Consider the following 72089-nt stretch of genomic DNA (forward strand, 5'->3'; position numbering starts at 1 on the left):
AAATAAATAAGCTTTACTAACTTTTATTTTTGTATTTATAAAAAACTAACAACTAAGAAATAACATAATCAACCATTGAATCAACATTTAAAAAGGTAAAAAGAAATAAAATTCTATTTTTGAGGCAAATAAACTTTTCCGATATAAAAAAACTAAAAGTACAATACTATAATTGGGTAGATTTTTGAAAGAATGGTGGCTTAATATGGTAAAACTGAAAGTAAAATGTTGTAACATAAATAAATAAAATTTGAATACTATATTAACTAATAAACAAATAAATAGAACTACGTTTCTATTTTTTGCATTTACTCCGATCATTATTAAGTCGGTAGTACCTAAAATGAGAGCCATATAGCTTCCATAAACATTACTCAAGATCAAATTCATAATTTCTGCATTTACGGCACCAATTAACTTTTAAGAAGTTACATTCATGTCAACTAACTTTTAAGAAGTTACATTCGTGTCAACTTTCAAATCGACTAGATATATAAAAATCACTAATCACTGTCAAAGACAAACATAAAAACTGAAATGAGGTTACCATAACATCAAAAAAGTGACCATTATATTTTCAAATCTGATTACTAAGATAATCATTTTCAATATGATTCCTAAAACCATGTGAATGGTTTTTGGATTACATTCTTATTTTTATTTATATGTCGGTATAAATTCAACACAGTTAATATTTTGTCGTAAATTTAGAACTTTCGTTCGCTAATCGATCTAAAGAAAACTTACTTGTTTTTTTTGTTACATTTTCATGCTTATTTTTATATACGCTTCGTCGCTTCCAACGTATGAGTCGGATCATATATAATACGTTTTTTTATTATTTGAATTTTCATTCGTTAACTTAAAAAAAAAAAAATCTTACTTGCTTATTTTTATGTCTGTGTCGGTATAAATTCGAGTTTCAACATAAATTTTATGTACGTTTTCGTGCTTATTTTTGTGTAAGTTTCGTACGTATGAGTTTGGTTTTTTTTTTGGAACGACAATCTAACCTACTCCTACTAAACTGCTCCTAACACCACCTATGTCCCGAACGGGACTTGAACACTCGACTTCAATGAGGGAGGGCAACATCTAGTACCATTGAGCTAGAAGCTCTTTGATGTATGAGTTTGGTTACATATAGTATGTTTTCATTCATCAGAATAAAATGAAGCTAGTTAGTGGTACCAACCTTCGGTCTATGTGTTCACCGACACTTGCCACCCTTCAACTTTGTGAAATGACACTTTCCAATCCTTTACTTTGTACTTTCAGTCCCTCGACTGAGAACTTTCTAAAATGTCACTTTCACCCTTTTATTTTCTAAAGTTTTATATTTTACCCCCGTAGTATGTATAATATGATTTAACTACAGTTATCACTCCTCAACTTTGTCAAGTGTCACTTTTACCCCTTCGGCTTTGAACTTTATAAAATGTCACTTTCACCCTCTTCGACCTTCTAAACTTTCGTTTTACCCTATCCATCAACAATTTTGTCAGTGGTACCAACCTTGTATATTTATTTACCAACAGATGCAACAATATCTAACTATTATCAATACAATCGTCAAACGTCAATTTAAAATACGTATTGGCATCGACGCAGTATGAGGCGGGCAAAATACTAGTTTATGTTATTCTGAAACTTTAAACAATTACTTATTGATATAAATTTGTATGAAGTATGTATTTGATGTTGCCATATTTATACACAATTTTAGGCAATATTTGAATACATTTTTATACATATTTTGGTTATTTGCAAAGATATATGATACATATAAGATTAAATTGTATTTTACAGCCAAAATGAGCAATCTTGAAGAATAAGGACCAAAAGTGACAAGAAGCGGAACTTTAGAGGTTTGAAGAATTAAAAGAAGAATATCCCAGCGAAAGCCCAACTCACGACGTGGACTTCTCTTACACCACGTGGAGTGGGTGTTTCTAGAAGATAAGTGCACGGGAAGTCAGAGTCCTTGCCTGATAAGGATTCACCTTAATTCACGACGTGAAGTCCTAATTCACGACGTGAAGTGCAATAATTCTGAAAATTATATAAAGCCTTGGCACTTACGATTTAGGGACTACTTCTGGAGATTTGGGGGGTTTAGAAGACGAATTCTTGAGAAAAAGAAGTCAGAGAATTCAAGTGTTAAGCATCCAAGGAAGAACGAGTGATTGAAGATCCTAACCATTACTTTGATTTGGTACAAGTTGAACATGTCTTTAATTATTGAATCTGTGTTTATTTTATCAGCCATGAGTAGCTGAATCTAGCTACTTCTGTTTAGCTAGATGAAGCTTCAACTTCATGGATTAGTTTATTAATTATGGATTTTTACTAGTTGGTTATGTTCTTGTGTTTGATTGTTAATACCTAGCATGCTAATATTTGATACTTAAATTGATTGAATTCATGTTCTGTGTAGCTTAGTGACCACTTAATTACATGAACTTGACACATAGTGATTTAGTGAACATTGAATTGCTAGAGCTAGGATCAACCCAATCTTGGATAAGTAATTGAAGTAATTGAATTTAGCTGTGTTGAAGAACATGAATTATGACCATAATTATGTTTAATTGATAAATCTTACATAGCCAAACCCATATTTGATAACTGATTATGTGTTTGCTTGTGTATGACCATACACAGTTTTACATGAATTAGTGAAAAAGATTAGTTAATTTGGACTTGAATTGCTAATTGAATAATATTTGTTAACCAACTGAAATAATCCATAATAGGTAGCTAACCATAGAGGAGAAGTGGATTCAAACTAAACAGAAGTGTTTTTAGTAATTGATTGAATTTGTTAGCGTAGTGCTTAAGTTTGTCTGAAATTGCAAAATCAGATAAAAACCCAATTAACTATTGCTTGCTTTAGATTAGTCTTTAGTAATTAGGTTAATTAATTAAATCTGTTCCCTGAGTTTGATACTCGACTATTTGTGCTATACTATTTGTGAAATGGTACACTGCCTTTAGTCGAATAGCTGGTAAGATAGTAGGTAAAATTAGGTGTAGTAATATTTTGACACATCAGTATTCATTTATTATATATATTTAATTAAATAGATTAACAAAAAAAATTAAATATAACTATAAAAGTTGACAAAACCTTACAAAAAACATATCAAGGTAGTAAAAATACAACAAAAGTACAAAAATAGCCCTCGTGGTTTCTTATTTTATGTGGTTAAGATCCAGACCTTTATAAAAAGTTATGGATTTTGTGACAACCATCAAAAAAATTGGTCAGCAATCGTCAATCGCAAATGTGACGAACATCGACGTAATAACCTAATGTATAATATTTGATCATTTTTAAATGAAAATACAATGTTATACATAAGAAAAATGGGTCGAAACATCCAAAAACTAAGAATTTAGGTGTGCAAAATTTCGTGTTATTTCGTATAAATAATAACAAAATCTGAAAGTATGTGTCAACACGATTCCAAAAATATAAAGAACATTGAATTTTGATTATGTATAAAGAACAGTCTCTCAGCTGATAGCTCATCGGATCATGCAGCTCCTGATCAGGTCATAGAAAGAAGGAAGTCCGAAACAATGAGTTTTGACCAAAACTCTACACATAAATATGCGTCGTAAAAAGTTAAAGGAGAATTGGTTGAGTTTTGACCAAAACAATGAAAAAGAGAATGGTAGTACTCCTCGATATGAAGTCAACAATATAAAGAACGCTAAGAACAGAGTTTTTATGAGAGAGTAATGATTTTTGCAAAAAAAAATTCAGTACACCCTTATAAAAATATTAATTAAAAACATAATAGGAATTAGCTAATGATGTCTAAGAAAAGTTGTAGTACTCATCGAGGCGAAATCAGCGATATAAAGAAAGTCGAAAACGGAGCTCATATTCAAAAGTTACGAATTTTTAAAGATTACGAAAATACCTGATGAGGAGGTTTGGCCAAGAGACACATGTCAGCACTCGATGCAGTCTTGCTCCCTATGCAAGTACCACGACTTGGCAAGCCTTTGGCAACAACATGGTGCATAATTCCTCGCTTATATATACACTAGACGAATATATGCACGTTGCGCATAATAAACTTTTATAGTTAAAATTATGCAAGTATACTATGAAAATAGTTAGCTTATTGATATTGACCGTGAAATAATAACTTTTTTTACACTAATTTTTTAATATAAAATTGGAATGATTTTGAAACGTATGATAATATCTATTTAAATCATATAATTTAATGGACGCTACCCGCGACTGTTGTAAAGAAAAGTACATATGATTCTCAATTTAGTGTTATTTTTAAGATTATGTATAGTTAATTTAAAAATTGTTTATTTTACCTTTTATATAAGATAGTGTAATGAAATTTATAAATTTATGCTATTTTTAACTATTATTGTTGTTAATTAATTTTAAAATTATTTATTTAGAAAATTTTCAGTTATTACAAAAAATAGTTTTGGATATTTGTTAAAATGACCAAGTTCACTAAATTTTACATAAACAACAAATTACATTCAAATTCCGCATAGAAATCCAAATCCTATTACCTATAATTTTCTTCTAGGCATACAATGAGATTCAAAAAAAAATATTAAGACAATATGACATACGTCACCTAACATTTACAAATCCTAACTAACATCAGCTAAAATACAAAAAAAAAATCAATGAAATGTTGGATGAATTAGGGTTTATGGTGGAGATCTAGATACCACTTGAATTGTGTGAACACTTTTCGAACTGATATTTCTACCATATGCCTAAGTTGCAAGAAATTCAGCCTAGGATAATCTAAGAGCACAATTACGATTCTAGGCACAAAAATCGTAAGCTAAATTGCTAGAAGGATTCTGCATTCGTTTGAAGAAAACTAGAGCAAATATTATTTGTCCCTATTCTCAAAGAGAAGAGTTGTTTATATAAGAAACGAGATTAGGGTTTCATTAGGGTTGGCTGTCATGGGTTGCTTTAGAAGCAAGTCAGGAAATCCGAAATTTAATGAGGATTTAGGGTTTCCAAAACTAACGAGTTTCGTTAGTCTTACCATAATCACTCTCAAGAATTTGAATTGTCGACTATGTTCCCATATGTAAAATTTGGAGAGGCGATGCCCCTAGACCCCGCCAAAGGGGCGTCGCCCCTTTGGAAACCCCGGACCCAGGGGCGCTGCCCCCGGATCCCCGACTAGTCGTCGAACCGGCTTCTAATTCGATCTTATACACACGTGCACTCCGCACAAATCCATACATATATTAGAGTACAAATAATGAAGTCTTTTAGCTCACATGTTAGTTCCAATTACATAAAATGACATAGTGACACTAAAATCACCAACATGAAATAGATAACACATGAACTAACAAATGCCAAACTAAATGCAATGAAACAAATAAATTGTAAATGATTCTCTAAATTGTAATATTTTACAACCCACAAAGGTATTGGAAAGTTAAGGCATCTGAGTATAAAAATTAGTTCTATTTGCCTACGTACCAGATGCTTCAATTAATTTTAACTCATTTCTCCCACTTTAACAACAATGATACAATCAAAAATATTTCATGAATTTGCTAAAACATACTTATAAATAAACCAATAAATGTCAATAGGTTGGTTCTTGAGCAATAGCTTGCAACATCTTCAATTTCTTCATTCTTTTTGGATCTTATAATCCTCAATTTCTTTATTTCCTGTTTTTTTGACACTTTATTTTCGTTTCTTCGCATTGGCCACATAACTTTCTTGAATTGACATTTTGGTCCCATTGTTGTATATATTAAAAAAGTCTAGAGTTAGGAATAGTAATCTTGTATGCTTTTTGTCAACTTTGCCCCTTATTCTTTAGCCATTTTGACATTTTTTTGTCATTGCAATCAAAATTTTTATATTTTTTAGGAACCTTTTAATATTCAAAGTTTGGCCACAAAACATTAAAGAATTGACAACATTGGTCCCTTTTCTAAAAACTTGCTGATTCCAACCTTTTAATTCTTTAGCCATTTTGACACTTTTGGTCCTTGCAGTCAAAACTTTTATATTTTTTCATAAAAAACACTAAAAACGGTTCAGGACTTTCTGCCGTCTGTCATTTTCTTCTTTTGGTATATCTTTTCTATATTGGTCCTCATATTTAATTTTTTTGTTTTTTCCTACCTTCAATCTATCCGTCTCCATCTGTAAAAATTAGGGGTCGAATTTTTTTTAACAAAAACAACACTCAAATCAGACGCACACGGCCCATGCGGAGCATGGGCAACATATCTAGTTATATATTAAAAGTAATATAAAAACAAAATAATAAATATAAAAAAGTCATAATCAGTGAAATAACAAATAAGGTGGAAGTCTATTAACTCAAGCAAAAGAAAGACGTGTACCTAAATAGAAAGACGTGCAATCTAAGATCAATTATACATACACTATATAAGATCAATTATGAAATCTAAGATCAATCATTTTTTAATTATACATACACAATCATTGAAATTTCAACTTTATTTTGTCTATTAAGTTAGAAATAGCTAAATACGGATTTTATACAGAAAAATCTTATTATTTTTTGTAAATTTTATGATAAAGTCTTAAATATCTCATCTCACTATTCTAATAAAAGAATAGATTTATTTTCTTTTTGCCATGTATTACCTTATTATGTGTCATAATTAATGTCATGTCATTTTCCAATCTATTGATTATTCATTTTAAATTTTAAATTTTAAATTTTTCACTCTAGTTACATTAAACTGAAACATTAGAATAAAAATTAAAATAAAGTTAATACATATTATAAGATGATATAATTTCTCATATTTATTTAAATCAACGATTATAGTTTTATATAACTAAAAAAAATATCTTTTAATTAATAATTTATTTAAAATAATTGATTAATAATTTTGAGTTTTTAATATGAAAATTTAATTAATTTTGTAACTGTGATTCCCACGAGTTATAAACTAGTTTTTTTAACAGAAAAGTCTCATTATTTTGGAAAAATCACATAATCTGTCATTTTCTGTTAAAATAAAATATAAAAAAAATCGTTAATTTGGGCAAAATGTTAAATAATCGAGATTTTTCTGTTCAAATTTATTTTTAGGACTTTATCAAAAAATTTCTCAAAATATTGAAACTTTTCTGCATAAAATCAGCTAAATAATTATATATTTGTAATCTTGACACGTTCATTTGGTATATTTCATGTACAAAACAAACTTCGAATGAATAAAAAAATTTATTAGCCAAAAATATAAATATTTAAAAAAATTATTTTCAATTTGAAATATTTTTTTTTGTTATTAATATTTCAATAATATTATAAAAGGTGCAAAGAATCGATTTGGATGGGTTGGTCATTTTTTATCTTTGCCTAAACGGTCTTTTCCAAGACTGATATGGTTTTAGATCGATTTTGGATGGTCATTATTCGGTAGAGTAGTTTGGTATCGCTTTATTGCGTTCATTTTTTTCGGTTTTAATTTATGTTTTTCGGTCTAGTTTTACTTTTTCGGGTCGGATTCACTAAGTTATGTACTATACTTGCTAAAAGATCCACGTCAAGCAAGTAATGTTTCTATTATAAACAATTCTAAATTAAAAATGTAAACAAAATACTAAAATTGTTGTATTTATTTCGTATATGAACTATTTCAGAAAATTAAGCATACTTAGTTAGACATAGAAACCACTCGAATTTTATCTAACAAGAACCAATTATAGGAAAGAAAAGACAAAATTTAAAACATATTTCGTATATTATGAGTAAGCTCTTAAAAAAGTTTTGCTTTTTAGAAAGAATAGAAGCTCACAAGTGAAAAAAAAAGTCTATCAAGTAAAAGGAGCATCCCACATCCTCTTGGGGAAGAAGGAGGTACAGAGGATGATGACTATTCTATTATTATCTACATAAACCAAACATAACTTGATGCTTTTACCCAATGTTTTAAAAACTGGTTTGAACCGGCCGGTCGAACCGGTTGGACCGGAAACCGTAGGAGGGAGCGGTTCAACCATCACCGGTTTTATGTTGATTTCTGAACCGGATTGAACCGGCCAGTTTTTAGAAAGACCCGGTTGAACCGATCTAAATAAACCAGTTGAACTGGTTAAACCAAATAAAAATACATGGAAAATAATCATTTGCATAATAAACTTTGTTGATTTTTTTCAAATCTATTTAGTTTTTTCTAAATAAAAACATATGGTAAATGTTATAAAGTTTTTTTATGTGTTTGTATTCATCTAAAACTATATTTTGTTTTGATATTATACTTTATTTTTTTTTAACGTGTATGGGTTGATGTAAAACACTAAAACTTATGATTGTGTGCTATTTTAATGTATTTGGATTGATCTACAACTTGTTTTTATATATATATTTTAATGTTTCAACTTGTAAACGTCAAATTCATGATTTATATATATAGGTATGTATTGAAAAATCGGAAAAAATATGAAAATTATAGAAACCGGTTAACCCGACGGTCGAACCGGTTAAACCGGTTGAACCGGGAACCGGTCACCATACCGGTTCAACTAAAAAACCGATTTTTAAAACATTGCTTTTACCCTCCTAATTTTAGGTGAAGATTTATTGGTTTAACGACTTGATGGATCCATAGATCATGCTATATACATCACTACATCAGTAAGGGTCAACACTTTTGGCCCAACATTATCATCTTGTTGGGTCTTTGTTCGTCCATGGTCCCTTTTTGCTTTTGATTTCAATCAATAGCCCTCAATGAATCTTTAATATTCGAGCAACCAAAATGTCTAGCATTATCGGTGAGAGGATTATTAGGTGCTGGACTACGATTTATGCAAACATTTTTTTAATTCTAGATCGTTTGATTCAGGAATAGTTATTTTTTGTGTGTGTCTAATTTTGATATGAGGTCAAGTAGTACAATGTGGTTATATTGGTAGAATTTTTTAACTGGTTTTGAATTAGTATATGTTTGGCAAAACTAGTCTTTAATTAAAGTTGTATAAAAATGTTTGGAAATAATAGTTCTAATAGTATCTAAAAAGTGTAAAAATAACATAAAAATAAAAAACCCAGAATTCCATTTAAACAGGAAATGATGTTGAAGTCATTGTTTAACACTAGCAATCTCTTTTATTCAAAAAAAAAAAAAAAAAAAAAAAAAAAAAAAACCACCGCTAACGAAAAAAACATGGATAATGAGTTGAATGAGAAACACTCATTTTTATGGGAATATCATATCAATACTAATATACTTTTTCTTTCCTTAATCCAAAACAAACAATATTTTCTTGATTATAACAACCATATATTAATATTAATTACATTAAAACAAAGAGTAATTATATAAAAATCATATAATAAGAAGACCACGTTTTCAAGTAGAAACATAAAATGACCACTAAATACATGAAAATGTATTTACAAAATTACTTTTATGACACCAAGCGATTTTATTAATTTTTATTATCATGATAAATTTTCAAAGTTATTTTAATTAATAAAAATATAACGTTGTTTCACAGACTAAAAAAAACCACAAAAATTGAGTTTTAATAAGCATTTTTTAAATATAAGCAAAAATAAATTCAACGCAATTGGTTAATGTCTATGGTTTTCATGTTTAGAGAACGTGAGTTCGAACTTTTAGATTTCTTTACTTTAAGACGACAAAAGAAAATTTGCATAATTTTTTTTTTTTGAAAACATAGAAGCTAACAAGTAGACAATCTTGATCCGAATCTGAAAAACCAACCCATTAATTAACAGGTCGGGTTGATTTTTTAGAGTAAATTACACGAATGGTCCCTATGGTTTGGGGTAATTTGCGCGCTTGGTCCCTAATTCATTTTTTTTAACTCGGAAAATCCCTACTGTTTGTTTTCGTTACGTGTTTGGTCCCTATTATTTGTTTTTGTTACACGTTTGGTCCCTATCTTACCTAATGACTATTATTTAAATAGAGAAAAATGTTGGGTAGGTAAGGTAAGGTGAAGGGGGTAAGATTGGGTGTGTGTTTATTTAAATAAATCAAAAAAATCAAGGGCAAAATAGTATTTTTAGGTAAGTCAGGGACCAATCACGTAACAAAAACAAACAGTAGGGACCTTCCGAATTAAAAAAATAAGTTAGGGACTAAACGCGTAAATTACCCTAAACCATAGGGACTATTCTTGTAATTTACTCATATTTTTATCCTGTTTAATCAAATTGGTTAGATTAACCTGTTTAACTAAATATGTTGAATTATATTTTAAATTCTCAACATGAATCTAACCGATCATCCCCTTTAAGAGTTTTAAGTATTTTTAATTTATATTTAATTAGTATTGCTATGTAATTAAAATTTTAATAATTTAAACTTTGGGAAGAAAATAAAAATATACCTAATATAAGTAGTAACCTTCTTAATGACATACAACTTTACTTTCTTAGTCGACCATTATGTTACTCTCATTGTTTCACATAACCTTAATCGCTAAACTCTACTACCGATCTTCTTCTCCTTCTCTTTCATCAAACGGCCGACCTTCACAAAAACTTGAATAAATATCGGAGTTTTTAAGTTTTATGTGAAAAAAGTTAAAAGAATTATTGGATTTTGTTGGGTTTTCTTTTATAGATTTAAATGGGTCAATTTGTTTACTAAATAGTTTGGGTTGGAAAAAAAATAAAGATGTCAATTTGTTTATTAAATAGTTTGGGTTGGAAAAAGAATAAAGATGTCACTCTCATTTCAACCAATTTAATAATCAAGTTGGGCTAGGTTGAGATTTCTCAACCTATTACTTAAACATGTTTGAGTTTGGTTGAAATTTTCATCGTGTTTAATTAAGCATGTCAACCTTTGTAACGCTCCGATTCTCGAATACCAATTTACGGTTATAAATTCTCATGAATTCAAGATGTACTCGACGAGTTGGTTGCCTGACTCGTCGAGTAGCAGCGGGTTTGGGCCACGTGTTTAAGTGACCAACTCGCCGAGTCGGAAGAGTGACTCGACGAGTTGGAGCTGGAGGGTGAACCCCTAATTTCCGGGGTTTGGCACCCTATTTAAGGGATCATTAGCCTCCCTTAGTCCCTTTGCAGCCTCTTGAGAGTCCAGAAACCCTAATTCGTGTGTGTGTGTGCCCCATTGTGTGTTTTAAGCTTTGGAAGAGGATTCTTGGTGAGAAGAGCTTGGGGGAAACAAGTGGATTGAAGCAAGGAACTCGTGGGAATCAAGATCTACTTCAGTTGGCATCTTTTGGGAAGGTATCACTACAAATAAAATTACATTTAGTGGCACAAGTTTTTAGTGGCATATTGTTTTTTATGCCACTAAATTATGTTTTTAGTGGCATATAATATTTTTGTGCCACTATATCCTTCAAAAATTCTAATTTTTCATTTTGGCGGTTCTAGTTTCCCCCCAATAACTCCTCCGAAAATTAAAAGTATGACACTTTTAACCTTTCACATCCCTAGATACATTTTCCCAAATTGTTACACTTTAGCCCTTAACCACTCCTTATATACATGTGGCCCTAATAATCAGTCGATGCGACCCCTCATCGGCAATGACACCATCAGGCCTTCGACCACCATTGAAGAGTGGCGATACAGCCCCACAGTAAACCGACAAATGATTCACGACGGTGAAGCAGCCACAACATTGAACCGACATAGGCTTCCCGGTGACGGCGACGTAACCCTACATCGTACAGGCACACGCTTCACGACATATGTGAATGTATAAATTGCTTATCTAAGTTGGGGGAAAACAAATCACACAAAGGTATACAATTTCTGTTCATTGATTAATCCATTCCCTTTTTGAAATTAAAAGTTTCATAGCAATCGGACAACACTTTTTTTTTCTTTTTTTTCAGAAAAGCTAGAGATAGAAACAGAGAGAAAGGAAGGAAGGAGGGGAGAAGAGATAAAGGATAAGAGAGATAGAAAGATGATTAAGATCTCATATAGGAGATCGTTGTTGTTCTTACTGTTATGTCCTTTATTTTTGTACAAAACTCACAGGTATGTTTCTCATATCTGTTTATCACTCTTTTCATTTTTACACTTTCATAAATCACTTCGATTTATGTCAAACTAACGTTATGTGATGTAATATTTTAGCAAGGTCTTATTCTTATAAACTCCAAACCCTTTTACACCTTGGAACTTGATTTCCATCAAATGTTTGCTTTTAGTCTCTATAGGGAATTTTGTTGCAATTCCTCTGATTTAATTTAATCCAATTAAGTCATAATCAGATTAAACAATTAATGCCCTGTAATTTTTGAATTCCTTGGGGTTCTTGCTATGTTGGAAATGATTGTAAATCTTGTTTATATTTTATAATTATAAACAATGAGAGGTATTTTGTCGTAAGTACATTGTTGGTTCAACCTTTCATCTATTTTGTGCTCAAATTAAGTCGTTGTATGTGTTGTATTTGTAACTGATACGGACCCATCCCATAGTAGGCCCGCATCATGCCATAAGCCCATGTGTAGAACTCACTCCCAAAAGCCAGCTTGTAGGAGGAAGGGACACCTAGACTTATAAGCCACCAACTTATAGTACTTTCGGCCGATGTGGGATCATAACAATACCCCACGCTTTGAAGAGCCAACGTCCTCGTTGGTCACGGTTGGCACCCCCTTTTGGTCCAAGCCACCACTCCGAGTCATTGTTGGTCACGGCTATGTTGGTCACGGTTGGCACCCCTCTTTTCGGGTCCAAGCCACCACTCCGTAGGCCACCACTCCAAGTGTTGGCACCTCGAAAGATGGGGACGGCTCTGATACCAATTGATACGGACCCATCCCATACTAGGCCCGCATCATGCCATAAGCCCAAGTGTAGAACTCACTCCCAAAAGCTAGCTTGTAGGAGGAGGGGACACCTAGACTTATAAGCCACCAACTTATAGTACTTTCGGCCGATGTGGGATCATAACAGTAACCTATTCTTGTTTTTAGTTTTTTAAGTTGTCATTCTCAATTCCAAGAGTTTGGCATGAAGGTGGAGTGTTAAGAATTGGCGATGGTAAATTTTTGAAGTATAACACATAATTAAATATGCTTTATATCTGGAATCTATATGAAACACGTTTTTATGCCGACTGTCATAAAACAGCGCCATAAACATATGGGTGTAGTCAACACAACACAGGTAGCTAATAATTTATAATACCAATCAAATCAAATGAACTTTATACAAGAGGCATAATCTGAAAACTTGTTCAAACTTTCCATATTCTCTTGCACTCTGATTTTCCAGGTAAACTGATAGCAGCAGATACTAGTACTGTATCTTCTGTTGGAAGTTTCTTTGGCTGATGGAAAGATTTTAATAAGTATAATTCTCCATTTCTTATTTTTTATTTTAACTTGTTTGATTTCGGTAAGCATAAAAAAGACTTATTTTTTCATGAAAATGTTAAAACTAAGACAAATATCAACTGTATTAAATTGTTTAACCATTAAAGCAATTGACTTTGTTAAAGTGTTGGTGTCTTTATTATTTGTAGGCTTAAATGGTTATATATCTTGGTTAACATTTTTGTTTTCCTTTCCGATTCAAGGTTTCTAAGGAAGGGAACAAGAAAGGGAGCAAGAAAAGGAAGTCTATTGAGATGAAGCATTACTGAAGCTTTTAGATGAAAAAACAGGAAAATGTGAAAACACTTTAAAATCCTTGTAAAGTAAGCATTGACACCCATTGGGAAGCTCTTGAAGTTGCATGCTAATATTTAGTTCGAGAGCAATCAAGTTTCGTGTTTCTTTACCAACAAGATGCAGTTCAATAATATTATGTTTGAGTTCTAGCATAGTTTAGACTTATTAATTTTTTTTAAGCCATTTGTGTTTTTATTATTGAGAATATTGTTGTTGGACAAGTTTGAATTAAAGTGATAATGTAGTTTTTCCATTTATCATCTTAACTAGGTGTGAGACTCGTGTATTACACGAGTTGATTTAAAAAAAGATTAAACATTAAATTAAAGTGTACACAGAAAATATTTTTTAATGTACAACTTTAAAATAAGAAAGGAAGAAATGTATTTATTGCAATTTAATATCATATATATATGATATTTAATACTTTACATATATAAGTATATGAATTTAATTTTAAAAATTGAAACAACCAAAAATTGACATGTGGATAATATTTATTTCAAAAATACCACAAAATGACAAGTGTCAAAACTCATGACAGATTGACATGTGGCAAAAAAAACCTTCATTTATTAAGGAGGATTGTCTTATTGTTATTTTATATTTCATTTAAAATTTTAAACAATCAAATATAATTTATTAATATAATTTTGTGTTAAAAAGTGTCAAATAGTGGCATACAAATAGTGCCACTAAAACTTATAAGTGATTTAGTGGCATAGTGGAAAAGTGCCACTAAAACTCAAGAAGCCTGCAGCAACACAATCAAAAAGTGCCACTAAAGGCCTTTAGTGGCAGCGCTTTTAGTGGCACTTTTTTATTGTGCCGCTGATTTTCTAGGGGTCCTTTAGTGGCACTATTTTGGTTTTAGTGGCATTTTTTCTATGCCACTAAATGTCATTTTATTTGTAGTGTATTAAGCTGTTATCTTAACCCCCCATTTCATTCTAGATCTCTTTGGATGAAGTTTAGGGCTTCTTGGCTTGGTTATGAAGCTATTCTTGGGTATGAGCTCAGATCTGAAGTTGTAACTTCAGATCTGAACTCTCTTTGAATTGTAAGTCCATAAAGCTATCAGCTTTGGTAAGTATGAACCCCTCCTTAAGTGTAAAACCCCATTTCAAGCTTGGTTTTGGCATTTTGAGTCATTAGAGCCTTGCATGCACGTAAAGTTTGCAACTTTACGTGATAAGCATGCCTTGGGAACTTGGATCTGCAGTATGGAGCCTTGGCATGGCTTAAAAAGCATATGTATGGATGAAGGACTGAAAAGGACTCGGCGAGTCGCATGGTAGACTCGGCGAGTCATATGAAGATGGTCTTGAACTCGACGAGTTGGATGAACAACTCGGCGAGTCCGATGAATTTAATTTTAAAAATTGAAACAACCAAAAATTGACATGTGGATAATATTTATTTCAAAAATACCACAAAATGACAAGTGTCAAAACTCATGAGAGATTGACATGTGGCAAAAAAAACCTTCATTTATTAAGGAGGATTGTCTTATTGTTATTTTATATTTCATTTAAAATTTTAAACAATCAAATATAATTTTGTGTTAAAAAGTGTCAAATAGTGGCATACAAATAGTGCCACTAAAACCTATAAGTGATTTAGTGGCATAGTGGAAAAGTGCCACTAAAACTCAAGAAGCCTGCAGCAACACAATCAAAAAGTGCCACTAAAGGCCTTTAGTGGCAGCGCTTTTAGTGGCACTTTTTTATTGTGCCGCTGATTTTCTAGGGGTCCTTTAGTGGCACTATTTTGGTTTTAGTGGCATTTTTTCTATGCCACTAAATGTCATTTTATTTGTAGTGTATTAAGCTGTTATCTTAACCCCCCATTTCATTCTAGATCTCTTTGGATGAAGTTTAGGGCTTCTTGGCTTGGTTATGAAGCTATTCTTGGGTATGAGCTCAGATCTGAAGTTGTAACTTCAGATCTGAACTCTCTTTGAATTGTAAGTCCATAAAGCTATCAGCTTTGGTAAGTATGAACCCCTCCTTAAGTGTAAAACCCCATTTCAAGCTTGGTTTTGGCATTTTGAGTCATTAGAGCCTTGCATGCACGTAAAGTTTGCAACTTTACGTGATAAGCATGCCTTGGGAACTTGGATCTGCAGTATGGAGCCTTGGCATGGCTTAAAAAGCATATGTATGGATGAAGGACTGAAAAGGACTCGGCGAGTCGCATGGTAGACTCGGCGAGTCATATGAAGATGGTCTTGAACTCGACGAGTTGGATGAACAACTCGGCGAGTCCGATGAATTTAATTTTAAAAATTGAAACAACCAAAAATTGACATGTGGATAATATTTATTTCAAAAATACCACAAAATGACAAGTGTCAAAACTCATGAGAGATTGACATGTGGCAAAAAAAACCTTCATTTATTAAGGAGGATTGTCTTATTGTTATTTTATATTTCATTTAAAATTTTAAACAATCAAATATAATTTATTAATATAATTTTGTGTTAAAAAGTGTCAAATAGTGGCATACAAATAGTGCCACTAAAACCTATAAGTGATTTAGTGGCATAGTGGAAAAGTGCCACTAAAACTCAAGAAGCCTGCAGCGACACAATCAAAAAGTGCCACTAAAGGCCTTTAGTGGCACTTTTTTATTGTGCCGCTGATTTTCTAGGGGTCCTTTAGTGGCACTATTTTGGTTTTTAGTGGCATTTGTTCTGTGCCACTAAATGTCATTTTATTTGTAGTGTATTAAGCTGTTATCTTAACCCCCCATTTCATTCTAGATCTCTTTGGATGAAGTTTAGGGCTTCTTGGCTTGGTTATGAAGCTATTCTTGGGTATGAGCTCAGATCTGAAGTTGTAACTTCAGATCTGAACTCTCTTTGAATTGTAAGTCCATAAAGCTATCAGCTTTGGTAAGTATGAACCCCTCCTTAAGTGTAAAACCCCATTTCAAGCTTGGTTTTGGCATTTTGAGTCATTAGAGCCTTGCATGCACGTAAAGTTTGCAACTTTACGTGATAAGCATGCCTTGGGAACTTGGATCTTCAGTATGGAGCCTTGGCATGGCTTAAAAAGCATATGTATGGATGAAGGACTGAAAAGGACTCGGCGAGTCGCATGGTAGACTCGGCGAGTCATATGAAGATGGTCTTGAACTCGACGAGTTGGATGAACAACTCGGCGAGTCCGATGAATTTAATTTTAAAAATTGAAACAACCAAAAATTGACATGTGGATAATATTTATTTCAAAAATACCACAAAATGACAAGTGTCAAAACTCATGAGAGATTGACATGTGGCAAAAAAAACCTTCATTTATTAAGGAGGATTGTCTTATTGTTATTTTATATTTCATTTAAAATTTTAAACAATCAAATATAATTTTGTGTTAAAAAGTGTCAAATAGTGGCATACAAATAGTGCCACTAAAACCTATAAGTGATTTAGTGGCATAGTGGAAAAGTGCCACTAAAACTCAAGAAGCCTGCAACGACACAATTAAAAAGTGCCACTAAAGGCCTTTAGTGGCAGCGCTTTTAGTGGCACTTTTTTATTGTGCCGCTGATTTTCTAGGGGTCCTTTAGTGGCACTATTTTGGTTTTTAGTGGCATTTTTTATGTGCCACTAAATGTCATTTTATTTGTAGTGTATTAAGCTGTTATCTTAACCCCCCATTTCATTCTAGATCTCTTTGGATGAAGTTTAGGGTTTCTTGGCTTGGTTATGAAGCTATTCTTGGGTATGAGCTCAGATCTGAAGTTGTAACTTCAGATCTGAACTCTCTTTGAATTGTAAGTCCATAAAGCTATCAGCTTTGGTAAGTATGAACCCCTCCTTAAGTGTAAAACCCCATTTCAAGCTTGGTTTTGGCATTTTGAGTCATTAGAGCCTTGCATGCACGTAAAGTTTGCAACTTTACGTGATAAGCATGCCTTGGGAACTTGGATCTGCAGTATGGAGCCTTGGCATGGCTTAAAAAGCATATGTATGGATGAAGGACTGAAAAGGACTCGGCGAGTCGCATGGTAGACTCGGCGAGTCATATGAAGATGGTCTTGAACTCGACGAGTTGGATGAACAACTCGGCGAGTCCGATGAAGATTGCCTTGGGCTCGGCGAGTGGCATGGTGACTCGGCGAGTTGGCAAGTTATGCAAGGAACTCGACGAGTAGCTGAGGGTACTCGACGAGTTGAGGTCAACATGAACTGTTGACCTTGATAGTTGACTTTGACTTTGACCAAGGGTTGAACGTTTTGACTTTTGAGAATAATTGGTAAGCGGGTATTTATGAATTGGATCATTGATGGTTATAGGTGTTGGAGCTTAGGGCAGTATTTCGGGAGTGTGATCTCATGGTTCAGTCCGGCATTGCAAGGTGAGTTTTCCTCACTATACTCAAGGGTCTAAGGCACCAAGGCCGGCCCTTTGGATTGTTATATGGTTATGTTATGCTAGTATGATCTGTTAGATCGGTATCCTAGAGGGTAGGATAATATTATGTTGTATGTGGTATGATCTGATAGATCGGTATCCTAGAGGGTAGGGTAATATTATGTGGTATGTGGTATGATCCGTTAGATCAGTTGTTGTCTATAGAATGTTATGTGATTATCTGCTATTTGTGCACATGTTTGTTTGGCGGTTGAGGCTTATCTGCTTTGTGGGAAAGCCAATAGACATGGGCATTCCAACCTGTTGGTTGTGGGCCGTGAGTATTCCATCCCGAGGATGATTGGACTCATAGTATGTGGGCATTCCAACCTGTTGGTTGTGGGCCTGGGGTATTCCATCCCGAGGATGATTGGAACCATAGTATGTTGGCATTCCAACTGGAAGGTTGAGGGCCTGGGGTATTCCAACCCGATGGTTGATTGGACCCATAATATGTTGTTTATGGTTATATGTGTATTGTTGTGGGTATGGGTATTTTGGGGGAACTCACTAAGCTTTCGGGCTTACAGTTTCAGTTTATTGTTTCAGGTGCATTAGGGGATCGTGGCAAGGCAAATGCGTGATCGTACAACTCCTCATAGTTCATGATTTTATGATTTGATTCTGGGGATACTCTGATGATGAAACTATTTTGAAAACAAACTGTAATAACTTAATGGTTTTAAATGTTCTAAAAAGTTTTAAATTGGCTTGAATTTTATGGGTGTTACAACCTTGTTGGTGATTTTGGTTTCACCAGACATTTTGTGTAATTGAAACTAATATGTGAGATAAGATGCTTATTATTTGTACTTTATATTATATGTTCGGTGAATGTGGAGTGCATGCATATATAAAACCGAATTATAAGTCGATACGAAAGAATAACGGGGTCATGGGGTTGCGCCCCCTTGCAAGGTCCTAAGGGCAGCGCTTCTAGCGGGGTCCAAATGGTAGAGCATGTGGCACCCCCGCGAGGTTTGGGGCAGCACCCCAAAAGGTTTTAGAAAAATTGAATTAGTTTCAATATGGAAAATCTGAATTCTAATGGGTGATTACGGTAAGATTGACTAATATCATCAGTTTTAGAAACCATTAACTGAGCCATTAAATCTATGATTCTCTTAACTAATTTAGAAAGACGGAAACCCATCTGTCAAGTATAAAAAGCGGCTCCAGTATTGAGCCATAAATACACACACACACACACACACACACTCTCTCTCTCTCTCTCTCTCTCTCTCTCTCTCTCTCTTCTATAACAAACTTCGAATTCGTCTAACATTTGACTTGTGTTTCTCTGCCTAGATTCATAAGTATACGTTTGGATTATTCTAGACTGGATTTCCTGTAACACAGACATAAAGTAGAAATATCAGTCCGAAAAGTGACCTTACACAATTAATTAAGAATCTGGTTCTCCACCATCACACTTCTATTTCCCCAACAAACCCGAAAATAACCTAACCGTCGGGTCCTACTAAAAAGAAAGGACAAAACTGCACAAATGGTCCATGTGGTTAACTGAAAATTGCCACTTTGGTCCAAAAAGGTATGGACAAGCACCAGAGGTCCAAACTTTTCATTTTGTTGCGAGTTTGGTCCAATTTGCTATGAACTTTTTCTTAATGACCATTTTGCCCTTATTTTTTTTTCTTTTGCAGTTTTTTTATTATTTAATTATTTTTTTTATTAAAGGAAAAAATTTAAAATAAATTTTGATTTTCTATTTTATTTTTATAATAGAAATAAAAAAATAAAAAATGCAAACACACACACACACACACACACACTCTCTCTCTCTCTCTCCCTCTCTCTCTCTCTCTCTCTCGTTTCACAACTAAACACACAAACACAGATCCACCTTTAAGAACATGAAGAACGCCCATTACTCCCCTCCCTTCTCTAGCAAAACAGATCCTTTGGTCACCACTATAAACATTGCCAAACCACTAACAATCACCAATTTTGCCTAGAAAAATCGAGCCACCATAAAAAATCACCACCATCGAGAACCCATCATCCCTGTCTGCCTTGTTCTTCCATTTATCTTCTGATCAAATTGCAGCTCAAAAAACATATTAAGAAAGATGAAGGATGAAGAATGAGGGATTGTGATTGAATGGAGAAGTGACGCCTGTGATCGAACAAAAAAAAGAAAAAGAATAAGGGTCAGACTTGCAATCGAGTTTGAAGAAGGAAAGAAGGAGACACATACAAAATTAATGGAGGTGGTTTGATGATCGTCGACTTCAAATCTTTTGTAAGTTGACGATGACATAGTTAGATCTGGGAATGGACACACACACACTTAGGTTTAGGCTGGGGAATAATATCATCAAAGTCGAACCGTTTAAACCCAGATGCATTGAAGACGAAGCCTGTAGTAACATTGTAGATCTGGTGCATCATTCGAAGTGATTTCAAAAATCGATTTCATCTCCTCTCAGCTCTCCTCCCTCCTCTCTATTCAGACTGGATGCACGACGGCTAGGGTTCCGTCAATGGTGGTTCAAAACAGTGGACGAGGAGGCAACATGTTGGCGAAAACGAGAATGAAGGTTATTAGGTAGAGTTTTACGTCAAGCAGGTGGCAATAGCGGGCGATTAGTAGTATTGAATGGTATCAAGAGCAAGAGTGGGAGGAAGAAGATAAGCTAGATGGGTAAATTTTTGGGAGAGAGAGAGAGAGAGAGAGAGAGAGAGAGAGAGATTTTGCATTTTCATTTTCTATTTTTTATGTTATAAAAATTATACAAATTAAATAGAAAAGACAAATTTTCTTTTTTCTTTTTTCTTCTGAAAAATCTTTAAATAATAAAAAAATGAAAAAGAAAAAAGTAAGAGCAAAATCGTCATTATGAAAAAGTTCATAGCAAATTGGACCAAACTTACAAAAAAAAATGAAAAAGTTGGACCTCTGGTGGTAGTCCAAACTTTTTTAGACCAAAGTGACATGTTTTCGACAAACCACAAACACTATTTGTGCAGTTTTGTCAAAAGAAAGTTTAATACCTTATTTGCCAAACATCTTATCCACTTTGAGTAAAATAACTTTGTTTGTAAAAGTAAGAAATATTTTCTTATACAAACTATCGGAACATACTATTTTCCACAATTTTTTTGAAAATCAACACTTTTGCAAAATAAATTAGAAAAACACAATATAATAATGGTCGTGTGACCACTAAAAAAGCAATGTTGCAAAGTTACGCTTTTTTTAAACAAAAAAAATATTGTTATTTTTGTGCTATTTCTAAAAAAAATAGTTATGCATTAATACTTGGGTATCCAAACACGATCATTTTAACGAATATAGCTTCTATAAAATCAGCATATTAATTAAAGCATATCATTTATCATTATTTTACATTTAACATATATAATATAATATATAAAAGGATAATAATCAAAAGATGACGAGGTTTCTTTGAATAGCTTGGATTATTTAAGTATATAAATAAATAATTTATATGTTCGAGTATATCTATGATTTAATAATATTATTTGTTGCAGTTTATAAAGAGTCACACATCACCTGTGAGTTTGCATTCTTATCTCTCTCTCTTTCTATCAAATATCAATGCACGTATTTGGAATATCAACAACTTTCATCTGCTCCAAATCTATATTACTTATCCAAATTGCCTTCTAAAATCTATCAACACAATTCCACCTCATTCACTTTGCAAATCTTTCACACTAATCTCTCCTCTATAATCTGTAAGTGGCGCGTATTTTTCGTGATACTCGTTGTTACAGCTTTGACTGTCACTCAGCTTTTAGGTTTTTAAGATTCAATCATGCAGACGTTTTTCTTCGTCAATAAAGTGTTGTACAGCTTAATTTTGAATTCTTGTTTTTGAGATTTTGTCCCGATTTTGGTATATCATCAGATTTTGAAAAAAAAAAACAATTTTAATACTTCTTCTGATCGTACGTTTTCTCTTCACTTGATTTGAAATTGGGGGTTGAGCCACACTGTTGCATTCATCATCCGTTATGTTTTGATTATTATTTTGTTTTGTTATTAATCTTTGATCTTTTTTCTATTTCAATTTAGGTTATCTGAATCTGAATGAAATGACAAACACGAAAGCTGGGAAGTTGTTGCTGTTTTTTCTCTGTTTCAATGTGATCTTTCATACAGTGGTAATGCTTTGAATATTTAACTTAATCTGTTTGATTTTACCCTTTTGTTAGGGTTTACGCCTTTTTCTCTGTTTTACTCATTCCACTTTAAATTAGTACTAAATACGTCAATTTTCTTGCTTATAGATTTCCGAAGATCCACATACCTGTCCTGCAGATCTTGATGGTGATTGTGGTTTCGACGATTTGGCTGAATGGGAAGGGGAATTTTTTCCTGGGATTCCCAAAATTAAATACGAGGTTTGCTAGCAAACCTAATCAGTAATCACCATAATCGCTTTTTGGATTTTGAAATCTGGAATTTGAGACAAATCATTCATGGTTTATGGTGATTGTTACTTGTAGGGACCCAAAAGCAAAAATCCACTTGCATATAAATGGTATAATCCCAATGAGGAGATTCTTGGAAAGAATATGAAGGATTGGATGCGATTTAGTGTTGCTTTTTGGCACACTTTTCGTGGAACAGGTGGTGACCCTTTTGGTGCAGCTACTAAAATGTGGCCATGGGAAGATGGTACTAATTCTTTAGCCATGGCAAAGAGAAGAAGTAAGATCAATTGTTTTTAGACTTCTTTCTTTGGTCAATATTTGGTCAACTCTGCTCATTGCTTTCATTTTTTGTTGTAGTGAGGGCGAATTTTGAGTTCTTAGAGAAGCTTGGAGTTGATAGGTGGTGTTTTCATGATAGAGACATTGCTCCAGATGGTGAAACATTGGAGGTAAGTGTACTTATATTATCATTATTATTATTATATTAATCACATAATTCAGTCGAATTGCATCCACATATTGTAATTTGTAATCTTATGTTTTGACTTTTGATTATTGATCAAGTTTTTTAATTATCTTTGTAGGAAACTAATGCAAATCTTGATGAAATTGTAGCTCTTGCGAAAGAACTTCAGGTAATTTCTCATGGTTAAGTAAAAAATGCAAATTTCTTTTATCAAAACATTAATCCATAAAAAAAAATGTTTCTGATATTCTCTCAGGGGACAAAAATTCGTCCTTTATGGGGTACAGCTCAGTTGTTCATGCATCCCCGCTACATGCATGGTGGTGCCACCAGGTTCATATTACACCTTTTTCAAGCTTCATATTTTTTTAAATATATTTAATTAATAATAATAATATCTAAATTTAATACTTAATAATAATACATAACCACAGCCCTGAAATTGGAGTCTATGCATATGCTGCAGCTCAAGTCAAGAAAGCAATAGAGGTTGCTACTTACTACTTACTACTTACCACTTAGTTTATTGAACTAAAAAAAAAAGACAGTTTTGCCCTTGATATGAACTTTTACTATTTACACAGGTTACACATTATCTAGGGGGTGAAAATTATGTGTTTTGGGGTGGTCGTGAGGGTTATCAGACTCTTCTCAACACTGATATGGAGAGAGAGCTTGATCATATGGTAAAATTTTTCATAAAAAATTATTTTTTTAATAGTAAATCCTGTTGAAAAAATAGATATAATGTGGGAAATTATATTTTTTGTAGGCACGGTTTTTTGAAGCTGCAGTAGCCTATAAAAAGAAGATTGGATTCACTGGTAATTATTATATAAATACAAGAGATTTGGTATTAAAAAACATAAAAGAATAAAAATTATTTATAACTGTTTATATGTATGTTAATTTTTGCTTCAGGAACACTTCTTATTGAGCCCAAGCCTCAAGAACCCACAAAGCACCAGTATGATATTATCTATATATATATTTTTTATAAGAAATTAACAAGTTTATTTATTTATTTTTTAATTGTTATATTAATATTGGTAGGTATGATTGGGATGCCGCCACTGCTGCTAATTTCTTAAGGAAGTATGGACTTATAGGTAATCTTTTCTATTATTATTATTTTTTTTAATCTAGAATCATACTTTTATATGAAAGAAAATGTTAAAACTTAAAAACTTAAAATTGATTTTGATGACTTGCAAGAGTTTAAAAAGATTGTAACTAAAAGCATTGTATTATGAAAGGACTATTCTTTCGGTCTCTTGTCTAAGCAAAAAGACGAAAATGCCCTTCATTATCAAGAATAGCCCTAAAATATATCTCACTGCAGGAGAATTCAAATTGAATATTGAATGCAACCATGCTACTCTATCTGGTCACAGGTGTGTGTTAATATTCTGACTTCAGTTTTGATTATTTATAAACTGTTTTTTTCTTTTAAATAAAATAAAAATTGTTTTTACAGCTGTCACCATGAGCTTGAAACTGCAAGAATCAATGGTTTATTAGGAAACATTGATGCCAACACTGGTGACCCTCAAGTTGGTTGGGATACTGATCAGTTTTTGATGGATGTCAATGAAGCCACTTTGGTTATGCTGAGTGTCATCAAGAATGTAAGCGGAACATGTGAAATACCTAAAATACCCTTTGATAAAACATATGAAACACAAGAACCTTTTGGAACAAAAAAAGGGTTTTATTTTTTTAATGGGACACAGTAATTATTAATTATTGTCACTGGTGATTATTGACTTCATTTTTTTTTAAATTACAGGATGGACTTTCACCTGGGGGATTCAATTTTGATGCCAAATTGTGAGTTCCCTTTTTATCTTAATACATTAAACAAAAGGGTAAAATGGTCATTTACTTTAATCCTGATTAAGTAAAAAAAAATATGTGTATACATACAGACGAAGGGAAAGTACAGATGTTGAAGACTTATTTATTGCTCATATTGCTGGTATGGATACTCTTGCACGTGGTCTTCGTAATGCTGCAAAGCTACTTGAGGTTTATTTATTTTTTCTTTTTTTTGTTTCATCTTTTATCATTATTTATGTTATTTAACACAAGATTATGTTTTTTTTTTTTTTTTTTTTTTTTTGTGTTTGAAGGATGGATCTTTAACAGAGCTTGTTCGCAAGAGATATCAAAGCTTTGATTCAGAACTTGGTGCCCAAATCGAGGTAATTACCCAATTTTTGTCATGTGGGACATAATTTATTTCATTTTAGATTTTTTTTTTGGAAGATTGATGTTAATTGTTTTTTTTTTCAGGCTGGAAAAGCTGATTTTGAGTTGTTAGAAAAGAAGGTTATGGAATGGGGAGAACCTACAGTTCCTTCTGGCAAACAGGTAATGTGTTTGGTATGAGGGAATCAGAAAAAGGAATGGAATGGTTCATTCCATTCCTTTCCTTCCAATCAAACAAACCATTTAATAGTTTAAAATTATCACATATGATTTGTCGACTGTTTTTAATAATTGGGTTTGTCTTTTTGTGCAGGAACTTGCGGAGATGATTTTCCAATCTGCAATGTAGGTTTTAGAATTTCCAACAAGTAGAAATTCGTTGGTTTTTACTTTTTAGGTTAGACGTCAATAAGGCAAAAGAAATCTAGGGTTTCTATATGCAATGCGTCTGTACGCTGTAGTGTGATCTGTTCATGTGAAAATTTAAGTAAATTAAAGTTTTAATGGTTTATCACTTATTCACTTTATCAATGTTCCCTTGATACACTGTTTAATACCCTACGATTTACGAATAGCTGTCACTAAATAAAAGAATGGTTAAATGTCATAAATGATGAGTAACAGATTATTATTATTATTATTATTATTATTATTATTATTATTATTATTATTATTATTATTATTTGAAAAAAAAGTCCTATAACCAATCATAACAAAATATTGCAATAGATTCCATGACATTAGCTCGTGTAATCTTAAATAATATAAAAAATATCGGAACAACACTATATATTAGTATAAGATTGTTCACATTAGTCAAAATATGGAAACAATGCCCATATATCCTAGAACTATTTTTTTTTTAATAGAACTATTACAACTTACATAAAAATGATCTCTTCAAATTTGTCAAATCTGGATGTCATATTTATAAATCCTTTAAGAAAGACAAATATAAATTTTAAAACTGGATATGAATATGACCTATTGTTCTATAATCTATAAATCTATAAACTAATAGTATATTATATACATCCTTTGTTCCCCAATGAAGTGACGAAACGTGATGAGAGGGATCAAACGAAGGAGATCAATTCTTATGGACTAAAAGTGTAAAACTGAAATAAAGAGGACTGAAAATGAAACTTTCAAGATAGTGTAGGGAAATTTTTGTAACTTCTCCCGTGTTCTTCACTCCACATCTCCCGATTACAGATCCTGAAGAATCAAATTAGAAAAATTGGTGAATTTTTCGTCCGAAGAGATCGAGACGAACACCTTCTCATCTCCTTCTATCTTCAAATCCTACTCCCAGAATCTCACGTTTTTCGCAATCATTCCTCTCGAACCCATCGGAATTTTCTTATAGGCAGATTCTCCGCTTCAGAGGTACGCTTTTTGCCTTTCAAAATTCCCAAGATCTTTTTCTTATAAGCTTGTTTTGTTTTGTGCAAATTAAACGCCTAAATCTTGTTTTACTTGCATGCGCTGGAACCAATTCTATTCGTCTCACATAAATTGCAATTATATTTTGGTTTTTTGGACGGAAGATTTGGGATTCTGCCTTTGAAGACGAAGCGATCTGATCTGGATTTTTGGTTTGGGGAATATCGGTACATGGTATAATAGATGGGGTTAGTGTTTACGAGATTGTTCTCTTCGCTTTTCGGAAACAAAGAAGCTCGGATCCTCGTTCTCGGTCTTGACAATGCTGGCAAAACCACTATCCTTTGTATGATCCCATCTCTTTCATTATCCCTAATCCTTTTTACAAGTTCGATTTTATCTAGATTGCTAATTGATGATTTATTTTGGTGTTTAGATCGGCTTCAGATGGGTGAAGTTGTCTCCACTATTCCAAGTTGGTTCTCTTTCTTTATCCCAGCTTTCTTATTAGCTCTGTAACGCAAATTCCTAGTTTCAGGATAGGTTACATTATTGCATTATTGAAGCTACATAACGTGATGGATTACATTGTTTTATCGGATGTGAACACTGATGTACACCTTCTGTGCAGCAATTGGATTTAATGTGGAGACAGTTCAATACAACAATATAAAGTTTCAAGTCTGGGATCTCGGTATGTTTGCTAATTGTTCCTGATTTGTCTTTCTATCTTTCTTTTCGTTTTCTTAGTTGAGCTTTTCATATGGAGACGCAATGCAACAATACAACATCTGATTCTGAGATCATTAAACATCTGATTCTTTTTACTTGATCAATATTCCCTCTTGTGCATGATTATTTGTTTTTGTGTTTAATATTTTCCCTGCTAATACTAATGTTTTTTTTTGGTTATGATACAGGTGGGCAAACCAGCATCAGGTAATATTAATTTTCCTTTGATAAATAAATATTAAGAGTCCCCCTCCGAATTAATTTTATTACATTCATAATTGAATTTTGTTCAGCGGTGTTGAAAATTGAAAATCTTTTTATATTTATTACCATTTTTCACAATTTCATGAGCTGATGTTTTTGTGGATCTTTATTTTTATTTAGGCCATACTGGAGATGCTATTTTCCAAATACTCAGGCCATAATATATGTGGTTGATTCCAGTGACACAGAAAGACTAGTAATTGCTAAAGAGGAATTTCATGCCATTTTAGAGGTATTCTATTTCACTTTATTTATTTTATAAATTGTATCCATTAATTATTAATTTAACGTATCCGATATTTTTCTTCACATAGGAGGAAGAGTTGAAAGGTGCTGTTGTTCTCATATTTGCTAACAAACAGGTTGAGTTGAGAACAAAACAAATCTTTAAATATTTATCCATAATTTTTAATTTCCTAAATATTTTTTTCAAAATTTTTTTTATAGGATCTTCCTGGTGCACTCGATGATGCTGCTGTGACAGAGTCCCTAGAGTTGCACAAAATAAAAAACCGTCAATGGTCTATTTTTAAAACCTCTGCCATCAAAGGAGAAGGTCTCTTTGAGGGCTTAGACTGGTAAAATAAATACTCTTTATTTTTATTTATTTATCTATTTATTTATTATTTTCTATTCTCAACAAAACACATTTCAATTTTAATGGTAGGTTGAGCAACACGCTTAAATCTGGGGGTGGCTAAACCTTTCTTGTTACTTCTGAGTTAGTTGTCTCTCTCATTCTCACACCCCTTTTTCATATTTTAATTGTTATATTATTATTGTTATTACTTTTTTTTTTTTTTTTAATTCTCAACTTTTTCCATCAAATCATGTAAGGTTCTGTTTTTGTTTTGTGGGCGGATCTTTGTTTTTGTTATTATGAATTTGGAAATGGACAACTATTATATTCTACTGATTTTATATGTTGCAATGTGTAATGTAGACCTATGATGATGTGTTTCCTCAAGATTTTTAAAAATAGCTTGCTTAGAAAACATTAAGTATATTGGTAATTTCGTATGATTATCTCATATTCCATTGTTTTTGGTGAGGGGCACTCATCACATACACAACCTTTTAAGTTGTTAATGAAGAATGCATATTCTTCAGCCAAGATCTAAAATCATCCACTTCAAACTTTTCCAATTAACCAAATATTGAAGTCATGTCATTGAAATATTTAACCATAATTATCAACGTTGAAATGTCAATATAATCGTTAGAAACAAGGTATACAAACACAAAATATTGGTTTGATGATCGATAAAATTCTGGATATCTCGAGGATCGTGTAAGTTTAGTGTAAGTTCATTTCCTTGTCGATATTTCTAATATATGAATGGTGTAATCCGTAAGGGTACTTTTAGTTTTGTGAACAAAATTAAAAACAATGTTATTGGAGATTTTAGGAACAAAATTAAAAACAATGTTATTGGAGTATCTTGAATGCTCGAGATCTAAAGAGTCCTAAAATTTGTGAAATATTAGTATGCATACACTCATACATATGAAAATATGGATAATATTGAGGAAAATAATAGTTTCTAGAAAAAATCGGTTAGATATGTATAACGGTATGTTTCAACCAAAAAAACATTTCAACGGCTAATGATGCATCAGACAAAGGAAATGACAAATGTGCGCATGAAGTATAATGTAGATTAAAAGTTTGTTTTAAAAGAACTATTTTATCCTTACATTTTCAAACTTTTTATGAAGTCCTGTTTATCAAATTTGTTATATTAAAGCACAAATACTATTTATTAATTTTATATGTACATAGTTATAAAAATAAAAATAAAACGATAAAAATATCATATAATAATTACAAAAGTTTATTTTTAATATTGGAGATTAGAATAAAACAACTTAATTAGCCAAAATAAAATAAAATTTAGAAGGTTAAATATAAATAGGGACTAAAATGAAACACTACTAAATAAAGAGTGTTAATTATACATAATAAAGATATAAAGCATTAATAGATTAAAAGAGATAGATAAAACTACCCTCTTTAGGAAACCACATAGATCATTTATAAAATTTTCTTAATGTTCATAAATGATCTATGTGGTTTCCAAAATGTCGCAACTTTAGGACCACCTAAAAGCCATACATAAACTAATTCATAATAACAAAACTACAAATAAACAAACACAAACAAATCTGTTTTTAACGACCCAAAATTTATCCAAATAAACAAACTAACTAGTCATTACTTGGCTGAAATTGTATTTTTCCTTCTTCTTTTATCTAATTTAAACTAGACCTGTTGAAAATACCCGATACCCGATTATCCGACCCGACCCGTTTTGAACTCGGGTAAATCGGGTATCGGGTTTGAAAATTCGGGTAATCGGGTAACCCGATATTTACATAGGTCATGTATTGGGTATATTTAAAAAAATTCGGGTATACCCGAATACCCGATTTAAAAAAAAAAAAAACTAATCAATACACTAGTTATAATAACTATGAAAGTTGTATCATTATTTTATGTAATTATTGTTCCTTATAGGTTAAACCAAATGTTATATGGTTTTATTATTTGAACGGTATATAGTAAATACAAAAGAAATGTTTGAAAATGAAATAAAGTTTTGAACAGAATGTTACAACAAATATAAATTAATATAAACAAATATAATGAAAATGAATGAGATGTTAGATTCCCCTTCATTTTTTTTGTGCACTACGGTTTCTTTTTTTCAACTGTGCACATGTTTCTTTTTTGTCAACAAGTCTATGTTTCTCCTTTGTGAATTGAAATATAGCTATATAACCGGTCCCTGCAATTTAGATAACACGCTAATTTTTTTTATTTATAACTTTTATGTACTCACCTTTTGCATTAAATCATGTAACATGGTTGGTTAATCTAAATTTGATCAAACACTGATCATGTACTCGATAAACTGTTTTTTTTAATCAAAATTTGAAATGGAATGCAAAAATTAGGGATGAGCATAACCGGGTACCCGCCTATTTTAGCTGGAACCGGAACCGCTCCCGGAACCGGCAGTTCCGAAATTATTGGTATTGGAACCGGAACCGCTTACACCGGTTCCTAGAAATTTGGAACCGCTCCTGGAACCGCCGAGACCGGTTTCGGTTCTGGGTACCCGGTTTTTTGAATATTAATTTTTTTTATTTTATACATGCCATTGAAATTAATTTTTATAAGTAATAGGAATTCAAGATGTAAACTAAAACAATTAAAAAAACTTGATCTCAAAACAGCAACAAATGGAATTTAACAAGTCCACAACAAACTACAAAACATAAACAGTCACAAAACAACAAAAAAATAACAAAATAGCACAAAACAACAAAACAGCAATAGCAACATCATCGAACTTTGCAATCAGAAAACCAATCACATACCCAACTCGAATCAACTTTGCTGCAATCATAAAAAAAATATTGCCAAAATAAATCAAAATCATATAACAGGAGGGGTGACAATGGCTTCTTCAGGGAAAGAAGCAGAGCCCTCAACAGTAACGGATGCAATAATCGAAACAAGAATGACACTGTCAACATCACTTCCCACGATACAAACGCAAGAACACCATCTACATCTTCCATGTCATCATCTGGAAAACAAGCCATAACAGCAACATTTATAGATGGATCACACAATGTTTCTACAACTCTTAATAGGGAATCAGGATGTTTTATCCTCCCTATTGCCTGTCCGTTCTTTGGACTGATCCACTTTTCCGCCTGCAAGTTCTTAAAAGCAAGATATCCATGGAAACTTGATTCGTATACTCAAGAACTGGTAAACCAAGTGTTGCTCTTGTTGCATCAGCTACTTGGAGATGATGAATGTGTAGCTGTTCCTCAATTCCTGCATCAAGAACCAATCCCACCTGATTACACGAACAAAATCATGACAATGTAACCATATATTATGTAATGGCGTGTGTATTAACTCAAATCAATCTAGGGCATAACCTTCTACGTACATGACATTTGGCATTGGCCAGTAGAGCATTGCTGCATTATGAACCTGTGAATTTTCAATTATTACAGAAAATCTAGGTTTTGGAGGGAAGGGATAACTTCAATTCTAGCTGCTGTGAACAGAATCATCACACCACAACATTATCACGATTTGAAAAGGAAATACAGAGAAGCAGACAACATACGCTGGGATGAGAAATGACGCAGTCGGCTATTGAAGCTAGGGTCCGAGCAACAGGTAAAGCATCACCGGCGTAACCTCCAATCTAAGCACCAACTCCGGTTGGTACAATCAAAACGCCAGTGTATTATCTCTTCCACTGCAACAAAACACAATATCTGAATATCAATCACAAACACAAATGAAAATTCACACACATACTACGACGACATATAAGAGGAAAAAGCGAGTATCCGGTGAAAGCTTCTACATACCTTGTTAGACAAATAAGAATTCGAACACAAGACTCGAAAAACAGAGGAGTTTCCCGCTAGCGGTGTTGAAGAACAAATGAGTGTGGTGTAGGGTGTTGTCAGAGCTTTCTTCGGAGCCGGCGCTGCTTTCTTCTTCACGACAACCCTAATCACACATTGGAAAAACGTAATTAATCAAAACTATCAACAGATTATGTTACATAAAACGAAAACAACATAAAAATTCAGATCGTGAACACAGATGAAGCTTCGATTGAGCCGACTGACTAAGAAAGTAGTTGCGATTGAGCCTTCGACATTGACGAGAGTGACAACGAGAAGAAGAGAGTGTAGTGTGGGGTGTTGGCGTTTTCTTGGTAAGAATGAATCACTAAAACCCTAAAAACGACTAAGGTGTAATCAGGTATAAGTTCTTTTTTCTATTTTTTAAAAACAAAATCACAAAAATATAAAAATTAAATATATATTTTTTTAGAATAGGCGGGTACCCGTCGGTTCCGGTTCCGGTTAACCGCCGGTTCTGGGTACCCGGTATTGGAACCGGAACCGGCGGGTATCCAGCGGGTATCGGTTTTGTAAAAATGAGAATTGGAACCGGAACCGGAGCCGCTTAAGGCGGTTACAGTTCCAGAACCGGCAGTTCCGAGGCAGTTCCAGTTCCGAAAGCAGGTACCCGCTTCTGCTGCTCATCCCTAGCAAAAATCACATAACATTTTATAACGACTTGTATTGTTATCGTATATGTACTTGTTAATTGTATGAAATATTTTGCAACCCAATTTTTTATTAAAGCAACTGAAATACAAAAAAAAAATTTAAAATCAATAAGTCACACTTAAGTAATTTTTGGGTATATCCGAAAATACCCGACTCGACCTAAAACCCGAATACCCGAAACCCGTGAACCCGAATAACAATATAGGTCGCGTATCAATATTATTATTTTAAAGAATTACCCGAACTACCCGAAACCCAAAAATTTTACCCTATCAACTAGGGATGACAAAAAACCCCATACCCGATGGGGAACCCGAAACCCGCACCCGTTTTGACTGGGGAATCCCCAAGTTGACCGGGGATGGGGACGGGGATGGGGAATCCCCGAATAAAAAAGTGGGGATGGGGATGGGGATGAGGATACCCCTAATCCCCGACCCTGGACCCGCCCCCGATATATATTAATATATATAAATAATACAAAACATATATTTATAGTACAATTTACAATACATAAAATTTGATCCAAGTAACATAACTCATTAGTAATTACTTGGTTGAAATTAAAATTTTTCTTTTTCTTTTATCTAATATAAACTCGTATATAATTTTTTTACTATTTGATTTATCTATTTTTCCTCAAATATCACTCTGATAATTTTTTTTCTACTTGATTTTCCATGTGTTTATTTAAATTTGGTAGCAAATTTGTTAATATTTTTTATGCAATCTATGGATATTTTTATATTTTGTAAAATCTTTAAACTTATGCTGGTAAAATTGAAATTTAGGGTTTTCTTTTACGTACAACTTTTCATATTAAATGAGGAAAAGAAATCCCCGATTCCCCGATGGGTATCCCCAGTCCCCGTTGGGGGTGGGGATGGGGGTTTATTTATATTCCCCGATGGGGATGAGGATGAGGATGAGGATTCGAATGAGAATTCGAGGATGAGGATGGGGATTGGGGTCCCCTGTATTCCCCGCCCCCGTTGCCATCTCTACTATCAACAGCCCTAATTTAAACTCGTGTATAACTTTTTTCCTTGGTTTATCTATTTACCTTAAATATTACTTAGATAATTTTTTTTCTACTTGATTTTTCATATATGTATTTAAATTTGGTAGAAAAATTGTTTACAGTTTTTCGAAACCCTTTTAAGTTTTTTAAAATGTTTAAATCTATGTTGGTAAAATTGAAATTTAGAGTTTTTAATATTACGTAAAAGTTTTCATATTAAATAAGAAAAAGAAATCTAACCACTTGGGTTGTGGTGACTTGGTAAGACATGTGGAAGATATGGTGGATAACCTATTGACCCATGTTCAAATCCTGACACCACTCAGCCCTTGTGGCGATGAAGTTTCGTCTGCAGTGACTCCAGGCATGAGGCAAAGTCTCATGTTTGCAGCGGAGGATTAGTCGGTGCACGAAAGCTAGCCCGGAAACCCTCGTTAAGGAAGTTCCCTTTCCAAAAAAAAAAAAAAAACTCTGATGCCCAGCTGGAGATCCCCGGTCCCCGTTGGGGGTGGGGATGAGGATTTATTTATATTCCCCGATGGGGACGAAGTAGAGACGTGGATTGTAATGAAGATTTGGAGATGGTAATTTAGGTACCCTGTATTCTTTGTCTCCATTACCATCTCTAATTAACACAAGCAATTACTCTTTAAAAACCATATTAATCCTTCATTAAATATCTTATTTGTGTAAGATTAATTCTAGATAAATAACTTTAAAAAAAATACGCATTGGATTAGCTCTTACCCTGTGGGAGGTTGGGAACCCCATCCACCATTATATATATATATATATATATATATATATATATATATATATATATATATATATATATATATATATATATATATATATATATATATATATATATATATATATATTAAATCCAAGGGATCTTATGAATAGTAATCTTTTTAGCTTTAGGTTTTTGCCACAAATGTTTGATGAATTTGACATTTTTAGTCCTCGAAGTGAAAACTTTTACATTTTTAAGTTTTGATTAAGTTTTGGTGCCTTTAGATTTTTGCCACAAATCTTTAGTGATTTTGACACTTTTCGTCCTTGCAGTCAAATCTTTTATATTTTGATGTATTTGCCACAAATTTTTAGTGACTTTGACACTTTTCAACATTGCAGTCAAAACATTATATATTTTGACATAAAAAACACAAAAAACCTCTTTTAGACTTTTGTCACCATATTTTTCCAACTTTGGCAACTTTCACATTATAGCCACAACAATTTTCGTTTTTTTTCCATCAATATTCTTTTTTTTGGTTCTACATTTTTGACATCTAATTTTAGGGGTTGTCGGTTTTCTTCCTTATTTGTGGCGATTTACACTTTCGACACATCTTTTAAAGTTTGCCGATATTTAACTTCTATGACATAGTCCAAAAGCAGCGGAGCCGCATGTCCTTTTCTAGTTTTTATAACAAAAGACTCTAGGCTTGAAGTTATGGGCACGATCATTCCACGTGTAATGACGACATTTCCCTGTTTCCGAACTATCGGAGAGCCCAACGTCGGCGGCCTCCTCATCCACTGTAGATATTTATCAAAATGTAGATATTTATCAAATCTTTTTCATGGCTATCATTGCTTCACGTGTCATCTTAAACTTCCACTACTTTACATTCCTAAATACTAACCTTGCAATTGTGTAGATATACACACTCACATACATCCAGTTTCATCCAACTGTAGATCCAACAACCACAAGTTTCAAAACACAGGACGACCAGTCAATTATCTTATAACAACGATCAAGATGATGGAAAAGGAAAACAGTGGCGGTGGTAATGGTGGAGCCAAGTGTTTTCCGGCAGGGTGGAACGTGGCGGCGAAGGCGAAGCCATGTGATTCTTGCAAGTCCGCTTCAGCTTTGCTTTTTTGCTGTAAAGATAAGATATTTTTGTGTTTGGCATGTGACAAGAAGCTGCACAACGAAACGAGACACGAGCGTGTGTGGATGTGTGAGCTGTGTGAACAGTCGCCGGCGTATGTCACTTGTAAGGCGGACGCCGCCGCGCTATGTGTCACTTGCGATCGGGATATACACTCGGTGAATCCGCTTGCTAGGCGTCACATTCGGATTCCGGTGGTGCCGTTTTATGATTCGGCTGAGGCTGTTGTGAAGACTACCGCCGGTAGCAACGTGCTGCATTCAATCTCCGGATATGAAAGCAATGAATTCGCGAGCTTCGTTCGCAAGGAAGATCATGTTAGTTTGAAAATTCCGGTAGATATGAAAAGGGTTGATCTGTTTTCCGCCGCTGATCGTGGCTTCGATTTTGGCTTCGCGGTTCCAACGGAGGTTAGACTCGAAAGCCAATTCCATGATTCAGTTAACGACTGCGTGGTTCCGGTACAAAGAACGTCGCCGACGAAGAATTCACAACCGCGACAAATTGTTGATAATCATCAATCACCGGGAACTCGATTCGAGGTCGATTTCGCCAAATCAACTACAAATTCCTACGAAAAAAGCAGCAGCCATAATGTAAACATCTCAATCGAAATCCAAATACAAGTCCCCAAGCTACAGATATTGGCTTTTTTTATTCATATATGAATCTCGCGAAATTTCAGGTATCGTCTTCATCGATGGATGCCGGCGTCGTACCAGAGCAAAACACGATGCTAAACGTATCATATCCGTTCATGCTACCGGTAAACGGCGTCGTATCGGAGCAAAACAACGAAGGAGCGAATGATGATTACGAAGCAAAGCGTATGGATAGAATGGCTAGGGTTTTGAGGTACAGGGAGAAGAGGAAGAACAGAAAATTCGAGAAGAAAATCCGGTACGCCTCACGGAAGGCCTATGCTGAGCAGCGGCCGAGGATCAAAGGCCGGTTTGCAAAGCGAACGGAGTCGACAACGGAGTTGAATGCCGATAGGTGGTTGTTTACGGCGGCGTCTGATTGTAATAGTTATGGTGTAGAGGTAGAGTATGGGGTGGTTCCTTCGTTTTGAAGAAGGATGAAATTTATGCAAAAATGGAGTCAATATTTTTCCTTTATTTATTTATTATTCAAATAGTTTTTGATAATTGCATTGCAAAGCGATATTTACGTAATTTATGCAATACGTAATAAAACTTATATGAATATTCATATATTTTGTAAAACTATGTTTATAGCAACCAACCTATTTTTATTAAAAAAAAATACTATGTGTGGGACTCATGTATTATATGAGTGTATTTAAAAAAAACTAAATATAAAAATTTAAATATTTGAGAAGTTTTAATTTATAAGAAAAATAATAAAAATATTGAATTAGTAAAATTAAAATGTTTTTTCTTTTTTAAATTTGAATAAATAATTTAGACAAATAAAATTAATGAAGCTTTAATTTATGAATTTTGAAATTAGAAGGAAAGTTTATTAATGAAATTGATATGCATTTACTATTATATTTATTAGAATTATTACATTTAAATATGATGTAAAATTTAATAAAATGGAAAAAATAATAAAATGACATATGGAATAAAAACTAAATCAAAATAACCACAAAATGACATGTGGCAAAAACATCTTTATTTATTAGGATAGATTTCCACTTTCATTCAAATATACAACAAACCAAAATTAAATTTTCATCATTTATCAACAACTTATAATACATTTCATATATATATATATATATATATATATATATATATATATATATATATATATATATATATATATATATATATATATACACACACTTTCATTCAAATATACAACAAACCAAAATTAATTTTTCATCATTTATCAACAACTTATAATACAATTCATATAGGAATTTATCATATCGCTCGACGGTAGCTCGACGGTCGACCGGGGTCAAGGCATTAATTGCCTAGGCGGGGATTAATCGGGGACCATTAATTATTAATAAATTATTAAAAAAATTAAGAAATATAACATTAATCCTAAAAACATGGGCTCAAAATACTAGTAACAATCCAAATCTTTAACTTCTTAATTTAACCTTTTATAAAAGTTATATTGTTGTAAAAAGGAATCAATAAATCTAGAACCAATCTCACACACTTCCAAGATAACATAAAACTGAACTCAAAATACAAGTAACAATCCAAACTTTTAACTCTTTTACTAGGCCCTGTAATACTTGTTTTAAGAGTACATAACAATAATAGAAACTCTTAACACTTCACCTCCTTCGACCCAACACCAAAGTACAAGAATGTTGGATCAGTTGCACCTTCTTTGTAATAAGCAAACACAATGCTGCTATCATCATGCATACTCTCTCCAACAAAACTACACATAAGTATACATAACATTAACACCAAGTTTTTGAACAACATGTAAACATATGGACTCTGTTCATAAATGGAAACTTAGAGCAAAAAAAAAAACTTACAGTTGAAGGTCACTGAGCTTTGAGAGGAGGTACTTTGTTGCTGCTTCAATTGTGAAAATGGAAATGCATCTAAATTCTATTTGGGACAAAAATCGTTTGCAATTAGTCGAGGATGAGATTGAGTATAAGATAATACATCCCTTTCATTCACCAAACTTTTCCTAATTTGATAATTTCCAACCTCACACATTGAAATCGTCAACTAAATGTTTTCAATAAATTCTTCAAGAAAGAATCGTGCCTGAGTTTATGCAAATCATCAATTTGTAAATGTAGCTCCTGGATTGTTAAGTATCAATCTGAATCGACTCTAAAGGAATTGCATTAGGTCAAGTATCAATATCAATCTAGATGCATATGATTCGTCAGGGAAAAAGAAACAGTTGAAATTGAATCATAGAAACGATGAAATTCTGAGGAATTGAACCATTAATGTGATTCCCTGTGAGAATCAAGACCTGTAAATTTAGACCAAAGGCGCTACGTCGTGATTGAAGAACTAACCTGTGAGCTTCGTGTCGACTAGAAATGGAGGTTCATGTCGACGGGATTTCTGCCACCTACTCCAACCGCCACTTGCATCCTCGCTAATCTGTGTCGCCGAATCAGGGAGAAGAAGTATCCTTTGTACACTCGAGTCGTGATACCTTCCATCTTGGAGAAGAAGCGTGGGTTGGTGATGGAACTCAAATTCACCTTTTGAAGAACGGGATGCAAAATAAGGAAGAACGAGATGAAAAGTGGAGATATGAATCAGTTATAAGTTCATCCCACATCCCTAGTGAAAGCATTCTTTAGAGGAAAACTTATTTTATAAAAAGAGCTTGTATCTCTTAGAAAATTAAACCAAGCTATGTTAGCGAGCCGACTCCTTTGAGCTGGTGGGTTTTTGGTCCGATTTGGACCGAATTGGACCGGTTTTGACCGATATTGACCAATGCCGATTAATTAACCCTCTAACACCTATTCGTAGCCAGTTGGAGGCCGCCAAGCGCCTAGACGCCGATTAATCGGCCGCCTAGACCGATATTTACAACACTGATATATATATATATATATATATATATATATATATATATATATATATATATATATATATATATATATATATATAAAATCATAAATTTTGATATAAAATTTTAATATATAAATTATCTAATAAATAATTATTATAGTTGATATAAAAAATCCAATTATTCTTGGTGTAACATGTGGCTATTGACCATGTAATTTTAGATTATTTTTTTTAACAATAGAAGTAAAAAAATTAGTGAGGTGCTAGAAAGAGTACACACCATATAACAAGTAACAATATACTACTAGAAAATAAGGGATTTTGCTACAGAAAATAGTTACGGAAAATTTATGTAGGTAATTACCTTTATAATACCTACGGAATACCTACAGAATGGGATGCCCTAATTTAGTAACGGAATAGCGACGAACGCAAATCCGTTCCGTTGGTAATTAGCAACGGTATAACTACGAAATGGCGACGTAAGTAAATCCCTAGGTAATTAGCTACAAAATAGCTACAGACTACCGATGGAAGAGAATAATTACAGAATAACTACGAAATAGTGACGAGTTGATAATTTCGTTATTATTATTATTGTTGTTGTTGTTGTTGTTGTTATTGTTGTTACTACTATTATTATTATTCCCATTATTATTATTTTTCATTATTCGAGTCTTAAAACTTTTTTTATTGTTTTGTTTTTACATATTTAAAACACAAACAATTAAAAATCATACTAACAGTACTAATAATACTAATATTTATAAACATAATTATGATATATAATAATGGTAATGAATGTTTTTAATACACAAACAAACAAACAAACGAAAAAAAACTACGTTTAACACATCAATAAGGTGAAATAATGTATGTTTAATGTATAAATAATGAAAAATGATGATAATTAGGGGAAATATGTATATTTGTATGAGTATGTATGTATATGTATGTATTTATGTATGTACGTATGTATGTGAATTTATGTATGTATAGGTATGTATATGTATGTATGTGTATGTGTGTATATGTATGCTTATGTATATGTATGTGTGTATGTGTATGTGTGTGTAGGTATATGTATGTGTATGTGTATTTGAATGTGTATGTGTATATGTATGTTTTTGTGTGTATGTGTATGTGTATGTATTTATGTATATGTATGTGTGTATGTGTGTGTATGTATTTAAAAGAGACAAAGTAGCTTGTTAGTGAAAGTATAAGCATTACAATGTTAATAATGAAACGAGTAATGGATCCCAAAGGTGCACACGACTTTATGGACGATATTCATAGCTATAAGTTGGTTAAAGTATAGATAATAATATATAATAGAGGCGTGAAAAAACGAAGCGAAAAAAGCGACGTTCGGTGCCCGAAAATATGAAAATAAGAAAAATCCGTAGCTAATACATAGGTAATTACCTACGGATTAGCTACAACGTTTTCTTATTTTCGTATTTTCAAGCATCGAACATCGTTTTTTCTGCTTCATTTTTTCACACCTCTATTATACATTATTATCTATATTTTCACCAGCTTATAGCTATTTTTATCGTTCATAAAGTCGTGTGCACCTTCAGAACCCATTACTCATTTTATGGTTTCACATTGTAATGCCTATTAATACTTGTGGTTTTTGATACACATACATACATGCATACATATAGACACATACACAAATACATACATATAGACACATACACACATACATGATTATCAATACTTTCCCCAACTTATAGCTATTAATATCGTTCATAAAGTCGTGTAGACCTTTGGGATCTATTACTCATTTCATGGTTTAACATTGTAATGCCTATGTATGTATTTATGTATATATGTATGTGTATGTATGTATAAGTATGTATGCTTATGTATGTGTATGTGTGTATGTATATGTATGTGTGTATGTATATGTGTGTGTATATATATATGTGTATGTGTGTATTTGAATGTGTATATATATGTGTATGTGTATGTGTATGTGTATGTGTGTATGTGTATGTGTGTATGTGTATCTATTTAAAAGAAACAAATTAGCTTGCTAGTGAAAGTATAAACATTACAATACAATGTTAACAATGAAACGAGTAATGGATCCCGAAGGTGCATACTGACTTTATGAACGATATTAATAGCTATAAGTTGGTGAAAGTATAGATAATAATGTATAATAAAAGTATGAATAAAAGAAAACATCTTCACCCTATGTTTTATCATTAGAAAATAGTTGCATGTCATATGTTGTCTTTCAAAATGGACAACTCAACTTCTCAAACACACGATTATTACGCACTTTCCAAATGAACTCACAATATGGAGAGTACACCAAAGTATGAAAAAGTTTTGAGAGTGCTTCCTCCTAATTGGCCACTAAGAGATAATTTTAAATAAATCAGAGAGCATTTTAAATTGGCCGAGAACCCTCGGTTTATGGTTGTAAACGAACCGAACAAACACGAACGAGGGTTGTTTATGTTCGGTCATTTAAGTTAGCCGAAAAAACAAACGAACATGAACAGATAAACGAACGAATTTTCTTGTTCGTGTTCATTCGTTTAACAAATTAAATTGTTCATGTTCATTCGTTTATGTTTGTGAACATGCTAAACGAACATAAACAATCGAAAATAAACGAAGGGAGATAAACAAACATAATTGAACATATATGAACATAAACAAACATATAATCGCTCTGTCCCAAAATTATTGTCCACAGACAAAAAACACAGATTAAAGAAACATTAAATATCACTAACTTTATTAAATGAAATGACAATTGTACCATTTTGTTGCATTTAATTTCAAGGTAGATTAACTAATAATGAGGGGTATTTTGGTAAAATGGATATTTATTTTTAGAAGTAGTCTATTATTTTGGGACAAACTAAAAATGAAATATGGACTATTAATATAGGGCGGAGGAAGTAATATAGTAATGTAATCAAACACAATTGAACATATATGAACATAAAAGAAACTTAAATGAACGAACATAAACGAACGTTCACGAACATAGTTGACCGAACAAGAACATCGTTTATGTTCATTTATTTAACTAAATGAACGAGAATTTGTATTCATGTTCGTTCATTTATTAAATAAATGAACATAAACGAACTTCATATTGAACAGTTCACGAAAAATTTGTTGAATGTCTGGTTCGTTTACATCCCTACCGAGGTTACAATCATTGTTCATATGGATTTAATTTATTATTTTTTTCTTTTGCCATCTTGACAACCAATTGCCCAGTTATTATTGATAAATATAGGTTAATTACAATCATTGTTCATATGGATTTAATTTTTTTTCTTTTGCCATCTTGACAACCAATTGCCCGGTTATTATTGATAAATATGGCCTAAGAGGTTATATATGGTTTTTCTGATTTGTATTTTTGGCAAGATTACAATTACATATCTATGTAAAAATAATAGAAAGAGGAAACTATAAATTTAGTCTTTGAGATTTGCCAATTTGTATGGCTACAACTACATCTCCGTGTTTTAAAATTACAAATTTTGTCATTTTAAACAGGTTTGGTTCTGGATTTGTTCCTTGAACATGACATAATTTGTTTTTATATGAGTAATTTGTAAGACTGTTACGTATAGTGTTTTTCATGTGTATTAGGCTTGTGAATTGATTAAACAGATATACCATATCACAACTTCCAAAAACACTAAAATTTTAAAAGAAATGAGCGTTACATGATTTATCAAAAGTTTAGAGAGTTTGACTATTTTTGTAGGTTGGATGATTTTTTGAATAATCCATAAAAATGTACGGACCATTACATAGACCAAAATACAATGGTATAAAAGCAAATACTAGAAATGACAAAAATCAAAACAATGACTAAAGTTCAACAAAAAGAAGTGCACCGTCAGTTCAACTTAGATAAAAAAAAACACATAAACATACACAAAATTTATGTCGAAACGTAAATAAACTCGAATTTATACCAACACGTATATAAAAATCGATATTTAACGAACGAAAGTTATTAAAAAAAATCAAATTATAAAGACGAAAGTTTAGAAATGGAGATGGTAAGAGTGACATTTTACAAAGTTCAAAGTTGAGCGTCAAAATAGCCTTTTAAAAAATAGAAGGGTGGAAAATACATTTTACAAAAAAGTTTAGAAAATAAAGGGTAAAAGTGACATTTTATAAAATATAAGGATTGCAAATAACAAATTATACAAAGTTGAAGGATAGAATATGCCAAAATGTAATATGAAATGTGCGTTATACACATGTTGCATTTATAGCAAAAGATGAATTACATTTTTTATATATTTATAATATGATATGTCACACTGCATTCTAGAACTTGATATAACATGTAGGACCCATACATGTCTCATTGGGTTTTTTTTAACATTCTATAAAATAATCTATTGTTGTTATGAGATTGAAAGTACAATCCTTTAACTAGAAATTTATAAGTATAAATATATGATAGTTTGTCAAAGTGCACTTCTAAGAGCATTTCTAATCCATTTCTAAATGTTATATTTTCTTCTATTTTGTCTTCTATTCTTTTCCATTCTTAGATTTATTCCTCTATCTTGAAAGATATGAATAGTATTAATAAAAATATGGAGTAGTACTTTTAATTCCTCCAAAATTAAGGATGATCAGATTAGTCTATTTTTTTTTAGATATTTATATATTTCTAGTTTATTTTTATTTATTAGTTATAATTTAAATTTATAATATTTTGTTATATATACATATATATATATATATATATATATATATATATATATATATATATATATGAGAAATTTAAAATTTTAGCCAAAAACACTAATGAAATTTAAAAAAAAAACTGAAAATTAGCAATTTTTTTAAAATAGACACTCAATTCACATGTGATTAGTCAGACCTACGAATTCCTACCTTCTAGATGCTATTTGAGTATGTCCGCTTCAAATTGGGCTTAGTATCGGCCCATGGGCCGGAGGTATAAATACCAAAACTTTGGAGGAATACCCTCATTTTCTAATTTTTAGATTAAAAAAAATCAACATCTGTAATAGCTAGAGACTTTACAAAAACAACGAAATATTCACTAGAATTCATTTTAGTACAAACATAAAAAACTAAAATTCAAGAAAAATTTAATAATCTAACATTATTAGATAATTTTTTATATATAATCTAGAGAAATTGTACGAATTCCTAGTTAAAAATGACAAATTTCATAGTCAAATTGAACAAAATCGTAGTAAAACTTACATATTTTGATGGGAAAATAAGAATAAAATTAAGATTTTCGAGGGGAATTCGCAGGTGGGAGCAGAGGAGTTCACAGGTGGAGCACACTTATCTGCGATTTCTGTATAAAATATAAAAAAAGCCTTTTATCGATACTCATTATTATTGTCGGGTGATGGGCCAAAAATTGAGCCAAAATCGCAGTCCAACAATACACTTCGCAGATAAAGAAATGGAACCACAGTCACATGAATGTCTTCAAAACTTAGACAAACTTCAGATCCATCCCACACAACCCTCAAGGGACCTCAATGACCAATAAATTGCAAACTTTATGGAATCTGATGTGCACAATAGTACCTACTTGTTTTAAATTTATAACATAACTAACTTAACTAATATATGCACCTGTAGGCAGTGTACCTAGTCAGATTATAGAATAGCTTGAGTAAGTCGAGTGTCGAACACAGGGAACGGAATTTAATTAATTAATATAACTAATTCTAATTAAAATAAGAAAACAAACTTAAATTAGGGTTTTTTTTACTGATTTTGCAAGATAAGAAGAACTTAATTTAAATTACTACCAAATTACCAACTAAGCAAGCAAATAAAAACGATTTTACTTCAAGATTAAAGAGTACTCTTCAGTTTCGATTTCCCCTTCTCCTTTGGTTGATTTCGAGTGGATGGAATTGATTACCAATTTGTTAACTAGCTATTACGATCAAATATCTAGACATACAAATTTATGAATTACCATGTAGTGATCAAGCACAAGTTAAACACCAAATCGATAATGAGCAAAAATTGGACTATGAATGATAGTAGTTACTTTCCTATGATCAAGTTAAGCAACCAAGAACAAACTAAGATTAATTATGCTCTATAACACAGTTAAAGTTACTAGTTTTAACTACTTTATCTAAAATTTGATTAATCGTAGCTCTAATTGTTTAATGATCATAAGCAATTAGGTGACAAATTCATGCAATTTGAATGATCAACTATCACACAGAACTTGATTAATAAGCACCATAAACTAGAACAAAAACATGATAGAGTTTTAATTATCAAACACAAGTAACATCGATATAAATCATCCATAAATCAAAATAAACACATAAGGATTAGGTTCATCTTCACCAAACGGAAGTATAAGGTTCTTAGCCTCTCATAATAGCAGAAAAACATGCAAAATCCATGCAAATAAGACTAGGCATGAGTATGTTTAGAAAACCGATTAGATCTATGTAGAATTCTTCTAATTCTCTTCAACCCTTGAGCTCCAACTGATCCTGACCTTCTCCAAGGTTTCCAGAGGGTTTTAGTCGTAATCCTTCTAAAAAAATTGGTTAGAAGTTCTTCTATTCGACCTAATGATCAGATATATATAGTTTCCTTATATCTGGTCACCGCGACGTAGTTAAAAGGCGCCACGTCGTGGTTTTCGTAGATATCCCGTATTCTCCAAGTCAGATGATTGATCGAGAATCTTCCATTCGTCACATCGTGGTGGATGATCACCACGTCGTGGTCTGTAGTCTTCAAGCCTTGTATTTCTTCTTTCTGACTTAGCCCATATTCTTCTGCTTCCAGCTCCTCTTTTGCTCCCTTTTTATACTGAGCATGTCTTTGCTACTACAAAACAGATTTCAACCATAATAAGTACTTGTTGTACCAAAATAAACACAATTGTAGCTAAAACAATTAAGATAGTGTATAAAATATATGGTTTAATATGCACATATCAAAATACCCCACACTTGGCTTTTGTTTGCCCCGAAGCAAAACTGAATTTAATATCATCACATCAAAACCCTAGCTACCAACATCGCACAAGACAATCCACTTTGAGCCTCTCCATTACATCAAGACCGAAATGCATGTAGTTGTGTCTAATTTTTCCTAAGAACTTCCCCAATCCTAAATACTCACAATCTTCATAAACACTTCCATACCTCTTTTGAACAACATTCATTTTATACATCCCTCCGAATATATCTTCAAAAATCTTTCTTAACCTCAAGGTAATTTTTGGTTCACACTTCCATACTTCTTTTGAACAACATTCATTTTATGCATTCCACCGAATATATTCTCATAAATCTTTGTTAACCTCAAGGTAATTTTTGGTTAAGCCCCCAAGTATACATATGGAAAAATAACCTAGAAAGAAAAATTACAATAAATAATAATAACTTGACAAATGGCATTATTCTTGAGTCTTCAATTTTTGAACTTTTCTTTATATTTCTTGATCTTCATAGCTTTGTAGACTCTTATTCTCTCAAACTTTTGCAACTTTTTTTTGTACTTTTTTCTTCTCATTTTTTTTTCACTCAAAACTAAAAATCCTAATATATATATATATATATATATATATATATATATATATATATATATATATATATATATATATATATATATATATATATATATATATATATATATATATATATATGCGCTTAAGCAAGGGAACTTAACTTCAACCCTTACTCGTTAGAGGTATTAGTCTAAGGTGTAATGACTACATAAGCTCTCCTGGATACATTTATGGTACACGATGCTAAACGTATTATGACCCTCAAACTAAGCAAGGTCGTGTTTTTGTTCAACGATTTCACTTGGATAGGGAAGCCACAAATACAGTATGACATATATTGGCTCAAATAAACATCGAACTCGCATCGGATCGTCCGACACAATACTAGCAACCTAGGTCTCAACATAACAATACAACACATTTTTTTTAACTAGATTCATATTTAGATTATTATTTCAAATCTAATTTTTTAAATATCCTAGTCATTTTTTTTCATTTTTTATCAATATGGTTGCATTCCTATATTTGACCCCTTACCCACACTTAAATGGTGCAATGTCCTCATTGCATAATTAAACAATGAAAGAACATAAAATTAAAGAGAAGAAATTGGAACAGACTCCCCTAGGATATTAGCGGTGAGATCGAATTTTGAAACTTGTGTGGAAAAGCTTGGACATCTCATAATAATAGCTGGAAACAAAGCTTCAGGACTCTTTTCGCGTGAGTGTAAATGTGCCGAATCAAAATAAACCAAAGAATCATCTTCAAAAAGTGTGATGAACCTTAGCCACGACGTAGGAAAGCAACGCCGTGTCGTGGGTATAGGTCTGATGGAATTCATTCGTGATAATAAAAAATGCCAGAACGTGGAGATGATGGCCACATCCTGGTCACTTCTCAGAATGTCATTAAGATCCAAAATAATGCATCATTTCTTCTTAATGGCTTAGGACCATTCCTGACCTTTTCTTTCTATAAAATTCCTGCAAATCTCTTATCTTCTTCTAGTGGGGACCCCACACTTATTCAAAAATATGGTCTTCAATTATAATCTTCAAATATCTCACGACTTTTTCATCAATTAAGCTCCTTCATTTCTTCACTTTTGTTCAACACTACAAAATAAGATCAAAAGATGAGAGAAACACATGATCATTCAGTTAAACTAAAAACTAAAAATAAAAACAAACACTAAAAAGAAATCAAAAAGAAAATAAAATGCAAAATCTAAAAAATCGGGTTGCCTCTTGAGAAGCACTTCTTTTTTAGGAGTCGTGAGATAGACTCCTACCCACTCTACTTTGTTACGGATGGGAGTGGGATCTCCCTTTTCTCTTTTTGCTATTTCCATCTATGCTTTTATGCTTGAACCCGTTGAGTGTATTCCTTCTTCGAGTTTTCTTTCCTCTTTTGATCAGTGTTTTCTTCATGTTTACGTTTCATTCCCTTTTTTCCCTTTCATCTTCGTATTCTTCTTCTCATCTTCTTTTTGATATTCTTTGTATGACTCCATCTTTGTAATTAATAGCTCCTTTAATTCTTCACCCATTTCTTCATCATTTATCTCACCATTATTTCCCGAATCGTCTTTTTCTTCGTCACTTATCTCTTCAACTTGAGACTTGGGTGTAGTGAACGCGAACACCTAAAACGTCATAGGAATTGAAGCTCTTGGTTTGGAACTTTTTTACTTTTGCCACATGGGGTTTCTCCCAAACTTTCAACTCTTCTTCCATTAATTTTTCAGTCGCTTCTAACTCATTAAGATTTTCTCCTTCCGAATGATTCATCCTTAGCACTTCATCTCTTGGCATGTCATAACTCACTCTTTGACTCATTTCAAAAGTAATTTCTTCATCTTCTACATGAAGTGTGAGCTTTGAGTCATGAATGTCAACAAGGTCTCTTGCAGTACTCAAGAATGCTCTTACCAAAATTATGGTAAGTTCTTAGTCTTCTTTCATGTCCAATACCACAAAATCAACTGGAAAAATAAATTTCCCCACTTTCACCAACAAATCCTCTATGATTCCATGAGCGTTAGTGATTGAGTGATCAACCATTCGAAGTGTCCTGTTTGTGTTTTGGAGCTTTGGTAGACTGAGCTTCTTGTAGAAAGAATATAGCATAAGATTGATGCTTGCCCCCGAATCGGCTAAAGCATTTATGGAGGTGGAATTGCCAAATTCACAAGGAAAAGTTAGTTGGTCAGGATCTCCCATTTTTGATTGGCAAACCATTGATGATTGCAACTGAACATAACTCAGTTAGAACGATTATGGATGCTTTCTCCAACTCTTTTCGATTACTCATCACATCTTTAGCAAACTTAGGAAGCTTAGCCATGGATTTAAGGAAAGGAGCGTTAATTGGGAGACATAGTACTGGTTCCAAGAAATTCTTTTGTTCCAACTCTAGATTGTGCTTAATGGCTCGAGATGGGAATGGTAAAGGAGGATGATACGAATATAAAGGAGACAAATTTTGATTCTCCAGTGACCATGATGTGGCAAGGTCACCACGATGTGGTGAATCATCAGAACGCGACTCAGCTTTTGCTTTTTGTGCTTCGGGCTTCTCTTCTTCTAAATACGAATCAGGATGTTTAGTAGTTGTATCATGGATCATTAATGGATCAAAATGAGCTTCTTCTTCAGTAAATATCACGATAACATGAGTTGTGATTTTGGGTCAAGATTTCTAGGAGGTAACCTTTCGTTAACTAGTGTCGTTAATTGGCCTAGTTGAGTCTCAATGTTCTTGATGGAAGCTTGATGATTTCTCACATTAGCATCAGTAGTATCATGTCTTTTTTTAGAGGCTTCCATAAACCTATTTAGTATTGACTCAAAATCAAATTTCTTCTCCGGTGGTGGTTGTTCTTTTTGGTTGTAGCCTCGAACGGTTTGTCTATACTTCTTGTCCTTTTACTTATTGTACTTGTCATAAGGCAACCACTCATTTTTTTTTTGCTTTCTCCAAACTTCATCATATTTGTCACCACTAGAGTAAAAAACTTGCGCTTTCTTATTCTCGTGCTCATACAAATCGCATTCCTTCGCTAATTGTAGCCTGTGGCAATTGTCACATCCAACTCTTGTGGCGTGTATAGGTTGATCCAATTTCATTATTCGCCTATCTATATTCTCTAGTTTGGTAATGATTGAATCCATGTTCTCATTCCCTCCATCTCCTTTACCTCTAGTAACATCTTCTCATGGGTTATGATACTCATGTGAGTGCTTTGCAAATTCTTCAATTAACTCTTTAATGGTGGCCGGTTCTTTCTTTGTCATTGGTCCTTGAGAGTCAAGAAGTTGTCTCGTTGTAACATTCACCCCATGATAGAAAATGGCTTCTTTTGGACATTTAGATCATATTGAGGACAAATTTTAAGCAACCCTTTGTATCTTTCACATGCTTCATATAAGGATTCACCATCGTTTTGTTGGAAATTAACAATCTTCTCTTTGAGTTTGGATATCTTTGAAGGCGGACTGAATTGCTCAATGAAGGCTTCACGAAGATTGGTCCAAGTAGTAATGGATCCGGGCGCGAGTGATTTCAACCAAGCTTTAGCTTTGCCGGTAAATGCCATTGGAAGCATCCTAAGTAGCACTGAGTCTCGTGCCACGTTTGGAACATTGAAGTAGTTTGCAATGTCCTTCACTTCATCGATATGTTTGAATGCGTCTTCATATTCTTTCCTTGAAAAAGGTATGTCCTTGAGCATTGATAGAATGTGCCCCCTGAGCTCAAAACCTCTTTCAGCTGGAATCTCGGGTGGTACAAGCCCTAGTCCATTATCCTCACGGATCTGCTTCTTGTAATCTCCTATAGTCATTCTTGTGATGTCCGTCATCTCTTCAACCTCTCTTTTTATCTCGTCTTATGAACTTTCATTAGTAGATGTTTTGGGCTCATATCCTAGTTCCTTCTTGCTAGGAGTCTTTTCAAAAAGTTCGAATTTTTCAGATTGAACAGTGTTGCTAGACTCGCCGACCTTCTTGTCTTTCTTCTTGTGGAAAGTTGATTCTAGATTTTTCAAGGGTGGAATTGTTGGAGTGTTGGATCCTCGGGTCATAAATCACTGAAACAAAAACAAAATAAAACAAAATGTATAAAACGAATAAAACTAAATAAACTGAAGATTTACTGAAATATAACCTCAACGTGGTTAAGATGCCCACGACGTTGTGTATCTTTAGACGAAAAAACAAATGCAGAAAAATAACTTTTTGCGGTTTTTACCCACAAAAAGGATCGAACAACTAAAAGCAATTGAACTAAAAATCAAATAAGTCGTTGCCCAACAAGGACGCCAAAAACTTGATGTGCACAATTGTAACATCCCGACATTGAGGTATTTCTAAAATCAACTCTTAAGTATGAAGGTTTATGTTTTTATCCCTTGTGTATGAGAAAGCTTGCAAAATGGCCCATAGTGGCATTTTCGTAATTTCATGCCAAGGCTTAGTACGCTGGGCGTACATGCACGGGCCTTAGTACGCTGGGCGTACATGCACGGGCCTTAGTACGCTGGGCATACACCGCGTACGCAGGGTGTACGTGAAGGATCCTCAAACCATAATTTTTAGGGTTTGGTCCATATATAAACATCATTTACTCCTTATTTTTTATCCCCTCTACAGCCTCTACTTGCCATTTCGTCCATCTAGAATCCTAATCCTCCTTGAGAGTGTTCTTGAGCTTTTGTGGGTACTTTTGGTGATTAAGAAAGAAGGAGAAGAATAGAGGGCCATCTTGGAAGAGTGAAGCACCTTAAATCCATAATCTCATTACCATTTGACATCATTTTAAGGTAAAAAGCTCTGAGCTTGATGATGATTTGTTTTAGATCTTTGAAGTTGTGAACATTTTGGAACCATTAGCTTGGCATTTTTAGTATGGGTTACTCTAAGTCATTTGATCCGTCCTTTTAGAAACTTTAGAGTGTTGTTGTGCATAAAGATATGATCTTGAGTGTTGTATGTAACCCATACATGTGTTAGATGGTATTATTGGGTTTAGAACATAGGGTTTTTGGACATTAAGAACTATATAGCCATGCAAAGTCATAAAGTTGGAAACTTTATGACTTAGGACATCATTTTGGGCTTGGATCTGAGTTTTGGATGGAAGGGCTTAGTGGAATAACCTCTTAGTGGAGTTTTAGGACTGGGTAGCATACGCTGGGCGTACCTGGAGGTACGTTGCATGTATGCGGTCAACACCCCGCTTTTGGTCAACATCAGAGTACGTTGGGCGTACTCCGCTGGGAAGGAATATTGACTTTTGGACTTTGACCGTTGACTTTGACTTTGACCAGGGTTGACCAAGTTTGACTTAAGGGTATTTTGGGTATTTTGAGCTATAGTTAAACCTTGGTCTCTATCTATTAAATATGTGACCCGTAGAGCTAGTATTCGGAGCAGTGTATTGTTCATCTATTCGTCAGACTGTGAGGTGAGTTTTCCTCACTTTACTTATGGGTCGAAGGCACCAAGGCCGGCTCATTGGATTAGATATTTTGATTTGTTGTATACTGCATTGTGGAGTTATGTGGTACTGTTTATGTGATTAGACTGGTAGATCTGTAGGACTACCTGTGTTTACTATTATTGATTGATAATGTTATGCATTGATATGTTATGGTTTACTGAGTTGAGGTGGACCAGTGAGGACGAAGGCCCAGAGAGCGGTCCAGATAGGCTGTAGGCCCGGTGAGGCGGTCCAATCATGCTGAAGGCTCTGTATGCATGTTGTTGTTTGTTATGTATATGTGGTGGTACTTTGAGGGAACTTACTAAGTGTTGACTTACAATTTTAGTTTTGTTTTAGGTACTTCTTAGGACCGTGGCAAGGCGAAGGCGTGACCGTACACATCCTTGGTTTTATGTTGATTGGATCTTGGGAGACTCTGATTTTAAATAATGTTTTTGGGAACAATGGATATGTAAACACTTTATGAGTAAATGGGTTGTTTTGATAAGTTTAACTTCGTGAGATTTTTGGGATGTTACAAGTTGGTATCAGAGCCTTAGTTTGAGTGAATTGGAGGAGCACTCGTGGGAATCCAAACTCAAACTAAGTGTAACACTTGAACCTTGTAAGTTTCCATTTCAGCCCTTGATAAACAAAATAATTCATTTTTGGTCCTTTTGGTTAGTATGCGGGGCATACTCTCTGGTATGCTTGGCGTACGTGGGTTATGCTGGGTGTACACTGGCCAGGGACAAACCCTAATTTTTAGGGTTTGTAACCTATTTAATCCTCATTAACTCGCCTCCTAGAAATTTTAGACCAACCTCCACCCTTTTAAAACCCTAATTCATCCTTTTTGCCTTGTGTGCTGCTCTTGTGCTCTTGTTTTGAACTTTGGTGGGCTTTGTGCATCTTGAAGTGGTAGAAGAAGAAGTTTGAAGACTCATTACTTGGAGGAGAGCTTAGAGATCCAGACTTAGCACCATCATTTGGTGAATTTTGAGGTATAAAGTCCATACCTTGTCTACTCTTTACCTTGATATACTCTTTAGCTTGTATATGGTCTTTTTGGTCCCTTTTCGTTGGTCTTGGTAAGCTAAGGTTGTTTTACGACCTAAACCTTTTAGATCTGGATGTTTTAAGGGTCTCTTAAGCATTAAAATGCAAACTTTATGGTATTTTTGGATTCATGCATGTGTTAAGTCATTTATTAAGCTCTTTTGAGCTCTAGAGCTCCATTAAGCCATGCGTGCAGGTAAAGTTGGCAACTTTACATAATAAATCACCTCAAGGAAGTCAGATTTGAGAACTGAGTTGAAGTCTTAACCGAGTAAGTGATTATTTTATGAGGTTGTCCAACTGGTGAGTACGCTGGCCGTACCAAGCTGGTACACTACGCGTACTTGCCCAAGGACATGTACATTGAGCGTACGAGCTGAGTACGCCCCGTGTACTAAGAAGATGGGCTTCAGACTTTTGTGCTCTCGGTTTTGGGCCATGATTTGGAATTTAGAGGATTAGGGCCTTGTTGGGCCATTAGGTTATATTTTGGGCTGATACTTTTATTTTGAGTTCACTTGGATAAAAGCCCACAAAACAATTTGGTCCTAATTTGGAAAATTGGGCCATATTTGGGCCTTGAGTGGCCATTTTGGAATTTGGGCCTTTTGTATAGTTGGATTGGAATCCAATTATTAATTGGATGTTATTGGTATTGATAGCGCGGGGATTTGTCGGACCAGCAACCAGAGATTTATCAATGTGATTCGGCAGTTTGAGGTGAGTCTCCTCACCGGGTTTAGCGAGTCTAAGGCACCAATGCAGACCCATGATGTTATGTTGGGATGCTAGATGTCTGTGTGACTCTTACATGCGTATGTGCTTGAATGTCTGCTGGGCGGGGCCTGATGGCTATTTTGTATGCTATTATATTGTTATGATTATATGATTTGTATGTTGGGCGTGGCCCGTTATGCGAGTTAGGGCGATGCCCGTTATACTCTGTGGGCGGGGCCTATTATGCGAGTTAGGGCGCGGCCCGTTATACTCAGTGGGCGGGGCTCGTTATGCGAGTCAGGGCGGGGCCCGATACACTCATCGGGCGGGGCCCATGATATGTTTGATATGTGTGGTATGTGTTATTTGGGGGAAACTCACTAAGCTTCGTGCTTACAGTTTTCAGTTTATGTTTCAGATACTTCTGGTGCAAAAGGGAAGAGCTCAGGGTGATTGTAGTGCACACACGTTATTGTTCCGCATTTTGTGATAACTATGATATTTGAGATGTTTTGATACAATTGTTTTAATTGGGATTTATGACGATGAATATTGTGTTTATTAAATTAAAAATGAAATTTTTGGGTCTATATTTTGGGACGTTACAAGTTGGTATCAGAGCCTTGGTTTGAGGGATTTGGACATACTCTCGGGTGTGTCTGAACTCAAACTGAAGAATTGGTAAAAAAAATTTAAAAATGTTTTAAAGAAAAGAGTTTTCTAATACAAGAAAGGGTGTGGTGCATGCAATCGACCGAGCTCAAGTAAGTTTTCCCAAAATACCCATATATGTTATTTGATATGATTGATTTGTGAATATGTGAATTGCATGCTAGTTAGGGCTAAGGATCTGCTCAATAGTTGCATGATAGAATGCTAGGAGAGATGCCTTTGTATGCCTATAATATGAGCTTGTAGAATTACATGCTAGTACTGATCAATTAGTGATAGGATGGCCTGATTAGGTTATGCTTGGTTATGATTACTCGATGCTCGAATGCTGCTTGCTTTGTGCTTCTTAGGAGTTCTCATTAACTTCAGCTAACTAGTAAGCGAATATGTTGAGTTACTTATTATTGAGAGTAAATAATTATAGAATGTTAGGTTTTAACTCTATTGCCCAACTCTTGTTTGAGTCCAACCGTTGTAGTGTGAGACCTCTCATTTGAAGAATTGTCTGGTTTTGGTGATATGTAATTTTATTCGTGAGCTAGTTAGAGGAAGTTAGCGAGAGTTCTTTCTGCAACTGATGGCTGAGAGTGGTGTGGAGTTTCCCTAGAAGATCCTAGGAAGAGATTTAGTACTGGGAGCCTTATCTTGATGAGGGATTTATTGTATGGATATGAAATGACTTGGCGGATTCAAGGCAATCCTTAAGGAAAGTACGAATAGATGTGGAAGGTAGTATGGGCCCATACTACTGGAAGTAGAGGATCTATACTCGAGTCAAGGAGAGCTGCGATGAAACCAGCAAGCTTGTAGAGTTGTGATCCCTCGGTATATTATTATATATATTATGATGGTTTATATGGTATATTTTTAGTATGGTGACTCTTCGAGACAGACCGGTTGGCAGTTCTGGTGCTGGTGAGGGCTCGGGCTCGGGTTCTGGAGCCGGGCAGTTGGATGACCAGACTTAATTTCATCTGAGATTACGTGTAGCATTCTTGAGCAGACACCTGTGATCTTCGGTACGATCAAGGAGGGTATTGTGGAGCTGTTGGAGGAACGTCTGAGCTCTTTCCGTTCTGAGATGGTAGCCTTGATTGGGGTGTGTTCATTGACCTTCTGGGAGTTTCGGGAATGTAGAGCTCCATATTATCATGGGGCAAAGGACCCGATAGTTAAGAGTAGGTGGTTAGCGGATGTTGCTAACGCCTTCCGCACCAGCAGTTGTCCCAAGGGGGCAAGGTCAGACTTGCTTCCTGTCTTTTAAAAGACAGGGCACGAGACTGGTGGGAGGAGGTCGGGTGTGCAGTTGGTGATGAGGTTGTTGATACGATTTCATGGGATGATTTTATGACGGGATTCAGGGTTGAGTTTGCACCAGTGATCAAGGTGCAGCAGTTTGCGTGAGAGTTTCAGGATCTCCGCCAGACTACTGAGACGGTGGCTGAGATCACCGCGATGTTTCGTGAGAGGGCACTGTTGGTTCCACAGTATACGGTGGATGAGGAGATGAAGAAGGCCAGATATCTGAGATGTTGAGCAGTGATATTCGGCAGTTTGTTAGCCGATCCAGCTACAGGATGCTGGAGGATATGATAGCGGGGGTAGAGAGAGATTGATCTGGAGATGGAGAAGAAGAGGAAGCCAGACTATGTGCAGGGTGTAGAGGGATCAGGCAAGAGGCCCAAGGTTGTTGATACGAGAGAGAAGGGCCAGCAGCGCCCGGGCCGATGTGGCAAGTGCGGCAGGACGCACGATGGGGCGTGCAAGGTGAGCACTTCTGGCTGCTTCAAGTGCGGCCAAAGAGGTCATATCACCAGGGATTGTACCACTACTACTACCACCACCCCAGTATCTAATCTGATTTGATTTCATTGCAAATATAGGGGCCACAAGAAGACCCATTGTCCGAGTTTGACTGCAGCAGGACCGGTGTCAGTACATACTCCTGCAACTCTACGGATTACTGATGACCGCCTGGTCAAGGCGGATGCACCTGTGGCGAAGAGCAGGGCTTTCCATTTGACAACTGAGGAGGCTCGTGCAGCTCCTGACGTGGTGACGGGTTTGTATTTTCTCTTTATCTCTTTATCTATATTGAATTGTCTACTTATATTTATGTGTTTTATTTTAGGATCGTTCCCCGTGAACGGTATTTCTGCTCTAGCTTTGTTTGATTCGGGGGCTACCCGATCCTTTGTGTTGATTGCGCTTAGCAAGAGGTTTGTTGGAGCTCCAAGGGAGCTGGATTGTCCTTTGGATGTCGAGATTGCAGACGATCGATCTGTCCAGGTAGCGAGGGTTCATCGTGATTGTACTCTCCAGTTGTTCAACGAGCAGTATCTGATCAATTTGGTTCACATTTCTCTGCGTGGGAACAAGGTTATCGTGGGCATGGACTGGTTGAGCCCTAATGGGGCAGCGACCGATTGTAAGAAGTAGTTAGTTCAGATTCAAACCCCAAGTGGGGGAGAGATAGTGGTTCAGGGAGAGAAAGCACAACGGGGGTCGATTTTATGTTTAGCTGCGAGGGCTAGACACTATATTCAGCAGGGTTTCTCCGGATTTTTCGCCTATGTCATGGATACCCGTGAGAAGGGTAAGGAGACTATGGATGGCGTGCTTATTGTGCGGGAGTATCCGGATGTGTTTCCAGAGGATTTGCCTGGGGTACCTCCGAAGAGGCAGTTTGAGTTCAGGATTGATTTGATTCCAGGTGCGGCTCCGATAGGCAAGGCACCATATCGGTTGGCTCCTCCCGAGATGAAGGAGTTGTCTACACAGCTGCAGGAGTTGTTAGACAAGGGATTTATTCGGCCGAGAAATTCACCATGGGGAGCATCGATCTTATTTGTGAAGAAGAAGGATGGGTGTCACCGTATGTGCGTTGACTATCGGGAGATGAATAAGGTAACGGTGAAGAACCGTTACCCACTCCCGAGAATTAATGATCTGTTTGACCAGCTTCAGGGTGCATCTTGGTTATCTAAGATTGACTTTTGTTTGGGTTATCATCAGATGAGGATTAGAGATGAGGATGTTCAGAAAACGGCCTTCAGGACTCGTTATGGTCATTACGAGTTCGTGGTGATGACTTCTGGGCTCACCAATGCTCCAGTCGCGTGCATGGATCTCATGAACCACGTGTGCAGGCCGATGCTGGACTGGTCTGTGATTCTATTTATCGATGATATCCTGGTCTATTACAAGACCCAGGAGCAGCATGAGGAGCACTTGAGGTAAGTGCTGGAGACTTTGAGGAGGGAGCGAATTTTTGCAAAGTTCTCCAAGTGTGAGTTTTGGTTGCGTGAAGTGTTGTTTCTGGGGCACCTTGTCAACCAGAATGGTCTTCTGGTCGATCCGGCCAAGGTCGAGGCCGTGATGCAGTGGGAGGTTCCAAGGTCTCCATCTGAGATTCAGAGTTTCCTTGGATTAGCAGGTTACTATCGTAGATTCATCCATGATTTCAACAAGATAGTTGTTCCATTGACTCGGTTGACAATGAAGACTATTACTTTTCGCTCGTAAGCCTGAGCAGCAGGCATATTTTGAGACCTTGAGATAGCGGTTGTGCGAGGCACCGATTTTGACCCTGCCGGCGGGTGTTGAGGATTTTGTGGTTTATTGTGATGCGCCGATCACGGGTTTGGGGGCAGTGTTGATGCAGAGGGGTCGCGTGATCGCTTACGCTTCGAGGCAGCTGAAGCCACATGAAGTGAATTATCCGACACATGATTTAGAGCTGCGGGCTGTGGTTTTCGCCCTCAAGATTTGGCAGCATTACCTCTATGGGGTCCTTTGTACTGTTTACACGGATCACACAGAGCCTGAGGTATCTGATGGATCAGCCAAATTTGAACACGAGACATCGTCGATGGTTGGATGTGGTGAAGGATTATGATTGTTAGATCCTTTATTACTCGGGGAAGGCCAATGTGGTGGCCGATGCTCTCAGTCGCAAGGCAGTTGCAGCTCCGATTAGGGATATATTTTTGAGGATGACCGTGATTACTCCACTTTTGGAGCGGATCAGGTCGAGGCTATGAAGGAAGAGAACCGGAAGAGTGAGCGTATTGTGGGTCAGGTGGCTTCCTTCGATTATGATAGTCGTGGGTTGTTGACTCTTCATCGACGAGTTTGGGTTCCGTATTGGGGCAGTGTGCGTCAGGTTCTGATGGAGGAGGCACACAAGTATAGGTTCTCCATTCATCCCGGGGTGACGAGGATGTATAGGGATCTTCGTCCTGATTATTGGTGGCCCTGCATGAAGCGGGATGTGGCTTAGTATGCGGAGCGGTGCTTGACTTGCAGGAAAGTCAAGAATGAGCATCAACGACCTCACGGAAAGATGCAGCCGTTGGAGATTCTCGTATGGAAATGGGAGGATATTAACATGGATTTCATCACGAAGTTACTCCGGACTGCGCACAAAGTGGATTCGATTTGGGTCATCGTGGATCGTTTGACCAAGAGGGCGAATTTTATTCCGATTCAGGAGAGTATTTCTACAGAGAAATTGGCTAAGGTTTATATCAGGGACACTGCGGCACGTCATGGGGTGTCGGTTTCGGTGGTTTCTGGCAGAGATGTCCGGTTTACTTCCAAATTTTGGAAGAGATTCCATGACGAGTTGGGTACTCGTCTCCATTTCAGTACAGCCTTCCATCCGCAGACTGATGGTCAGAGCGAGCGGACCATTCAGAATCTTGAGGATATGTTGCAGACATATGTTTTGGACTTTGGTGCGAGTTGGGATACGTATCTTTCGTTAGCGGAATTTTCGTATAACAACAATTATCACGCCAGCATTAATCGGCCTCCTTTCAAAATGCTTTACGGAAAGACGTGCAAGACCCCGATATGTTGGGGCGAGGTCAGTCAACGGGTTATGGGGAGTACCGAGGTGGTACTCAAGACTACCGAGTTGATCCTGCAGGTTCGGAGTAGACTCCAGATAGCTCAGAGTCGGCAGAAAAGTTATGTCGACAAGCGCCTTTCAGATTTAGAGTTCCAGGTGGGGATATTGTTGTGACAACCCGAAATTTCTAACGTGTACACTTGTCATTTTCATCAAAGTTAGCCTCGTTTCGCTATTTTGTAATGAAGTTTTGGGTCTATATGAGTGCTTGAGACTTAGTATAACCTTAATATGAGTCTTAGAAAGGGTGAGAATGTGTGTAGCATCACTAAAACGGGCCAAACACACCTAGCAAGGTGTGTGCGGCCAGCCAGCCGCACACAGCCAACCGCACACCCTCCTAGCCTCACACTCCAGCCTATATAAAGGACCCTAAGTCAACCTTACACCCTTTTTCACACTCCTTCAAAGCTGGAACATTTTCTCTCAAGAGTTCTTCACGTTTTCCTCTCCAATCATCAAAACAAGTAAGTAAACATCCTTAGATCATTACTACAACACATTTGAAAGCCTTTTCCTCGAGTTTGATCCATGAAATCATCATTTTAGATGATCTTCATGTGTGTACGGCCGCACACACATCATGTGTGACCGCACACACATCTTTTGGTCCTAAAATGGGCTTAAACAACCATCCAAGCTTAGCATCGATCAAAACACCTTCTTAGGATCATCCCCAGGCCTTAGAAAATCGATTTGGACACATTTGTATGGGGGTGTACGGCCGCACATAGGCCTGGCCGCACACACCTGGCCGCACACGCCATGTGCAACCGCACACACCCTTTTAAGGGTCCAAAATGGCAACAAACCCCCAATCCGGTTAAGCAATGGTCAAAACACCTTCACTAGAACATCCCAAAGGCTTGGAACCACGTTTTTGACACACTCCATAGTGAGTGTGCGTCCGCACACAGGCTTGGCCGCACACACACAAAATCCATGCTTTTGTGGCCTTACACCCCAATATAGGGCCATACACTCCTTATGTGCAACCATATGAGTTGGTAACACTAAATTCTAAGTGTTTTTATGTCCTTAAGACATGTCCCTATCACCATTAGTGGTTATATCTACTAATGTATTCACATATATGTAATTATATGTTAAATATGATCCGTTTGTGCTCGAGACTCCGTTTGACACCCAACAATCCTATATCGATCTTCCATTCGAGTTACTCACTGCAGGTGAGTTCATACCCCTTAATTAACCTTTTAAATGATTTTAAATGCTTTTATGGGGGAGAATACAAGTTGAACAGTTCTAGTTATTGCTTTAATCACATGTGATTAATAACTAAAACAAACAGAAAGATTTACTACTGCTTTCAAATTACTATCAAACTTATGGATTTTCAAGTGTTACAAACCTTTTATTTAACTCTTTAAATGTTAAAACTGCTTTTAAACTCTTTAAACTTTCATTATTTTCAAACTCATATCTACACTCTTATATTTATATAAGTAAGACTTGAAGGACTTAGGACTAATAGCTCACCTTATTTCCTGTTACTTGTTTGGTTGTGGACTTAGGGTATCCTGTTATTTGTCCGAATGTCGTTGAATTCTTAGTTCTATATCATATATATGTGTGTTGGATATAAAAGCTTTCACTTCAGTTCAGTACCTTTGTGTAACAAAGGCATCCAAACAACCTTACTATTTAACTATAATAGATATAGTTAAGGGATTACTACTCACTACTACTATTACAACGACCCATACAAGAGTCAGTACAGTTATGAGTCCCTACATAAGTACTACATTGAGTAACAATACATGCTATACACTATACAAGATAATATACTATACACTATACAAGAGAACATACTATACACTATACAAGAGAATATACTATACACTATACAAGAGAACATACTATACACTATACAAACATTGAATACTATAACAGAATGTGACATACTACTTCTCGATACGACACTTCATCGTGGTATCACTTTGTAACCAGAGTCTCCTGGAGGGAGAGCGGGCATTGTGTGTATAGATCTATACGGGACAGACACTCCCACATCCTGACTGCTAGCTACAGTCCCAGCCGAATGGCCAAGGGGTGACAGAATGCTACCTCACTATTTATGACCTGGAGGGTCATCCGTTATTCAGCCGTCGATCAGCATGGTTACATACGAGTTCACATTCAAACCTTTAATTAACTAATTAAGAATTAAAGGTAAAAATAGACTTTTCGAGGCGTATTGTTCATTTAATACCACCTGGAGTCTACATATTTCTACTTTAGACTTTTCGAGGCGTATTGTTCATTTAATACCACCTGGAGTCTACATATTTCTACTTTAGACTCTCCGAGGCGTACTGTACATTTAGTACCACCTGGAGTCTACATATTTCTACTTTAGACTCTCCGAGGCGTACTGTACATTTAGTACCACCTGGAGTCTGTATTTCATTATTTTGTGATCTTATCACATACTCATTTAAGTAAACTATATTTTTATACTAATAGTTTTCACTGGGGAAAAACCCTTACATTTACGAAAGAACAAACTTACAAACAATTGGGTCTTGGTAGAAGACTACTTTTCACTGGGAAATATAGGATTTTCTAGGGAGTATACTATTTACCAACATTGAAACCAGTTACTACATTACTTTGTTGCAAACATTTTTATACAAGCAATGACACTAAATGCTTATGAACTCACCAGCTTTATGCTGATAAACTCTTTCAAAATAACTTGTATTCTCAGGTCATCAGTAGACAGGTACAGATGAAGCTTTTGAGAAGATGGAGCACATACAAGACCCATCTTTTATTTTGATTATACTTTTGGTGTCTTACAAACTATACAGAACACGCTTGTATTACAATTATTATACTAATGCAATGGATGTTGTTGCTTGTCTTTACTATTATGCATTGTTGTGATACTGTACATGACGTCCTCCACCCCAGAACGTTTCCGCCGTTCTTGGTTTTGGGGTGTGACAATAGTTCTCCTGAAGGTGTCACCTTGGAAACGTGTCATCCGGATTAGGAAGAGAGGAAAGATGGGCCCCAAGTACATTGGTCATTTCAGGGTGTTGGCCCAGGTGAGCCGGGTTGCGTATCGATTGGATCTTCCATATGAGCTCAGTCAGATTCATAGCATGCTTCATGTCTCTCAGTTGCGGAAATGTTTAGTGGATGGTTTTGCCGTGGTTCCATTGAAGGATATTCAGGTGGATGAACTCCTGAATTACATTGAGAGACAGGTGACGATTCTTGACTGTAAGACGAAAACCTTGCGGAACAAGGTTGTTGAGTTGTTGAAGGTGCAATGGCAGCACCGCAAGGGTTCGGAGTGGACTTGGGAGCCGAAAGATGAGATGAGGGAGCACGATCCGGAGTAATTTGGAGCAGCGGACTTCGAGGAAGAAGTCTGATTCAAGTGGGGGAGAATTGTAACACTTGAACCTTGTAAGTTTCCATTTCAGCCTTGATAAACAAAATAATGCATTTTTGGTCCTTTTGGTATACACTATGCAAGTATTGAGTTCACTAATAACGATCATCTTATAATTATCTTAGATTAGTACGTCTATTAATTATTCTTTCCCCTATTCTCGCGTAGATATCATGGCTAGTTTCCATCTCCCCGGCGATCCGTACTATCCCAACCAAGGAAACAGTGGGTGGCTCGGTAATGAGCCCGAAGACAATCACCCAATCCCTTTGGATGATCACCGTGCAGAAGGCTTTTCGGATAGCTCTGACTCCGAACCAGAAGTCAACAACATACCCCCAGTAGCTCCAAACCCTAAACGATGCCCAACTTTTCAAGGCCCAACACCTCTATGGGTGGAAAGTTTGGAGGCTTGGAGCCAGGAGCTAGACCAACCCATCCCCTACAATGAAGACTAAGATTTCTACAACGTGAACGAAGGAAACACTGCGGAAAGGGTCCTGCCTATTCTAGTCCGCAGGGTTGCCCGAAACGAGATTCAGGGGAGAACCGCCCTTAACCGGATTGCTGAGATAGTCACCCATGCAAGGATGAGTGACATCAACATCCGTCGTCTGGAAGATGCTAACGAGAGGACTCAAAATGACCACGAGTCTCTACTTCAGGCACTAGCTGAGACTAGGGCAGAAGTCATAGAGCACCGCGTACGCCAGCGAGTGTACGAGCGACGCCTACTAGACATGGAACGCCAACTGGCAGACCTGAGGGTTCGCCCAAGGAATAACCGTCGTCGTTAGAAGATGTCGACTCATCTTTTCTTTTGGGTTAAGAAATAGCCTTTTCTTTCTGTACCCTAGGGAGCACTTGTCTGTAAAATATTCCTAGCTTTTAAAGTACTCTAATTAGACTTCTAAGCTGCCAACATTTTCCCCTTATGGTTTGATGTAAGACCTACTGTTAGGTCGTTTTTCCCGAAGTCTTTTACATCATTAATACCAGTAATATTGGCAGTTATCTAATCTATAGGAAGTCCTTACACTTGTGCTTTACTACACTATTGTTATGACTCTATCTGATTTTTGGACTATGGAAATTTAGTCCATGAAACACTCTCATCATACTCACAATTGATTCTCACTATTATCATCATCCCTATCAACTTTTAGTATAAAATGTCGCCTCGTCCGCGTCCGACCATGGGCAGACCCACAAATCAAACTCCACCACCACCACCCCCTCCGCAATTCGATGCGGTGATGTTCCAGGCAGCTGTGACCGCAGCTGTGACCGCCGCCATGGCCCAAGTAAACTCTGGTGGCGTTAGTGGAACGGGGACTGGCACCAACTCTAGCCATGGTGAAATCCACCCACGTGTACGGGAGTGTACTTATAAAGATTTCATCAGCTGCAAACCTACATACTTTAACGGAACCGGAGGGATCATTGCACTGTCCCAATGGATCGAAAGAACAGAAGCAATCTTCAAGATGTGCTCATGCCCTGAAGGAAGCAAGATAAAGTTCGCTGCTTGCACCTTCACCCAAAGGGCCCTGACGTGGTGGAATGGCCATGTCAAATCACTCTCACTAGTAACAGCCAACGCCATGGGCTGGGACACACTGAAAGACCTTATGACAAGGGAGTACTGCCCGAGGGGCGAAATTCAGAAGCTTGAGGAGGAACTCTGGAACCTCAAAATGCAGGGTTCCGACATAGTGGCTTATACAGCCAGGTTCTGCGACCTGGTGACTCTATGTCCTAACATGGTTCCCACCGAAAGCAAGAAAATTGAAAGATACATCTGGGGTCTGGTACCCCCATATCGAGGGAACGTTCTAGCATCACACCCTGCGACCTTTGACAGTGCCAAGGAATTGGCCCAAAGGCTCATCGATCATGAGGTTCCTTCTACTCCATCAACAACTACAACCACTACCCCAACATCAACCAACGCGACCGACAACAAAAGGAAGCGTGGGGACCGAAGGAAGGGCAAATCAAAGCAACCCTCTTCCAAGAACCAACAGACGGTGGCTGTCCATGATGCCACTACTCCTGCTGCCCCTGTACCAGCCAAAACATATGTAGGGAGCCTACCCAAGTGCACTAAGTGCTCTTTCCTTCACAACGGCCCCTTCCAGAAAATGCACTGCACCAATTGTGACCGGAAGGGCCATACCGTTCGGTTTTGCAGAGCACCTCCCAAACCCATCACCCAGGTTCCCAGTACTGGAGTGAGTCAAGCCTGCTACGGTTGCGGCGAGACATGGCACTTCAAAAGAAACTGCCCTAAAGCTGGGAATGCGGGAGGAGCAGGAAGAATACTTGCTATTGGCCACAATGAGGCCGTGCCAGACCCCACAGTAGTCACGGGTACGTTCCTTCTCGATAACTCTTATGCTTGTATCCTATTCGATAGTGGGGCAGAAAGGAGCTTCATAAACCAAAAATTTAAACACTTACTTAAACACTCACCGCAAACACTAAAAGAAACCTTCGTCGTAGAAATGGCTAACGGCAAGACAGAGAGTTCTCACGAGATTTACATAGGTTGTTCCCTCACGCTAGATAATCATTCGTTCCCAATCGACCTCATACCAGTAGCTATCCAGAGTTTCGACGTCATCATAGGCATGGACTGGCTGAGTCTTTATCGTGCCGACATTTTGTGCTTCGAAAAAGCAGTCCGCCTGAATCTACCGAATAACGAAACCTTGTTGATCTACGGAGACAAACCCAGTACGAGCCTTCGTATCATCTCAAGTATTCAAGCCCAAAAGTACTTGCGTAAGGAATATCGTGCATTCCTGGCGCACGTTGTGATACGAGTCAGAAAACAAAAGACCTAAAAGACCTCCCCGTAGTACGCGACTTCCCCGACGTCTTTCCGGAAGAACTCCCAGGACTACCCCCGCAACGTCAAGTTGAGTTCCGAATCGACTTAATTCCAGGAGCGACCCCCGTAGCCAAATCGCCCTATCGGCTAGCACCTGTCGAGATGCAAGAACTGTCCGATCAACTTAACGAATTGCTCAGCAAGGGCTTTATAAGACCAAGCTTCTCACCCTGGGGAGCACCAGTCTTGTTCGTGAAGAAGAAAGACGGATCGTTCCGTATGTGCATCGATTATAGGGAACTCAACAAGCTCACAATAAAAAATCGTTATCCTCTTCCTCGCATCGACGATTTATTTGACCAGCTGCAAGGGGCGAGTTACTTCTCCAAGATCGACCTGAGATCCGGGTATCACCAGTTACGAGTGTTTGAGGAGGATGTTCCGAAGACAGCCTTCCGAACTCGTTACGGACACTACGAGTTCGTAGTGATGCCATTCGGATTGACCAATGCGCCCGCAGTATTCATGGACTTGATGAATAGGGTATGACGTCCTTACTTGGATTAGTTCGTCATCGTCTTCATCGATGACATACTTATCTACTCTCGAAGTGAGGAAGAGCATAGCGATCATTTACGACAAGTCCTAGGAACCTTACGATCAGAGAGGCTTTATGCGAAGTTCTCTAAATGCGAATTTTGGATCCGAAGAGTCGAATTCTTAGGACACGTGGTTAGCGAAGAGGGAATCCACGTGGACCCTTCCAAAATTAAAGCCATCGAGAACTGGTCAGCACCGAAGACGCCTACGGAAATTCGTCAATTTCTAGGCCTCGCTGGCTACTACCGCAGATTCATTCAAAACTTCTCTCGAATTGCGAAACCTCTTACGACATTGACCCAGAAGGGCGTGGCCTTTGACTGGGAAGAGAAGCAAGAGAAAGCGTTCCAAACGCTGAAGCGAGCCTTGTGCACCGCACCGATACTGTCCCTCCCCGAAGGAACAGAAGACTTTGTGGTCTACTGCGATGCGTCAAACCAAGGGCTCAGCTGTGTTCTTATGCAACGAGGTAAGGTCATCGCCTACGCCTCAAGACAGCTGAAGACACACGAGGTCAACTACACCACCCACGATATCGAATTAGGAGCAGTTGTGTTTGCCCTAAAGATCTGGAGACATTACCTGTATGGTACGAAGAGCACTATCTTCACAGACCACAAAAGCCTACAGCACATATTCAACCAGAAGGAGCTCAATATGAGACAACGACGGTGGGTAGAGCTACTCAATGACTACGAATGCGAAATTCCTTATCATCCGGGCAAAGCCAACATAGTAGCAGACGCCCTAAGTCGAAAAGAGTATTCTGGTCGAAGAGTCAAGTCATTAACAATGACTATCCATTCGCATCTATCCGCACAAATTAAGGAGGCTCAGCTCGAAGCCTTGAAACCTAAAAATGTAGCGGGAGAATCCTTGCGAGGAATGGATAAGAACCTGGAAGTCAAGGGTGACGGAGCCTTATATCTCATGGACCGGATCTGGACCCCGAAACACGGTGGCTTCAGAGACCTAGTCATGAAGGAAGCACACAACACTCGATATTCCGTCCACTCGGGTTCAGATAAGATGTATCTGGATCTCAAAAAGTCATACTGGTGGCCTAACATGAAAGCAGAAATTGCTACCTTCGTGAGTAAATGCCTTACTTGCGCAAAGGTTAAGGTCGAATACCAGAAACCATCAGGTTTACTTCAACAACCAGAGATACCTGAATGGAAGTGGGAGCGGATCACTATGGACTTCATAACCAAGCTACCCAAGACAACGGGTGGACTTGATACCATTTGGGTCATCGTCGACAGATTGACCAAGTCCGCACACTTCCTAGCCATCAAAGAAACCGACAAGATGGAGAAGCTCACAAGAACATACATTCGGGAGATAGTACGACTGCATGGTGTTCCTATATCCATTATCTCCGACAGAGATAGTAGATTCAGTTCGAGATTCTGGCAGTCACTACAAAGCTCCTTAGGAACGAGGCTGGACATGAGTACAGCTTACCATCCACAAACCGATGGACAAAGTGAGAGAACTATCCAAACCTTGGAAGATATGCTGCGAGCCTGTGTGATCGACTTCGGAAAGGCATGGGATACTCACTTACCTCTCGTCGAATTCTCTTACAACAACAGTTATCACACGAGCATCAAGGCTGCTCCATTTGAAGCCCTCTATGGCTGGAAGTGCAGGTCCCCTCTATGCTGGGCTGAGGTGGGTGACACTCAGTTAGCTAAAGGACGAGTTCCTGACAGCGCTCTCATGAGTCCGGAGATCATTCGGGAAATGACAGAGAAGATCGTTCAGATTCGTGAACGATTGAAAGTCTCTAGAAACCGACAGAAAAGCTACGCAGACAAACGGAGGAAACCTTTGGAATTCCAGGTGGGAGACCGAGTCCTTTTGAAAGTCTCACCCTGGAAGGGCTTGATACGCTTCGGAAAGCATGGAAAGCTAAATCCAAGATACATAGGGCCTTTCGAGATTCTCGCTAGAATCGGCCACATAGATTACAAACTCAATCTACCCCACGAGCTTAGTAACGTACATCCTACCTTCCACATCTCGAACTTGAAAAAGTATCTATCCGACGAGACTCTTGTAATCCCACTTGACGAAATTGAGATCAACGAGAGCCTCAACTTCGTGGAAGAACCTGTAGAGATCATGGACCGAGAGGTCAAGCGAACGAAACAAAGCCGCGTCCCAATCGTGAAGGTTCGTTGGAACGCCAAGCGAGGACCGGAATTCACATGGGAGCGCGAGGATCAAATGAAACTTAAATATCCTCAACTTTTTACTTAGTTATTTGTAATAACTTAGTCGATTAAACTCTAATTTCGGGACGAAATTCCCTCTAACGGGGGGATGATGTGACAACCCGAAATTTCTGACGTGTACATTCGTCATTTTCATCAAAGTTAGCCTCGTTTCTTTATTTTGTAATGAAGTTTTGGGTCTATATGAGTGCTTGAGACTTAGTATAACCTTAATATGAGTCTTAGAAAGGGTGAGAATGTGTGTAGCATCACTAAAACGGGCCAAACACACCTAGCAAGGTGTGTGCGGCCAGCCAGCCGCACACAGCCAACCGCACACCCTCCTAGCCTCACACTCCAGCCTATATAAAGGACCCTAAGTCAACCTTACACCCTTTTTCACACTCCTTCAAAGCTGGAACATTTTCTCTCAAGAGTTCTTCACGTTTTCCTCTCCAATCATCAAAACAAGTAAGTAAACATCCTTAGATCATTACTACAACACATTTGAAAGCCTTTTCCTCGAGTTTGATCCATGAAATCATCATTTTAGATGATCTTCATGTGTGTACGGCCGCACACACATCATGTGTGACCGCACACACATCTTTTGGTCCTAAAATGGGCTTAAACACCCATCCAAGCTTAGCATCGATCAAAACACCTTCTTAGGATCATCCCCAGGCCTTAGAAAATCGATTTGGACACATTTGTATGGGGGTGTACGGCCGCACACACCTGGCCGCAAACGCCATGTGCAACCGCACACACCCTTTTAAGGGTCCAAAATGGCAACAAACCCCCAATCTGGTTAAGCAATGGTCAAAACACCTTCACTAGAACATCCCAAAGGCTTGGAATCACGTTTTGACACACTCCATAGTGAGTGTGCGGCCGCACATAGGCTTGGCCGCACATTTTGGCCGCACACACACAAAATCCATGCTTTTGTGGCCTTACACCCCAATATAGGGCCATACACTCCTTATGTGCAACCATATGAGTTGGTAACACTAAATTCTAAGTGTTTTTATGTCCTTAAGACATGTACCTATCACCATTAGTGGTTATATCTACTAATGTATTCATATATATGTAATTTATAGGATCCGTTTGTGCTCGAGACTCCGTTTGACACCCAACAATCCTATATCGATCTTCCATTCGAGTTACTCACTGCAGGTGAGTTCATACCCCTTAATTAACCTTTTAAATGATTTTAAATGCTTTTATGGGGGGGGGAATTGAATAGTTCTAGTTATTGCTTTAATCACATGTGATTAATAACTAGAACAAATAGAAAGATTTACTACTGCTTTCAAATTACTATCAAACTTATGGATTTTCAAGTGTTACAAACCTTTTATTTAACTCTTTAAATGTTAAAACTGCTTTTAAACTCTTTAAACTTTCATTATTTTCAAACTCATATCTACACTCTTATATTTATATAAGTAAGACTTGAAGGACTTAGGACTGATAGCTCACCTTATTTCCTGTTCCTTGTTTGGTTGTGGACTTAGGGTATCCTGTTATTTGTCCGAATGTCGTTGAATTCTTAGTTATATATATATATATATGTGTGTGTGTGTGTGTGTGTTGGATATAAAAGCTTTCACTTCAGTTCAGTACCTTTGTGTAACAAAGGCATCCAAACAACCTTACTATTTAACTATAATAGGTATAGTTAAGGGATTACTACTCACTACTACTATTACAACGACCCATACAAGAGTCAGTACAGTTATGAGTCACTACATAAGTACTACATTGAGTAACAATACATGCTATACACTATACAAGAGAATATACTATACACTATACAAGAGAACATACTATACACTATATAAGAGAATATACTATACACTATACAAGAGAACATACTATACATTATACAAACATTGAATACTATAACAGAATGTGACATACTACTTCTCGATACGACACTTCATCGTGGTATCACTTTGTAACCAGAGTCTCCTGGAGGGAGAGCGGGCATTGTGTGTATAGATCTATATGGGACAGACACTCCCACATCCTGACTGCTAGCTACAGTCCCAGCTGAAAGGCCAAGGGGTGACAGAATGCTACCTCACTATTTATGACCTGGAGGGTCATCCGTTATTCAGCCGTCGATCAGCATGGTTACATACGAGTTCACATTCAAACCTTTAATTAACTAATTAAGAATTAAAGGTAAAAATAGACTTTTCGAGGCGTATTGTTCATTTAATACCACCTGGAGTCTACATATTTCTACTTTAGACTTTTCGAGGCGTATTGTTCATTTAATACCACCTGGAGTCTACATATTTCTACTTTAGACTCTCCGAGGCGTACTGTACATTTAGTACCACCTGGAGTCTACATATTTCTACTTTAGACTCTCCGAGGCGTACTGTACATTTAGTACCACCTGGAGTCTGTATTTCATTATTTTGTGATCTTATCACATACTCGTTTAAGTAAACTATATTTTTATACTAATAGTTTTTACTGGGGAAAAACCCTTACATTTACGAAAGAACAAACTTACAAACAATTGGGTCTTGGTAGAAGACTACTTTTCACTGGGAAATATAGGATTTTCTAGGGAGTATACTATTTACCAACATTGAAACCAGTTACTACACTACTTTGTTGCAAACATTTTTATACAAGCAATGACACTAAATGCTTATGAACTCACCAGCTTTATGCTGATAAACTCTTTCAAAATAACTTGTATTCTCAGGTCATCAGTAGACAGGTACAGATGAAGCTTTTGAGAAGATGGAGCACATACAAGACCCATCTTTTATTTTGATTATACTTTTGGTGTCTTACAAACTATACAGAACACGCTTGTATTACAATTATTATACTAATGCAATGGATGTTGTTGCTTGTCTTTACTATTATGCATTGTTGTGATACTGTACATGACGTCCTCCACCCCAGAACGTTTCCGCCGTTCTTGGTTTTGGGGTGTGACAATAGTTCTCCTGAAGGTGTCACCTTGGAAACGTGTCATCCGGATTAGGAAGAGAGGAAAGCTGGGCCCCAAGTATATTGGTCATTTCAGGGTGTTGGCCCAGGTGAGCCGGGTTGCGTATCGATTGGATCTTCCATATGAGCTTAGTCAGATTCATAGCATGCCTCATGTCTCTCAGCTGCGGAAATGTTTAGTGGATGGTTCTGCCGTGGTTCCATTGGAGGATATTCAGGTGGATGACCTCCTGAATTACATTGAGAGACCGGTGACGATTCTTGACTGTAAGACGAAAACCTTGCAGAACAAGGTTGTTGAGTTGCTGAAGGTGCAATGGCAGCACCGCAAGGGTTCGGAGTGGACTTGGGAGCCGAAAGATGAGATGAGGGAGCACGATCCGGAGTAATTTGGAGCAGCGGACTTCGAGGAAGAAGTCTGATTCAAGTGGGGGAGAATTGTAACACTTGAACCTTGTAAGTTTCCATTTCAGCCTTGATAAACAAAATAATGCATTTTTGG

At 36.0% G+C, this 72089-nt stretch overlaps 3 protein-coding genes, 1 long non-coding RNA gene and 1 other non-coding gene across 6 annotated transcripts; all 5 read left to right on the forward strand.

Moving 5' to 3' along the window:
* Positions 1-11506: 11506 nt before the first annotated feature.
* Positions 11507-13929, forward strand: LOC145128556 (uncharacterized). Its single transcript, XR_013716986.1, has 3 exons — positions 11507-11775; positions 11870-12017; positions 13570-13929. It is a non-coding gene; the product is annotated as an uncharacterized LOC145128556 (long non-coding RNA).
* Positions 13930-21525: 7596 nt separating this feature from the next.
* On the forward strand, positions 21526-25711 carry LOC145132430 (xylose isomerase family protein). Of its 2 annotated transcripts, none has more exons than XM_079067203.1 (19): positions 21526-21622; positions 22146-22234; positions 22361-22474; positions 22580-22784; positions 22865-22956; positions 23092-23142; positions 23230-23306; positions 23408-23462; positions 23558-23659; positions 23746-23797; positions 23895-23940; positions 24027-24082; positions 24316-24367; positions 24451-24601; positions 24763-24803; positions 24902-25001; positions 25106-25177; positions 25269-25346; positions 25498-25711. In XM_079067203.1, exons 1-19 carry the CDS (start codon positions 21556-21558, stop codon positions 25531-25533), a joined length of 1536 nt encoding a protein of 511 aa, XP_078923329.1. In that variant the 5' UTR covers positions 21526-21555; the 3' UTR covers positions 25534-25711. The 2 variants fall into 2 exon arrangements, with proteins under 2 accessions (XP_078923329.1, XP_078923330.1); XM_079067204.1 differs by lacking the exon at positions 21526-21622 and adding an exon at positions 21634-21805.
* A 702-nt stretch (positions 25712-26413) lies between these two features.
* ARF3 (ADP-ribosylation factor 3) lies at positions 26414-28489 on the forward strand. The gene is made up of 9 exons (XM_079067182.1): positions 26414-26573; positions 26735-26916; positions 27007-27045; positions 27202-27264; positions 27491-27509; positions 27687-27798; positions 27881-27928; positions 28014-28144; positions 28234-28489. Exons 2-9 carry the CDS (start codon positions 26814-26816, stop codon positions 28265-28267), a joined length of 549 nt encoding a protein of 182 aa, XP_078923308.1. The 5' UTR covers positions 26414-26573; positions 26735-26813; the 3' UTR covers positions 28268-28489.
* A 6877-nt stretch (positions 28490-35366) lies between these two features.
* On the forward strand, positions 35367-36763 carry LOC145132485 (zinc finger protein CONSTANS-LIKE 3-like). Its single transcript, XM_079067285.1, has 2 exons — positions 35367-36211; positions 36301-36763. The coding sequence occupies exons 1-2, from the start codon at positions 35480-35482 to the stop codon at positions 36685-36687; spliced, it is 1119 nt and encodes a 372-aa protein (XP_078923411.1). The 5' UTR covers positions 35367-35479; the 3' UTR covers positions 36688-36763.
* A 13275-nt stretch (positions 36764-50038) lies between these two features.
* Positions 50039-50145, forward strand: LOC145135206 (small nucleolar RNA R71). Its single transcript, XR_013719668.1, has one exon. It is a non-coding gene; the product is annotated as a small nucleolar RNA R71 (small nucleolar RNA).
* Positions 50146-72089: the final 21944 nt, after the last annotated feature.

Source organism: Lactuca virosa, chromosome 8, assembly GCF_052849685.1.
Source record: "Lactuca virosa cultivar CGN04683 chromosome 8, Lactuca_virosa_CGN04683_v6, whole genome shotgun sequence".
NCBI classification, from domain to species: Eukaryota; Viridiplantae; Streptophyta; class Magnoliopsida; order Asterales; family Asteraceae; genus Lactuca; species Lactuca virosa.

Bases quoted from the DNA above. Each gene is read 5' to 3' on its own strand.
- LOC145132485 (XM_079067285.1), top strand. From the start codon at position 35,480: ATGATGGAAAAGGAAAACAGTGGCGGTGGTAATGGTGGAGCCAAGTGT. The intron at 36,212-36,300 runs GTAAACATCTCA...GCGAAATTTCAG, and splicing joins AAAAAAGCAGCAGCCATAAT to GTATCGTCTTCATCGATGGA.
- LOC145132430 (XM_079067203.1), top strand. From the start codon at position 21,556: ATGTTCGAGTATATCTATGATTTAATAATATTATTTGTTGCAGTTTAT. The intron at 23,307-23,407 runs GTTCATATTACA...ACATAACCACAG, and splicing joins ATGCATGGTGGTGCCACCAG to CCCTGAAATTGGAGTCTATG. The intron at 23,463-23,557 runs GTTGCTACTTAC...CTATTTACACAG, and splicing joins AAGTCAAGAAAGCAATAGAG to GTTACACATTATCTAGGGGG.
- ARF3 (XM_079067182.1), top strand. From the start codon at position 26,814: ATGGGGTTAGTGTTTACGAGATTGTTCTCTTCGCTTTTCGGAAACAAA. The intron at 27,799-27,880 runs GTATTCTATTTC...TTCTTCACATAG, and splicing joins AATTTCATGCCATTTTAGAG to GAGGAAGAGTTGAAAGGTGC. The intron at 27,929-28,013 runs GTTGAGTTGAGA...TTTTTTTTATAG, and splicing joins TCATATTTGCTAACAAACAG to GATCTTCCTGGTGCACTCGA.